Below are 72089 nucleotides of genomic sequence, written 5' to 3' on the forward strand. Positions count from 1 at the left end.
GTTTACATCTCATTTCTGGAAGTCATTTTAGAAAGGTCTTGTTAATCAAGTTAAGCTTAGTACAACATTTCATCCACAGACGGATGGGTAGGCAGAACGTACCATTCAAACCTTAGAGGATATGTTGAGAGCTTGTGTGATCGATTTCAAAGGTAGTTGGGATGATCACCTTCCTCTTATTGAGTTTGCCTAGAATAATAGCTACCATTCCAATATTTAGATGACCCCTAATGAGGATTTATATGGGCGAAGATGTAGATCTCTTGTTGGTTGGTTTGAAGTATGTGAAGCAGCTTTGATAGGGCTAGATTCAGTCCTTTATGCTATGGAGAAAGTGCAACTCATTAGATATAGACTTAAGACAGCCCAAAGTCGTCAGAAATCTTATGCAGATGTAAGGAGAAGGGAACTAGAGTTCTAAGTTCATGATTGGTGTTTTTGAAGGTATAACCTATGAAAGGGGTGATGAGATTTGGAAAGAAAGGGAAAGCTCAGTCCTAGATATGTAGGCCCTTACAAGATCTTTAAAAGGGTTGGCAAGGTTGCATATGAGTTAGAGTTGCCAGCAGAATTAGCAGCAGTGCATCCGGTCTTCCACATCTCACTCTTGAAGAAATAATTGGGTGATCCAGTCTCTGTAGTTCCATTAGAAAGTGTGGCGGTGAAAGATAGTCTTTCTTATGAGGATGTACCTGTCGAGATTCTTGACCGTCAGGTCAGAAGGTTGAGAAACAAAGAAGTCACTTCAGTTAAGGTTTTGTGGAGGAGTCAGTACGTAGAGGGAGCTACCTAGGAAGTAGAAGCGGCCATGAAAGCCATGTATCCTCACCTCTATCCTTCCGATTCCGCTCCAGCTAGACCTAATAGTTCCTCTTCAGTTTTCAAGTCATTCATTCATGAATTAAGTCTTAAAATCATGTTCCCTCAGTTTGTACTTGCATTTTTAGCATATTTGCATATTATCGAAATTCAATTCAGTCAGAAACTCAGTTTTCAATGATTAGTAGTAGGATTTGCAGCTCTCTCCCTCTATTTTAGCTAGTTTAGTCTTTATTCAAGGACGAATGTTCCCAAGGGGAAGATAATGTAACACCACATAGCCAAAACAGACCAAAAACCAGCTTTACATGAAAAAAATCTGTAGGTGCAACCAAGGGTGGCATCGACGGACCGTAGCCTGACCCACGGTCCGTCCTGCACAACTGTCGATGGGATCAGAAACTCTAAAAAATTTCAGCCCGGAAAATTGGTTAAGTCTTGGACGACGAACGGACTTACGGTCTATAGGTCAGACAACAGTCCGTAGTCTGTGACTGTCGATCACTACTCCCTTCACCCACTCTCTGACAAGAGCTAGGGACGACCAGCACCGTCCATAGGTGGACCTACGGTCCATAGGTGGAAAATTTACAAACAGTTAAGGGGAAATGTATTTGGGTCCACTTCAAATGGACAAACTCTTAGCACAAAATGAATTAGGCTCACCATGGTCTACCCACATATAGATAATTGAATTAGCATTCCATACACACCGACCTTGCTAAAATTAGACCTTCGAGTAAAACGTTATGCCCATTTTAGTAAAGTTCTGTCGAACAGGCCCAGTCGACGGACCCAAAGAAGGGGCGTCGGTCAGACGGCGGACCGTCAATTCTGGCCGTCGTTTGGTCCGACAGCAACTTTCCCAGGGGTCTTTTTGATCTTTTCCACTCCGTTTAAACCATAAGTTACATTGTTTTGACCCTAAATCATCAGATTCTAGTCAGTTTAAGCCTAGAAACATAATTAAAATATATCCAAGTTAAATCATTAAATCAAAACCTAAAAAATTAGAAGCAAGAGAGGAGAAAAAGCTCAAGAACTCTAGTTCAAGAACACAAAAAGCTCCAACATTTCTAGCCTAAAAAATTAAGTATTTTTTCGTGGATTTCATCACCAGGTATGTGGGATTTTACTATTGGGTTCCTTTCATCCATTGAGTCCCTAGTTTTCAGTCAGTTCTTGATTCTCTTATAATGATTAAACGTAGGGTTTCTAGAAACTAGATAGAACTTTATGAATTTATTAGTTATATATTCCAAATTAGATTATCATATTATTACTCAAATTATTGCATGAATTTCAGAACCCTTGATTTGTATTTCTTTTGTTCTTGAATTACACATGGTTTGTCAGATACTCAGCGATTTAGTTATACATGCCTCAATTTTTAATGCATCATTATCAGATTAAATGTCCCCTTCTCAGTTTGCATGTTCAGTTTTGAGCTATCAAGTATTTACAAAAAAATCAAACATAATCAGTTAACTATATAAATCCATGGGAGTAGCATAATACCGAGTTGGACAAGGGTTCAGCGTACCCAATTAGTCCCAGAACTACTAGCCAAGTAGGTTGTAAGTCCCCTCTGTGGGCAATCAGTTTAGTGGTCACACCAGCATGCCTTTATACCTTTGGCAGGGTACATTGGGTTCTCTCGATGGGGCGTATACATCGGACTCCACATTTAGATTATGTGGTTTTATTATCGGTTATTAGTAGCTCCCACAAATTCATTCAGACTATCTTGCATCCATTTATCAATCAATATACTAAGTATCCAGTTTCAGCATGTTATAAATTGGTCGTTCCATCTAGTTAGCTCAGAATTCAGTGTATCATGTCAGATTATTATACTTGCTTTTATGCTTGTTAAATTATGTTTTATTTCAGCATTACATTATTTTACATGCTCAGTACCTTTCAAGTACTGACGCATACGTGCGCTACATCTTCTTCTGATGCAGGTTCAGGTTCTCAACATCCAGATCACAGATTGATCGATTTCCGATCTCCAGTTCAGCAGATTCAGTAGTGAGTCCTCATTCTCCGAGGACAACAATCATGAGTGTCATTTCAGTCACTAGTCATTTCGTTTTAGTTTTTGCTAGATTTTGCTGGGGCTTGTCCCAGTTTTTCCAGTCCAGATTAGAGGCTTATTTCAGACATAGTTAGATTCAACTTAATATTAAGTTAATATTTTCATTGTACTGAACTCATCAGTTTTCATATATATATCAGTGTTAGCATAAGGGTATTCCCCATCTTTTCATATAAGTTATGATTTAACTTTCGCATCCGTTTATTATCTTTATTATGCTCATGATAAAGCCATCAGTAAACTTTTGCAATATGCACATATTTTAGAAATAAATACCATGATACAATTCTAATTGAGTTGGCTGATCTGATTTGTTGAACTAACAACAACGAGATTTTATTCTGATCTATAATTCAGACTTCACAAACATTTTTAAGTTATTTAGTTATATTATTTTATAATGTTTAATTTTAAGTTATAGATTTATAAAGTTAGTTCAATTTTATAAGTTATGAAGTAGGTTCGTACTTACTAATTTTTAAGGTTTCAGATTAATGATAGAAAGCTATTTTTTATGGATTAGCAAAATTAATTGTATGAGTATGTACACACAAAATCAGAAACAAAGAAAAATCATTTATTAGGAATAATTTAGAAGAAGTTCACTATTTTTTCTGAAACAAGGAACAAATTCTTAAAGAACTAATTGATTACTAGATATTTTATTAAAGTCCTCTATTCTGTTAGGATTTTGCCAGAATATTCTTACCTTATTTGAAGTTTTATATTTCCTAATGAAAAAAGACAAAACATTACTATAAATGTTTTTAATTTTCCTGAAAGGAAAATATAATATTATTTTATATTTGACTTGTTCTTTCCTTTAAGGAAAATGGTAAAGAGTAGCTAGTCCTTTTCTTGTAAGAAAATCTTTTAGGACTCTATAAATACAGTTTTGTTTCTTGTAAAATAACACCACAATATCATCCACAATATAGTTGTTTAAAAACTTTTTTTTATGGGAAGATTTATTCTCTCTACAGTTTCAATATTTTTTCTTTATATTAGTTTTAATATAATAATATTTTAATTTTTAGTATAAGTTTTTGTTATCTGGTTTATCAACCATATGATTTGCAATTGTAAGCTTCCACTTGACGTCATAATCACCCCTTCATAATCCAACAAGTGGTATCAGAGCAAATGGTCTAACAATCACATAGTTCAATGATCCAATGACTAAATAAAATTGAAGACAAGCTCAAGTGGTTTCGAATCAATTTGCAATCAACGTGAAGATAATGAAGATTTTTGTGCTACTAGATGTGGAGAAAATTTTTAAATATGTTTTCAATAATACCCTGCTGTTCCATCCTTAAACAAAATCAATTTTCAACATTTTCAACCCCTGTAAACTTTTAATGCTCGGACTTCACTTTTAACTCACGCATCTTACTATTAATACATGAGCTCCACTTTTAACCCATGCATCTTACTTTTAATGCATGAGCTCAACTTTTAACTCATGCATATTACTTTTAACGTATAAGATTCCCTTTCAACCATGATCATAAATTTTAACTCAGAGCTCCAATTTTAACTCATACCAATTTTCAAATCATGGTAAAAGCTGATACATGAAAATTGTGTGAAGAAAGAGGATCAAAATTATTATGCCAGAAAATTCAAGCCAAAAAGGGAGATTTATTAAGATTTTGCCTGATTTTCTTACTTTATTTGAAGTTTTATTTTTCGTAAAGGAAAATACAAAACATTACCGTAAATATTTTTACTTTTTCTGAAAGAATAATATAATACTATTTATTTGCTTTATTCTTTCCTTTTAGGAAAAAGTTTTGGAGTAGCTAGTCCTTTTCTAGTAAGAAATTTTTTTAGGACTCTATAGCTATAGGTATATTTCTTCTAACATAACACAACAATAACATTCGGAATATAGTCGTTTAGAGACATTTTTTATGAGGAGATTTATTCTTTCTACAATTTCATTATTCTTTTATATTAGTTTTGATATAATAATATTTTGATTTTTAGTATAAGTTTTATTTATCTGATTTATCAACCATATGATTTGTAATTTTTAAGCTTCCGCACGACGTTATAATCACTCCTTTATTGTCCAACATATTCATGAGTTATTTAGAATTCATTATAACCAAATAAAATCTCTTTAGCAAAAGTTATGAGATTCACACTTGATGTACCATTTTCCTTCATAGTTTTCGTATCTAAATTACTCCATTTCTTGGCATTTCTACTCAGTTCTTTCCCTTCTTTGACGCCTTTCATCACGATCATGATACATCTATTAAAATCATCTCTTTTCACGACACCATCTTCAATGGAATTAATCTAATCTATTTTTCCAAATATCTTGAATGAATTTTGCGTTACAAACTTGATCATTCTAGATCCGACATGCCGCAACAAGTATCTCGGATGCTATATCTTTCTAAAGTTGAATTTCATCCATAGTGAGTCAGAAAACAACCAACAAAAAGGTGCTTTAGAACTTCCACTTTTGAGCACCAACTCACTATCTTCCCCTGATTTTCAAGTTCATATTTGCAACTCAAACTGTCCTCCATCTTGTCCCCGTCTTTCCCTTCCATAATAACCCACAAGAATGACCTTCCACATTTTAGCAACCCATGATCAATCTCTTTCATCAATTGATTTGATATTTTGGAGTAACTATCAAATGCTATGTAGATAACTGATCCCTTATCCTTTGAGTTCAATCAATTCATATAATTCTTTGAACTTATCTCAATCATATCAACTTAAAAAATATTATCATCAAGAAAAATTTAAGGAATTGAAGGCCTTATTTCAACCATAGTCACATGCTTTAAAATTCCCAAAGCATCAAATTCCATAGCATCAAAAGTATACACAAGAACTCTTGAATTTTTTTCACTATCTAACATTTCAATTTGTCCTTTAATAGACTTATGTCACGGACTTTTCAATTCGGACAATACTCCGTGCGGCACTTGACGGTTTGCTCACGATTCTTTCACGATCTCGCAAACTCAAGTAAGCCTTTCACTACTTTGGATCGCTAAGAGAAATAAGAAAGAGGAACAAAGACACATTTTGGAAGAAAGACTTGTATTCAAATGTTGGTGGTTGTATTACAAATACAATGACTACCTATTTATACTACTCTAAACACTAAGAGTAAATAAATGCTACACTATATACAAGCCCCTAAGTCCATGCCCACAAGACATCTTCTAAGTCTTCCAAAAAGGGACTCCTAGCTGCTCCCTAGTCTGCCCCACGTTCCAGAGGCCCTGCACAAGCCCCTCCAAGGCTGGAACCTGCCGCCTCCCTACATGCTGTAACTGCTGAAACGGCCGTAACAGATGAAACGACTGTAATTGCTGAAACTGCCTGTAACGGCTGAAACGCCTGACCCTCTGTCTGCTGCCTGCTTGGACGCCTGCCCCTTTGCCTGCTGGCCGTTTTTGGGCTGTCTGTCCCCTTGCACAGGCTGCTGGCTGCCTAGCCGGGTCGCGATCTGTCGGGGTATCTGGCGGGTCGTGACAAGCTCCCCCACCTGATGATGCGACGACCGCGTCGCATTGCATCCGTATCGGCGTTGAGTTCTGCCGGGCGACCATCAACTCGCGTACTCGATCAATCCCTTCGAGCAGCCTCTTCATCGATGTCCCGACCTTTCTCGACTCGATCTTCCGAACTTCTTCCTTCAACGGAGGCAAGTGCTCCGGCGGCTTCTTCATCACGTCAGCGTTCCTACTCGGAACCCTCTTCCTGCGCGGTGGCAAGGTCTTTCCAGCACCATTGTCTTCTCTCGAACTTGCAATGGTCGCTGCTAGTGTTAACCTTCTTCTCACGTCGACCCTCTCGAGCTTCATGGATGTCAGTCTAGCCTGTCCCTCCGCCGCTTGTGCCTTCACCATGGGAACTGTATGTTCTCTCCCTTTCTCCATAATTATCAATTTTTGGAGATGAGGATCGATTACTGCATGGCACTGCTGGAAGAACTTCTGCCCAAGAATAACATCAAACATATTGATGGGGGCGACGATGAACTTGGTTTTCCCTTGCCAATCGCCTACCGTGATGTTCACCCCGTGCGCAACTCCAACTATAGGAGTCGGTGATGCGTTGACAGTTCTGATTTGGGCGTTGCTTGCAGTATATCGCAACCCCAACCTCGTTGCTGCCGTCTTGTTCATAACATTGACCTCCGCACCGGTGTCGACCAACGCACGAGCAACCTTCCCGTTGACCGTGATGTCGACTGTTTAAGCCCACGCCTTAGACTTTGCAAGTCCCTTGTCAGCATGCTTCGGCTCCGCTCGCCTTGGCTTATCTTGCCTTGGACTCGTCGATGATTGTTCAATCGCAGCTCCGTATAGTCTCACCATGCCCAACTGCTTAGTCTCCCCAACTTCCTCTTGGGCTTTCTCTTCCTTTCGCTCACGAAGGATAGCACCAAGACTTTTCAGTTCAGGGCATCTTTTGTAACCATGCGGCCCTTTGCATATGAAGCAACCATCCTTGGAATCCCTTACCGTGATGCCACGATCTCCGGGCTTCTTGCCGCTGGACCCGTAGGTGTCACGCCTTTTGGGTTGTGGCGTTTGCTCCTCGCCTACGCCACTGTCTTCCCCACTATCATCATAACTGCCTACCTCTTCGTCCTCATCGGCGCTGAAAGACTTCTCCTGCCTGAAGTCTTTCAAGGCGTCAGCCTGCGTAATGGCGTCGTCTATAGTCCTGACTTGTCACCGTTCCAACCCCGTTCTGGCCCAATTTTGCAGCCCATCCAAGAAGTAGAACAATATGTCGTCGTCCCTGAGGTTGGGAATCTGAAATGTAAGGGTGGTAAACTCCTGCACATACGCGCGTATGCTACCCTTTTGTCTCAACTCCCGCATCTTGCGCTTTGCCTCTTAGACAACGTTGCTAGGGAAGAACGCCTTCTTGAACTCCACACGGAACTGCTCCCATGTGTTCAACGCGCATGCCCCTTTGCGATGTCAGACTCTTTATGCTTCCACCATAGCATGGCCAACTCCGAAAGATACAACACAGCTGTGTTGATCTTATTCACATCACTACGAACCTGGGTCTATTGCTTGGAAGGCAATTATCCTAACCAATTGTCACGGACTTTTCAATTCGGACAATACTTCGTGCGGCACTTGAAGGTTTGCTCACGATTCTTTCACGATCTCGCAAACTCAAGTAAGCCTTTCACTACTTTGGATCGCTAAGAGAAATAAGAAAGAGGAACAAAGACAGATTTTGGAAGAAAGACTTGTATTCAAATGTTGGTGGTTGTTTTACAAATACAATGACTACCTATTTATACTACTCTAAACACTAAGAGTAAATAAATGCTACACTATATACAAGCCCCTAAGTCCATGCCCACAAGACATGCTTCTAAGTCTTCCAAAAAGGGACTCCTAGCTGCTCCCTAGTCTGCCCCACGTTCCAGAGGCCCTGCACAAGCCCCTCCAAGGCTGGAACCTGCCGCCTACCCACATGCTGTAACTGCTGAAACGACCATAACTGATGAAACGGCTGTAACTGCTGAAACTGCCTGTAACGGCTGAAACGCCTGACCCTCTGTCTGCTGCCTGCTTGGACGCCTACCCCTTTGCCTGCTGGCCGTTTTTAGGTTGTCTGTCCCCTTGCACAGGCTGCTGGCTGCCTAGAAGGGTCGTGATCTACCGGGGTATCTGGCGGGTCGTGACACTTAGCTGCGCAGTTGATACTCGCCACGTCATCAAACACAAAAAAAGAAAAATCAATTGGATTAAGTGGTGGAAATACTGGTAACTCTATTAATTTATCCTTACCATCACAATTGTTAAAATAATCAGAATATTTTGTGAATCTATAATAGTAAACATCAAAAATTGTGGGTGGTTGGATCCAAAATAATGTAGATGGGATATTTATTTTTTTGGCCACTGAACCAACCCATTACATGATAATGATGTTGATGACATGTGAAAAAGGGGTACCTTTTTACATTTGATTGGATCATATTGAAAATAAATTTTGACCCACAAAACTTTACAGAATAATAGAACAAAAGGAACTCATAAATTGAACTTAACTTGAATTCACCATAATAGCCATCAGAGAAAGGAGCAAAACTTAATCCTTCCACATTTAAGAGTTTTTTCTGCTGACAGCTGGAAGCTTTTAGTTAAACTGAATTCAATGCCTAAGTACATTGATTTTTTGGAAAATTGAAGACATGGATTAATCTGGACATGACCTCAAAATAGTGTTTAAGAACATGAGACTTTTCATACTTCAATTTTTCATGTTTTGAATGCTGAAAAGTGAGGTATCCATGAAGGAGAATGAGAATTTTGGGCAGGAGAACATTGATAATGAACGTTTTAAAAGGGTTTGGTTACAACTTATTAAGGTCACACATATTTATACTAGTAAGTACATGATTCTAGATATAGAAAATTAATCATATTCTTTGACTATCTACCTTAAATAATTTTCTTTTTGACATTATATAAACATTTATTAAATAAAAAAGTATCAAAAGATAATTTAATCAACCTTTCTAGAAGCTCCAAGAAGTATCTAGATTCTTTGTTGTTCATAAAGTTAACTTTATTGTTCAACAAAAAATAAAGAGATATTCCATATATGGCAAAGACATTTAAGCAAATAATGTTATATAGCTATAGCTTCCATTATCGCACTCCAAGAGTATATTTTAGTTTGTTGGAGAAATTCAAATTTGTATTAAAAAAGTTGATTAAAATTTATACAATTTATAAAAAGAACGCTAAATACGGTAACATAAAATTTACAGAATATCATGATTCAAGCAAATCATTTTAATAAAATATTTTTACCAAAATGAGTTCTAAAATGATACAAATTCCATAACTATTGGTTTCCTCATAGGACTGAAGCTTCATTAAACGTAAAATTGTGGTTGATCAATATTCTTGTATATTCAATGCTAGGTAAGTGTCTCTTTCAAGGAAACTTCATGTTTTTATTATACTTCCTTGTATAATGGTCGAGAAAGGTTTTTTGATTTTGTATACAAGGAAATTGTAGGGTCAATAATTAATGGCAAAAAATCAACTATAGTCACACATAGTAATAAAATTAAACTATACCCTTGCTGATTAATAAACGAGTAATATTATTCAACTCGCGTAATTTTTCCAAACATAAAATAAGAAATGCATGATAGCTTTGGATTTAGTAACAAAAAGGCTAATAATTGCAAGTAGTATGTTCTGTTATCAAATATAAGGTGTAATGACAATTTAGAGATACAAAAACATGACCTTTTTGTTGTTGCATGAATCATCATTACTATTCATGAAGAAAACACAAGAAATGCATTAGTAGTTGTCTAAGAAAAAAAAATGAAAATAAGTAGTATGTCATATAATCAGATGTAATGTGTGCTAATAAATAAGCGATACAAAAGAATGCAACATTTGTTTGTCCTGAATTATCATTATTATTTAGTAAAAAACGCACGAAATTCATAAGTACTTTAGTCTAAGAAACAAAAAAACATAATGTTAGCAAGTAGTATATTTTATTATTTGATATATCATGTGCTAACAAATTAGAGATAGAAATATGATATTTTTACTGTTCCAAGAATCGTCTTGTTCATTTAGTAAAAAAAATGCAAGAAATGAATGAGCATATAATACTTTAAACTAGGAAACAAAAATAATAGCAAGTAGTGCGTTTTATTTTTAGATATATATCATGTCTTAGCAAATTAAAGATACAAAAGCATGACATATGTGCATATTCGATTGTATATTATTATTTTTTAAATTAAATTAATGATAGTGTAATTTAAAATCACTTCAACATATAATACATATATATTAACTATCTACACTATAATTATTCTATAAAGAGTGTAACTTTTCAATTGCCTTTAAGGGTTCAACGATGTGAAATAATCAGACAATGAAACATCGATACTGTTCATTTTTCCTATGTAATCTAAAGAAGCAAAAGATCCAAGCTATGGGTCGTATTGATGTTTCACTGAACTTTTAGATATATTCAAATGTTATAAAAGTTCCTATAATTTCTTGAATCCTCATATATTGGGTTGATCTTTTTTCGTGTTCCAAATAAAGGATTATAATATAGGGTAAACTGATTATTTCAAGAAGAGAAAACAATATATATATATATATATATATATATATATATATATATCGATTAAAAACATTAAATGATTTTTCTATTTGAATTAATTTCATTAGGATAAAAAGACATGGATACACTTATAGTGGAATGACATGGTTGGTCATTTTGAAAATTTACTATTTTACTCAACTGGTACTGGCCTAGAGTTTTCTATGATTGTATTTTAAAAGTTGGTTTTGAAGTTTGAGTTTAAAGTTGAGAATTTGTGTAAGTTTTTGATTGAAAGGCTTAAGTTGCTTAAAAGTGGGTTTCAACGTCTTTTGAAGTTTTTAGTATCGGAATGGAATTTCAACGATTTCATCAGTCCTGAAAGTGGAATATGATTTTTTGGCATTGTCGGTTTGAGATTCCGAGTCTTTTTAAGGATTTGAGGTCCTAAGTTGTCAATTTTAAAAATTTAGCCTTTTAGTTGACTTTGGTCTACATTCAGGGTTCGTATGCTCGAATCAGATTTCCAAGAATTCCATTGGACTTAGAGCTTGTTTTTGCAATTTTAGGTGTTCAGTTAGTTTCTTATGATTTCCATGGTTGTCGAGTCAAGAGACCTCAAATTCATATTTTGACGGATTCATTGAGTCTAGAATGTCGTTTATGATTGTTTTGCATACATAGTTTGTGTACACGAGGTTTTGAATGAATCTCAAGGGTCCTTTCAATGTGTTGAGTGTTGAATATTTTTCTGATGCTTGAGTTATGGACCCTTCGCTTTTGCAACACGCCTTCTGGTTAAGCGAACTCTAGACCTTTTGAGGGGCTCAATTTAGCGATGGTTGCTTTCATATAGCCTGGTTTATAAAGGCGTCACCCTCAGTTTTTGTGGGGTTCCCTTAAGTGAACCAATGTGTCACGACCCAAATCGGGCCGCGACTGGCACCCACACTTATCCTACTATGTGAGCGAACCAACCAATCTAAACCCCAACATTTTAAACATAATGAACAAAATACAATGCGGAAGACTTAAACTCATTAATAAAAATCAATTCAATAAACTTCTAAAAACTCAACAACTATTATTCCCCAAAATCTGGAAGTCATCATCACAAGAACATCTATCCTCAAATTACTAATCTAGGAGTATCTAAGAAGCTAAAATACATAAAAGGCTAGTCCATGCCGGAACTTCAAGGCATCAAGACATGAAGAGGAAGATCCAGTCCAAGCTAGAAGCATTAGCTCACCCTGAAATCCGGAATAATGAAGACTGGCTAGAGTTGCGGTTGAGTTGAAGACGACGGCACGTTTGCTGCACTCCACAAATAATCAAAAAGAAAACATACAAGTAGGGGTCAGTACAAAACACGGGTACTGAGTAGATATCATCGGCCAACTCAAAATAGAAAAAATAATATATACCAAGTAATAATATAAAATCAACTACATTACTCAACATGTAGCAACAACAAGTACTATAATCGTTAATAAGTACCTCCAAATTCACACATGAGGACTCAAGCCTCAATACCATTATCATTTGGGAAATAGGTTCATTAGATTGAGTATATTAACATCTTTCAAGATTCATCACCTTTATTCTTGTGTCGGTACGTGACACTCCGCTCCCGTACTACTATGTGTCGGAACGTGACACTCCGATCCCCTAGTTCTACGTGTCGGTTCGTGACACCCGATCCCCTAATTTTACGTGTCGGTTCCTGACACCCGATCCCCTAATTCTACGTGTCGATTCATGACACCCGATCCCCTAATTCTACATGTCGGTTCGTGACACCCGATCCCCTAATTCTACGTGTCGATTCGTGTCACCCGATCCCCTAATTCTACGTGTCGGTTCGTGACACCCGATCCCCTAATTCTACGTGTCGGTTCGTGACACCCGCTCCACTAATCTCATTCTATTAATTCATCAAGCCTTCTTTTATACCAAGGCATCATCAATCTCATTACTTTAGTTCATCAAGCCTTCTTTTATACCAAGGCATCATCATTTACAAGGGGTTTTCAAGATTTGGGATTCAATAGCTTCATCATGCTTATTTCATCACAATTATATAATCACATTCATGCAAGCATACAATTAAGCATATAGAAGACTTTACAATACAACCCAACACATATCATTCGCTATTAAGAGTTAACTACGAATAGTGTAAAAATCATAACCTACCTCCACCGAAGATTAGTGATCAAGCAAACAAATTCTCCAAAGCTTTGTGTTTTCCTCTTCTTGTTCGATCCTCTCTCTCTCTTTTTTCTTTCTATTTTCTTTATTCAAACCCTCTTTCTTTTACCCTAATTAGCATATAATTAAGAATAAAAGATGGCAATAATAACCCACTAATTTACTCAAGGTTACCTCTTTTAACCCCCAAGTAATTAGACTTATTAACATTAACCCACTAACTTTATAATTAAAGCAGATATAGTCAAAAACGTCCCTTAAAACATTAAAGAAATCCGACTCAGCCTGGGATTACGCAGCCTGTGACGGCCCGTCGTGCCTGCGACGGTCCGTCCTGCTACTCCGTCACAGAGTTCAGAGACTCAATTTCCCTTAAAGAGTCTGTGACGGTCCGTCACGCCTGTGACGGTCCGTCACACCTGTGACGGTCCGTCACGCCTGTGACGGTCCCTCCTGCCATCCCGTTATGAAGTTCAGAGAGTCGATTTCAGTACCCATTTTTCAGAATTTCTAAGTGTTTTGAAATGAGACCCCTCGACGGTCCGTCGTGGGATCCGTCGTCTCAGCCAGTTTTCATGAAATAACATCTGTTGCTCAAAACGACTAAATAGGTCGTTACAATAGATACCAATTTACCCATCGTTCGTCCCCGAACGATCGTAAGAAGAAAACAAGGGCAAAAAGGAGTACCTGAATCTGTAAACAGGTGTGGGTATCTTTCTTGCATATCTGCCTCCTTCTCCCAAGTGGCTTCTTCAACGGGTCGATTCTTCCATTGAACTTTGATGGATGCAATCTCCCTTGATCTCAACTTGCGAATTTCTTTATCTAGAATGGCAACAGATTCCTCCTCATAAGACAAATTCTCATCAAGCAAAACGGAATCCCAACGGATGATGTAGTTTCCATCCCCATGGTATCTTTTCAACATAGACACATTAAATACCGGATGTACTCCTGACAGTGCTGGGGGCAAGGCTAATTCATAAGCCACCTCCCCTACTCGCTTAAGTACTTCAAATGGTCCAATATACCTTGGGCTTAGATTACCTCTTTTTCCAAACTGCATCACCCCCTTCATGGGAGAAACCTTCAACAAGACTTGCTCACCCTCCATAAACTCCATGTCTCTAACCTTTCGATCCGCATATTCTTTCTGCCTGCTTTGAGCCGCTAAAAGCTTTTCTTGAATAGATTTCACTTTCTCCAATGAATCCCTCAAAAGGTCAGTACCCCAAGGTCTAACCTCAAATGCATCAAACCAACCGACGGGAGACTTACATCTCCTCCCATACAATGCTTGGAATGGAGCCATATCAATACTTGAGTGATAGCTATTATTGTATGAAAACTCCGCTAAGGGTAAGAAGTTATCCCAATGACCACCAAATTCTATCACACATGCACGAAGCATATCCTCCAACACTTGAATCGTTCGCTCAGACTGACCATCGGTCTGAGGGTGAAATGCAGTACTAAGGTCCAACCTAGTACCTAATTCAGCATGCAATGTTCTCCAAAACTTAGAAGTAAACTGCGTACCTCTATCTGATATGATGGAGAGTGGAACTCCATGCAATCGAACGATTTCTGAGATATAGATTTTGGCTAACTTCTCTGCATTGTAAGTTACCTTGACCGGAATGAAATGAGCAGACTTAGTTAATCTGTCCACAATTACCCAAATAGAGTCAAACTTCCCCAATGTCTTTGGAAGACCAACCACGAAGTCCATTGCAATTCTCTCCCACTTCCATTCAGGAATTGGCATTCTTTGAAGTGTTCCTCCAGGCCTCTGGTGTTCATACTTTACTTGCTGACAATTCAGACATTTGGCAACAAACTCCACAATGTCACACTTCATTATACTCCACCAAAAATGTTGCTTTAGGTCACGGTACATCTTGGTTGCACCAGGATGTATAGAATATCCGAAACTATGAGCCTCTGTAAGAATAGTGTGAATCAAATCATCAACACGGGGCACACATACCCTTCCCTTAATTCTCAAAACACCTTCCTCATCCATTATTGCTTTTTTAGCCTCTCCTCGCAACACTTTATCTCGGATCCAGATCAATTTCTCATCATTAAACTGCTTTCCCTTAATCTGGTCAAGAAAAGAAGATCTCGCCTCCACACAAGCCAACAATCCTCCCTTCTCATTTACTTCTAACCTCATGAAGTCGTTAGCCAGAGTCTGAACCTCTCTAGCAAATGGATGTCTAGAAACTTGCAAGTGAGCTAGACTTCCCATGCTCCCTGCCTTTCTACTTAAGGCGTCTGCCACAACATTAGCCTTTCCCAGATGATACAAGATAGTGATATCGTAGTCCTTCAGTAGTTCCATCCATCTCCACTGTCTCAAATTCAAATCTTTTTGAGTAAAGACATACTGTAGGCTACGATGATCCGCGTATACTTCACACTTAACTCCATACAAATAGTGTCTCCATTGCTTTAATGCAAATACTACCGCAGCCAACTCCAAATCATGGGTCGGATAGTTACGTTCATGCACCTTTAATTGCCTCGAAGCATAAGCAATTACATTCTTCTCTTGCATTAGCACGGCACCCGAACCCGAATAGGATGCATCACAATAGACAATGAAATTCTTACCTTCCACTGGCAAGGTAAGGATTGGTGCGGTAGTCAACAAAGTCTTGAGCTTCTGAAAGCTTTCTTCACACTCGTCCGACCATACAAATGGAACATTCTGTTTAGTCAAGTTCGTCAATTAGGAAGCAATGGAAGAGAATCCCTTGACAAATCGATGGTAATAGCTAGCTAGACCAACAAAGCTCCTTATTTGTGACACATTAGTAGGTCTTACCCAATTCTTCACTGTCTCAATCTTAGGAGGGTCCACCATAACCCAATCCTTAGAAACTACATGCCCCAAGAAGGACACTGCATCTAGCCAAAACTCACACTTGGAGAATTTGGCATAAAGCTTTTTCTCCCTCAACATTTCCAATACCATTCTCAAATGCTCCTCATGTTCCTTCTTGCTCTTTGAGTATACCAATATATCATCAATAAATACGATCACAAAGAGATCCAGATATGGCTTAAAAATCCCGTTCATCAAGCTCATGAAAGCAGCAGGGGCATTCGTAAGACCAAAAGACATCACTACGAATTCGTAATGCCCATACCTGGTCCAAAAAGCAGTCTTTGGCACATCCGTTTCCCGTATTTTCAATTGATGATAACCGGATCTCAAGTCAATCTTAGAGAAGACACAAGCACCTTGTAACTGATCGAACAAGTCATCAATGCGAGGAATGGGATATTTGTTCTTAATAGTTACCTTGTTCAACTGCCGGTAGTCTATGCACATCCGAAAACTTCCATCCTTCTTCTTCACAAACAAAACCGGATCTCCCCAAGGGGATGCACTTGGTATAATGAAGCCTTTGCTTAATAACTCTTGAAGTTGGGATTTTAACTCTCTTAACTCCGCGGGAGCCATTCTATAAGGGGGTATAGAAATGGAGCGAGTACCCGGTTCAAGATCAATGCAGAAGTCAATATCCCTATCTGGTGGCATACCAGGAAGATCTGCAGGGAACACGTCCAGAAACTCACGGACTACCGAAACCGACTCAATTGGAGGTACTTGGTTAGTATCATCTCGGAGATGTGCCAAGAACGCTAAACAACCCTTACTAACCATTTTCTTAGCACGAAGAAAGGAGATGATACGAACCGGATTGGAAGTGTAGTCACCCTCCCACACTAACGGATCTGTCCCAGGCTTGGCTAATGTCACAGTTTTAGCATTACAATCCAAGATCGCAAAATTCAGAGAAAGCCAAGTCATACCCAGAATCACATCAAAATCAACCATTTCTAAGATAACCAAGTCTACATAAGTGTTACTCCCCACAAAAGTCACCAAACAAGACCTATGCACTTTTTCAACTATCACAGACTCACCCACCGGAGTAGAAACCCGAATAGGCATGTCAAGCAATTTACAATGTAAATTAAGACCATTAGCAAATAAGGAAGATACGTATGAAAATGTAGAGCCAGGGTCAAATAATACAGAAGCCATACAATCACAAACCAAAAGATTACCTGTGATAACAGCATCTGATGTCTCCGCTTCCGACCACCCAGGGAAAGCGTAACAATGAGACCTATCACCAGTCTGTCTGTGGCCTCTAACAGGTTGCGCTGCAGTAGTTCCCATTTGTCCGTCACCCCGACCGTTTTGATGACCACCATTACCTCGGCCACCATGTCCTCCAGAATAACGGCCTCTACCATGACCACCTCTACCTCTAGCTATTGGGGGTCTATAACTCTGTTTTGGACAATTTCTCCTAATGTGTCCAGTCTCCCCACATCCATAACACTCTCTGGAGTCAAGCATGGGTCTCTCAGAGAAGTGTTGACCGGTATGAGGTGAACCCCCAACTACAGTCTGTAGCGAAGACTGAATTGGTCGAACTGAGTAACCTCCTGAACCCTGTACTCTAGAGTAAGAACCATTAAACTCACCTCCCTTTCGAAACCTTTTTGATGTCGATGCCATGGTGAAGTCATCTGGCTTCACTCCTTCTACCTCTATCACGAAGTCACTTCTTGAAAGGATTTTGCCGTAGCCGCTACCTGTAAGGCTGAAATCCGCAATTCTGACCTCAACCCCTTCACAAAATGGCGAATCCGCTCTTGTGGACTGAAACAAAGTTGGGTGGCATACCGGGATAATGCACGGAACTTAGCCTCATATGTAGTAACCGACATCCTACCTTGCACTAGGCTCAAAAACTCATCTCTTTTCCTATCCCTCAAAGTCTGGGGGATATACTTCTCCATAAACAAGCTAGAGAATGATGCCCAAGTCATAGGTGGTGCCTCTGTTGGTTGACACTCAACGTGTGACCGCCACCATATTTTGGCGTTTCCTTGAAACTGATAAGTCACAAACTCAACACCAAACCGTTCTACTATACCCATCTTGTGTAGTAGCTCATGACAGTCAACCAGAAAATCATAGGCATCTTCAGACTCAGCACCCTTGAAGACTGGAGGTTTCAATTTCAAGAACTAACTGAAAAGTTCATGCTGATCATTTGTCATTATAGGCCCTGTAGTCAGACGAGGAAATGTGCCTATTTCCAATGAGGCATCCATGCGGGGAGCCCCAGTAGTTGCCTGTTGTACTTCCAGAACCTGAGGTGCTGGTGTAGAAAACACTGGAGGTGTTTGACCTTGATCAGATAACCTACTAAGATAAGCAAGAACCTGATTTATCATCTCTGGGGTAGGTTGGGGTGGTAGTTCCTCATTCTGCACTTGCTCAGTTTCCCCTTCCTCACCCTCTCTTAATACTTCTTCAGTTGGTGGAGGAGTCACTGCCCTAGTATCAGATGGGCTAGGTGCTCGTCCTCTTCCTCTAGAGGATGTCCTCCCACGACCTCTACCACGGCCTCTTGCCGCTGCTCTTCCTCTAGCTACAGCCCCAGTGGTTGGTTCAGATGTATCTTGTCTTGCCGATGTTGATGTTGGCGTGGTTGTTGCTCTAGTTCTAACTATCTGCGAAATAGAGTGAAGATGGTCAGATACCAATTTGTGTCACCTAGATACCAATTGGACCCAAGTAATAGCACGAAAGAAAGAAAGAAAGAATGGAATTTTCTTAAAGTCTTATAGCCTCTCAAAGAAAAGTAAAGGCGTCCCCTTACCGTTCCGTAAGACTCTACTAGACTCGTTCTTGTGTGATGAGACCAACGAACCTAATGCTCTGATACCAAGTTTGTCACGACCCAAATCGGACCGCGACTGGCACCCACACTTATCCTACTATGTGAGCGAACCAACCAATCTAAACCCCAACATTTTAAACATAATGAACAAAATACAATGCGGAAGACTTAAACTCATTAATAAAAATCAATTCAATAAACTTCTAAAACCTCAACAATTATTATTCCCCAAAATCTGGAAGTCATCATCACAAGAACATCTATCCTCGAATTATTAATCTAGGATTATCTAAGAAGCTAAAATACATAAAAGGCTACTCCATGCCGGAACTTCAAGGCATCATGACATGAAGAGGAAGATCCAGTCCAAGCTAGAAGCATTATCTCACCCTGAAATCCAGAATAATGAAGACTGGCTAGAGTTGCGGTTGAGTTGAAGACGACGGCACGTTTGCTGCACACCACAAATAATCAAAAAGAAAACATACAAGTAGGGGTCAGTACAAAACACGGGTACTGAGTAGATATCATCGGCCAACTCAAAATAGAAAACAATATATATCAAGTTATAATATAAAATCAACTACATTACTCAACATGTAGCAACAACAAGTACTATAATCGTTAATAAGTACCGCCAAATTCACACACGAGGACTCAAGCCTCAATACCATACTCATTTGGGAATTGGGTTCATTAGATTATGTATATTAACATCTTTCAAGATTCATCACCTTTATTCTTGTGTCGGTACGTGACACTCCGCTCCCCTACTACTATGTGTCGGAATGTGACACTTCGATCCCCTAGTTCTACGTGTCGGTTCGTGACACCCGATCCCCTAATTCTACGTGTCAGTTCGTGACACCCGATCCCCTAATTCTACGTGACGGTTCGTGACACCCGATCCCCTAATTCTACGTGTCGATTCGTGACACCCGATCCCCTAATTCTACGTGTTGGTTCGTCACACCCGATCCCCTAATTCTACATGTCGGTTCGTGACACCCGATCCCCTAATTCTACGTGTCGGTTCGTGACACCCGCTCCACTAATCTCATTCTATTAATTCATCAAGCCTTCCTTTATACCAAGCCATCATCAATCTCATTACTTTAGTTCATCAAGCCTTCTTTTATACCAAGGCATCATCATTAACAAGGGGTTTTCAAGATTTGGGATTCAATAGCTTCATCATGCTTATTTCATCACAATTATATAATCACATTCATGCAAGCATACAATTATGCATATAGAAGACTTTACAATACAACCCAACACATATCATTCGCTATTAAGAGTTAACTACGAATAGTGTAAAAACCATAACCTACCTCCACCGAAGATTAGTGATCAAGCAAGCAAATTCCTCAAAGCTTTGTGTTTTCCTCTTCTCGTTCGATCCTCTCTCTCTCTTTTTTCTTTCTATTTTATTTATTCAAACCCTCTTTCTTTTACCCTAATTAGCATATAATTAAGAATAAAAGATGGCAATAATAACCCACTAATTTACTCAAGGTTACCTCTTTTAACCCCCAAGTAATTAGACTTATTAACATTAACCCACTAACTTTATAATTAAAGCAGGAATAGTCAAAAACGTCCCTTAAAACTTTAAAGAAATCCGACTCAGCCTGGGATTACGCAGCCTATGACGGCCCGTTGTGCCTGCGACGGTCCGTCCTGCTGCTCCGTCACAGAGTTCAGAGACTCAATTTCCGTTAAAGAGTCTGTGACGGTCCGTCACGCCTGTGACGGTCCGTCCTGCCATTCCGTTACGAAGTTCAGAGAGTCGATTTCAGTACCCATTTTTCAGAATTTCTAAGTGTTTTGAAACGAGACCCCTCGACGGTCCGTCGTGCCCATGACGGTCGGTCGTGGGATCCGTCGTCTCAGCCAGTTTTCCAGAAATAACATCTGTTGCTCAAAACGACTAAACAGATCGTTACACAATGTCCTCTCTGGAGACATTAGAGAAGGGTTTTGACCTACAAATTTCACGTTTTTAAGTCCTATTTTTCACTTTTTAACTTGGAAAACCCTTGGTGGTGATTTTAAAGGATTTCTTGTGCTAAGTCATTTGGGTAAGCTTTTATGATCCTCAGACTTGATTTCCCTTTGATAATTTATGGATATTAACATTAAAATTTGGGATTTTGATTGGTAAATGTGAAGATTTTACAAGAACTTAAGTTCCTAACTAAAATGAAGATTTGAAACTAATGTTTGAGTCCTTTTCATAAGGGTTTTCACTAATGAGTTCCTAAAGACTAGAATTTTTTTCCAAGTATTAAATTTTGAAGTCAAACTTTCTTTTTGAATTTGGTTTCCAAGTTGATTGACTCCTTTTTTAGAGGAAATTGATGTATATATTGTTGGTTTGGAAAAATTATTGTGAATAATTGCTTGTATATAGATTGTGTGACTTCAAAATTGATTTGAAAGGAGAAGACTCAATTCTTGGAGAAATTACATTATTGGTTTAAAGCAAGTAATTTCTTAAGCTTTATAATATACTAGAATTGTCTACTCTCTTCATCGTATGTGTGATGTGGAGTAATTGGTTATGAGGTGAAGGGTTTTATTGCTGCACTTGATTAATGTTAATTAAAATAAGAAGGGGTAAATTTTCACGCCCCAAACTTAAGGGGTGCAACTATCTCCTAATGCCAGTGCTCAGGCTCGAGCCGACTCTGCTGAACCATTTGCTACTAGAGCATGACAACCACACGTAATCAAGAAAATAAACAAGTATATTTTGGCTTAAAATTAAGCCCTCGGCTGGCAAGACCCCTGTTACAGGTATATAAAAAAACAGCTACTCCCAAGACTTCATATGAAGAAATAGCCAACAAGCATAGAAGTCCCCATTTTATCTTCAGGGCCACTGTGATCTCTTTACCGAAAATGAAAGCAAGTATATATCAAGACAATACAATAAAAAACTAGCAAACTTCAGAAAACCAACAAACTATGCTAGCATGGCCATAACGTAATTCTACACCCCACACACTTGTTTGCATGCCTCTAAGAATAGTAAAGATTTGTGGGATAGGGCCCCAACATACCTATAAAAATATATGCAACAAAAGTTAACAAACCTCCAAACTCTGGTAGCTCCGGAGGAAAGCGGCTAGCCAACCGAATAAAAGTCAATCCTACTGTTGAAGAGGTCTACTGGATCATCTATTATGACCTACATGCATAAATTCAGCGCCCCCAGTCAATGGGGTGTCAGTTCAAAATTTATGTAAAGAGTACGAAAGGCAAGAGACTATAAGCAAGTATCCTAATATACTGGAATATTCTGATAAATAGATCAAGGATAAGATAAATGTACTGACCTGCCCCTAAATTTTAACTTAAAAAAATAATAAAACAACAACCTAAACAAGCCCCCATGAGCTCGGAAGGTACAAAAAACACACAAGACCACCTACTCAGCCCCCATAAGCTCGGAAGGTGCCAATCAATCTATATACCCCTACCTGTAGTCCCTAGACCCTTAGAAGTCATGTAGACCTCTAAAGCATTAATATATCCACGTAGGTAGAACATAGCTCTCTTAGGCATCAATATAGCTTATAGACAACTCTTAGCTCTCTTAGGCAACAACATGGCCTTGTAGGAAGCACACAACTTACTTAGGCGTCAATATAGCCCTGCAGGCAACTCATAGCTTTGTAGGCATCAATATAGACCCATAGGCAACTCATATTCCTCTGAGGCATCCATGTATCCCCGTAGGCATAACATTACCCTTCTAAGCATACATCACGTTCCTGCAGCTAACCATAATAGCCCCAAGGGCAACAATAACAATTTCATCGCTAAAAGCAAGCAATTTAGTTATAAGCAACTTATACAAATAGCCTCTAAGCCGTGTCAAACATAGGGACACTACTAGTTGAATAAGAATCTCGAAAGGGGAGGATTATATCAACTCGAGAAACCAACAATCAACAATTATGTCTACAAGTATAACAACCCAAGTACATTGCTCCTACGCTTTACGGAAACTTGTTGTAAGTGGGGAATAAACTTAACATACCTTTTTTGCTGAATTAATGTGACCTTATGACTTTACTCACCACCCCCCTTGATACTACAAACAAGGCATGACCATAATCGACACAAAATAATATAAGATACTACGATAATCTAATAAAAGATAGTATTTCCCTTGCAAATTGCTATTTACGACTTATCAAAGCTAAATACAATGAAAGAAGGGTCTTACTTTGATTTGAAGTTCTTCATACACCTCAAACTTTAAAATATGTCCAAACCCATGTATTTCACTAAGATTTCGAATAGCGGTCCCGAATTCAAGTTGATTCTATTTCGACTCTTCCTCAGAGAAAGACGATCAAACAATTCCCAATCATGGTCCTTGCGGATCGGATCATCCATATAATATACAAAAAGAAAAGCCATTGCAATTGCCGGAAAGACTAGGCCTACTAACGGCACAAAAATAGATGGAAGGTTCAAATTTGTCATAGAAGGGGTACCTCGATTTACTATTTGTATCTGTTATTATGTTATTATATAAATAAAGATATCTTGTAATAATTATAATTAAATTAAGAATTTGAATTCTAATTAGATATTAGATAATATTTATTATTAATAGAATTTGAAGAATTTGAAATTCTTAGTATAGATCGAAGTATCGATATATCTAAGTCTAACTGAGTACGTATAATAAGAATAAGTGCAAAGAATGTAGAACTGTAGAACTAAATAAATGGACTTATTCATCTCCTCCATGAGAAAGATATGTATGATAATAAACTTTATTATTTTTCTTCATTTCTTCGTCTTTTGTTCTTGTCTTCTACTTTTCTAAAAATAGATAAAGAGTTTTTTACAGATTATCGACGGATTCATTCGAATCCGACCCAACATGGATTTTTAGCTAAAATGGTTTTTCGGTAGATAGAGAAAGATACAAAACTCTATTATCTCTATTGAAATTTCAAATTATATATCTAAGACAAGACCAAATTCGTTTTATTTTACTAATTTCACGAAAGGAAGAACTCACTCTTGGTGATAAAGGTTTCTTGATTCGTAATTAGGAATATAGGTCAAAAAAGAGTTATCCTCAACTTTCGTTTTAATTCTTTCTACAATTCGATCTTCTATCACCAAAGAAAAGGCCATTATTATCTTATTTACTTTGATTCCGATAAACTAACTACTTTTTGATACAAACACAAAAAAATAATTGAACTTAGTGCTCTACTTGATTTTGCTTGACTTTTGATTCAAAGGAAAAAAGGCGTGGAGCTTAAATAACTTACTCAGAACGCTTTTTAAAAGATTACGTGGTACAATTAGGTCGAATAAACCCTTCTGGAATAAGTATTCAGCTGCTTGTGAACCTTCGGGTACTGTTTTATTCAATGTTTGTTCAATTACTCTTTTACCTGCAAATGCAATGTAGGCATTGGGTTCGGCAATAATGATATCCCCCAACATACCAAAACTAGCTGTCACTACACCAGTTGTCGGAGATGTAAGGATTTATACATAAAATAATTTTTTATTTAATTGATAATCATATAAAGCAGACGATATTTTAGCCATTTGCATCAAGCTCAAACTTCCTTCCTGCATGTGCGCCCCCCAGAAGCACACACTATCATAAGAGGTAAATTTTGATTGGCAGCGTGTTCAATCAAACGGGTGATTTTCTCTCCGACTACGGATCCCGTACTACCCCCCATAAACTGAAAATCCATAACCCCAATTGCTACGGGAATGCCGTTTAGTTGGCCTATGCCTGTTTGAACAGCCTCGGTTAATCCTGTCTTTCTTTGATAAGAATCAATACGGTCCTTATAAGGCTCCTCCTCCAAATGAAATTCAATGGGATCCAGCGAGACCATGTCTTCATCCATAGAATTTGGTTCTTTTTACGTACTTGATATCAATAAATCTGCGAATCTAGAAATTCATTTCGGCCAATTGAACCTTCTCGAACTGTTTCTTTTTAAGAACCAAAAAGATTTGTGCCAAAATAATAGATGCCAAGAAGAACAAAAGTCCTTGGACACGTAATGGATCTTGAAGTACTATTTCTGCATCTCCCTGACCAAATCCGCCTACATTAGGATTACTCATTAATGGTTGATCAAATTTGATAGATTCGCCCTCGGAAACAAGAAGTTCTGGTCCGGGAGGGATAATATCAACCACTTGACATCCCTCCGATGCATCCGTTATGGTTATCTCATACCCCCCTTTTTCTTTTCGTATGATTTTGCTTACTATACCTGCTGCTGTAGCATTATAAACTGTATTGTTACTCTTGTTGCCGTCGGGATAAATCTGACCCCTTCCCCTGTTCCCGCCTACGTATATAGGATATTTTAAGAAGTGAACATCCTTCTTAGTAGCAGGGTCCGGGGAAAGAATAGGGAAGGTTATTTCACTATATTTTTTACCAGGGACAGGGCCTACCACAAGAATATTTATTTTATTGGGGCGATAGCTCTGAAAAGACAAATTGCCAATCTTTTCTTTCATCTCAGGAGAAATACGATCGGGAGGAGCTAATTCAAACCCCTCCGGTAAAATAAGAACAGCTCCGACGTTCAACCCCCCTTTTTTACCATTAGCAAGAACCTGTTTCAGTTGCATATCATAAGGAATTCGAACAACTGCTTCAAATACAGTATCAGGAAGTACCGCTTGTGGAACCTCAATTTCCACAGGCTTATTAGCTAAATGGCAATTGGCACATACAATACGCCCAGTCGCTTCTCGTGGATTTTCATAACCCTGCTGTGCAAAAATGGGATATGCACTTGAAATGAACGTCCGAGTTAAGATATATATCATGAGCGATACGGAAATAGATCGAGTAATCTGTTTCTTTAGCCAAGAAAAAGCATTTCTAGTTTTCATGGTCCAATCATTGATCGCGAAAATTTCTACAATAAATTGGGTAGGTCGCTAGTATAGTTCCCTAGCCACGATTCTGGTATTTGTTGGAATAATCTAGGATGAATCTTCCCGATGGTTAGAAATAGGAAGAGTAAATATGATTTTCAATACTTTGCTTATGTACAACTACAAAGTACCAAGCATTCTAATTGGATTAGATTAATATCAATGGATCCTTTATCATTCAGTTATTGAATCATAAAGCAGTAAAATTGACGGAGACAGACTAGTTAAATAATGGAAAAGCCAATATTTAAAACATGTATCGAAAATTACTTGAAGGATGCAAACAAGAATAGTTATAGTTTTCTCATTCGCAACAACTCCAACCTCGTTATAGATAGAGCGTATAACGAATTCCCAACCAGGGGGTGAATGATATCCGAGAAAAAACTCACTTACTAGAAGAATAAACAAAGCTTTTGTTGTGTCACTTAAGTTATATAGGAATTCCTGAGCCCAAGAGTTAAGAATAACAAGTTTTTCCTTACCCAAAATTGAATACCCGCTTAGAATACCAAACCAGATTATATTTGTTGAGAAGTGCAAAATCGTATCCATACGATTCTCATTTTGTATCGTGATTAATTGGATCGTTTCTTTATGGATTCCTATCCCAAACTCTTCGAGATGTGTTTCCGAGTATTCCTTGATCATTTCGTCCAAGAAGAGGAGTTACTCTAATTCTCTGAATTTTTCTAGAAGACTCTTTTCTTGAATATTATTCAAGACAATTTGGGATTGCCCAGTATTCCACCAATTAGTAACCCAAGATTCCAGCCATTTATTAACTGAGAAAGAAATCCACCAGGGCAAAAATACTATAGATGCAAGATAGAAAAGAGGAGTGAATGCTTTCTTTTTTGCCATTTTTTCGTCTGTAAATTGTTAATCAACCCATTCGTACACTCTATGCGATCGAATATTTCTTACACACATGAGTTTTATACAAGGTATCGAACTTATGAATCTATTTTCTTTGTGATTTTGTGGTTAGTCTTTGAATCTAGAAAGAATACAGAAATAGGCTAAGAATTCACTTCGAATGAAGAAATTGAGAATATTGTTTCCTGATATCTCAATTGGTCAAATTAAAAATAAAGTGTATCCTTTCGATGAATGATCGAAAGAACCGCTTTAAGTAATGAATATTATTCAGATTTTGAGACGAAAGAACTCCTTTGCTATCAAAATATCCAATATTTCGAAAAAATTTCATTGATTACCCATAGTCAGGAATAGAATAATTGAGGGAAAGATATTAGGATGATAAAAAAAAATGACTGGCAAAGGATAAATTGGCTAGTTCTCAGTATTTAATTAAGAAATCCAATTGTTGGTCATTAAAGAATACAAAAGAAAGAATTTCAAATTTACAAGATACGATCTATCTGAATCTAAAGTGTCAATTCCAACAAATATTGAACTAAAAAAAATTCTTTCTTTCGAAATGGTTTGCCGTCTGAGATGAATCTATTATTTCGATTTGTTATTTGTTATTGAATTGCGTGCACATAAAGACCATAAAAAGAGTTTCGTATTATGGTTCTTTCATATACGTTTTCTTTAATTGAATGAACGTTCTGATTCTCAATTTATCAAAATACTTCAATTGGTACACGCAAGAAATAGGCTAATTCAGCAGCCTTTTGTTCAATTTCTCGTGGAGTCAAATTCTCATCAGTACGAGTCAAGGGAATGGACCCCTGGCCTCGGATGTCCATATAAAGAACACGACGAGCATAAATACCCTCTTTAACTTCTATTCTAACGGACTGAATATCTTTTATAAGGAATCGGAGGAATATGCGACGATTTTTTCCCGGAAATCCCCAACGAAAGATACAGACTATTCCCTCCTTTCTATCGAATCGATCATAACCACTACCTACATTCCAGGAAATTGTGCACCACAAATAAGAGCTAATAAAGAGACCCGCAATTCTGTAGAAAGACATCACGATTCCTTGTGGAAAAAAAATGATTTGCTGAGGCGGAAAAAAAGATAGCAAATTTCTACCAAGATAACTGGAATTTTGGTTCTTCCCAGAATTTGTACTACTTTATAATGTCTATAAAATAAAACCGTGGATTATACCAAGAAAATTCCTTCTTTTTAATTTGAATACAAATAAAAATGTTAGTCAAAATAAAAACCAAAACTTTTTTCTACCATCAAATAAAAAATTAAAAATAAAGAATCGAAGTCAAGAAGCAAAAGAACCCCCAAGTAAAAGAGAGCGTGGATCAGATATAGAAAACAAAGGAAATCTGAGCCCTGTTTTTTCAAAACATCAAACCGATCTTGAAAAAGATTACGTGGAATCAGACACAAAAAAGGGTAAAAATAAAAAACAATACAAAAGCAACACGGAAGCAGAACTAGATTTGTTCTTGAAATGTTATTTGCTTTTTCAATTGAGATGGAACGGTGCTTTGGATCAAAGAATGTTCGAAAATATCAAGGTATATTGTCTCCTACTTCGACTGATAAATCCAACCAAAATTACTATATCATCAATTCAAAGGAGAGAAATGAGTTTGGATATAATGCTGATTCAGGCAAATTTACCTCTTACAGACTTGATGAAGAAGGGGGTATTGATTATCGAACCTATTCGGTTGTCTGTAAAAGATAATGGACAATTTATTATGTATCAAACCATAGGTATTTCATTGGTTCATAAAAGTAAACACCAAACTAATCAAAGATACCGAGAACAAAGATATGTTGATAAAAAGAATTTTGACGAATTCATTCTGCAACCTCAAACTCAAAGAATAAATACAGAAAAAACTCATTTTGGTTTGCTTGTTCCTGAAAATATTTTATGGTCTAGACGTCGTAGAGAGTTGAGAATTCAAAGTTTTGAATCCGTTGGGTCTTCCAATATCAATAGGTTGATTGTTTCGCTCCTGTATCTTCCCAAAGGAAAAAAGATCTCTGAAAGTTGTTTCCTGAATCCACACACCAAAGTATGATATGCTAGGAAATTGATAAAACAAAGTATACCATGTTGATGAGCTCAAAGCGTAGAAAAACTTTTGTCAAAGACTTAATTTAAAAAAATATGTAACTTGGCTTTATCATAGAAGTGGGTTTGTGAGTTTTCAGGTTCTTCCCTACACTCTTGCAAAAACATAATATCTCTCAATTATGAATTTATATGAACAAAAGGGTTGATGTGTTGGAAACTAGAATCATAGACCTTCGATTTCAAAGGTTGTAGGAACCGTAACTCCTTGTATATTAGGAAAAACCTCCGAGACATTTGACCAAAATTTTGGAAAAATCTTTAAAAAGGAATTTACAGTAACTTTCGCCAAGTTTTATTTTGCCACTTCACCTAACATCAATACTTGAGATACAACCCTTTAAAACAGAAATTAACACACTAACGGATCATTCTTAATTCATTACCCAACCTCTTGGTCTTTCCACGAAGATACAATTCAATTTATACCTTTCAAAAAGTTGTGGTGTTACATCTAGGCAGATCTGAGCATATCTATGCAGGAGTCATAATCCAAAAATGGAATTGTGACTAACCTCAAGGGTCCTCATCTAACATTTCATGGATTAGTCATTTATATATAGAATCTCTATAATTTTCCTAAGTGATATCTTTAACTCTTATATCGCTTCTTTGCTTTTTGGAAAGCCAACTGTCAGAGAATCACATGATGGCCTACTTACGGTGATTAGTATGGTATCCATAGACCACTGTCATGACCATGCATGAAATCTCATAGTCTGGTAACGAGTTCTATCAAGGTATGTCCCCAGGGCTCCTGTATGGTCTACCCATAGGACTTTATCAGGAAGGTGAATCTACGAAGAGAAATTCTAGTTTACTATATCTAAATTTTGTGAACAGAGTAGAGTCGCATGTAGTAGACCTAAGAATATCCTCCCCATGTTGCAGAGTAGTTTATAACATCAATTGCTTGCAATTATTTATAATAATGAAACCATTAATGACATAGCTCGTGACACAAATTGTCATTAATTTCTTTATCTGGAGAACCATATATCTTGTGACCTATACACTTACGAACATTCTATAGTTGTCTGCTTTCTTTAAGTCTATGCAACATGTACACCGCTAACTTCTACGAGTTTCAACTGTAGGCAAATATAGTTTTGTGAATTATATTGCTTCTTTGAGGGCAAAAGAGGTTTTAGCTTTACATACCTTACTTCGGGACTTACTAACTTACGTCGTCAAACACCTTTGCTGACATTTTTGTGTATAACATAAAATCATAAAAAGCTAGTATAAGAAACTAATCAAGAGTCAGGACATTGCCAAAAACACAATAATAGTTCGCGAGTGATAATCTCAACAATTACCATAATCGTGTATCACCACACCCTTCTCTTTATCTAATTTCCAAATGGATTATGACTTATTTACATGTTCAGTCATAAATCCTTTAACCATAAAGAACCAGCCACCTTAATCATCCTTTAACATAAAAGTAAAACTCATGGCCTCTGATCACTATCCCACGGTGTCCTTGCTAATGGTGTCAAATTCCTTTATAAGCTCGTTGTTTATGTTTGTAGGGAAATAATTCCAAAAGTTAAAATAATAGGAGCTCATATAACTAGCTACCACATATTCTTAGCAATTTAGCCATTTAATCAAACACTTGGTGAGCGACAAACTTTGAAGAACTATAACAGTTTCGTTCTCTATACCTTGCCTTTTTTTTACTGTAACCCGCGTACTTTCCCAACACAATACCATTGACCCCTCATATGGTCAAATTAATAGACAAAACAACCTTATCAAACTCCCTCCTCATTAAATTATCAACTACAATGCATGGATTCACGACCTCTTATCACCTTCCAGTGAAACCTACCCGCAAATTATACTTAAAGCATCCTTGGAATACTATTTATGAATATAGAAGAGGAGTCATACCTATTATCCAAGATAAGAAGGCCCTCCCTTTTCTACAAGAAAAATACTTTTTCCTTCAAGAAAACATTTTGCCAAGTATATTTATTGGTTTATGAAGAGGAAGACACTTGGATATCGAAGAAACCAACTTACCGTAAGCATTGGAGGATTAAAGATAAACCTTCAAGAAATAACTTGAATCCAGTCCTTAAAATTTCTTGGGTATGTGAGAAAGTTTATCCCAAACTTCTAATATAAAAACAAGAAGTTTGGCTGACTTTCTTTAATGTCTCAAACGGTACCATACTAATGCTTGAGTGATAACTATTATTGCAAAAGAACACCAAAGTAAATCACACAAGCTTTGAACATGTCTTCCAACACTTGAATAGTCTTGTCTGATTCTCCATCCGTCTGAGATGAAAGGTTGTACTCGTACCCAATTCATCATACAACTTCCTTTAAAACATGGAGGTGAAAAGGGTACCCTGATCTGAGATGATAGAAAGGGGCACCCCATGCAACCTTACTATCTCTTTCAGATAGATTTTAGTTAGTCCTTCCATATTGTAATCTACCCTTACTGGAATAAAATGGACTCACTTACTCAATCTATCAACCAGAAACCAAATAGAATCAAACTTTCCCAAAGTCTTAGGGACACCAACCACAAATTCATGGCTATTCTTTCCCACTTCCATTACGGAATTGGTTTTCTTTGGAGTAAACTCGCATGCCTTTGATGTTCATACTTTATTTGTTGAGAATTCACACACTTTTCAACAAACTCCATAATGTATTGCTCTTGCTCGACCACCAATAAACTCATTTAAGATTTCTATACATATTGGTCAAACTCGTATAAATGGAATACTATGAACCATCATACTCCTTTAACAATTTCTAATCAGGTTGTCAACTCTACGAACACATATCCTACCTTTAAGGTTGAGTACCCCATTCGTATTAAGAGTGGTCTTTTAGGACTTACCTATTGCAGTCTCTATTCTAAGATCTTCCAAATTCCCATCTTCGGAGTGTTATTCCTTGATCTCCTGCATGAACATGAACTTAGCTTCAATACTAGATAATACCGCACCTCTTTCGGAGATGCCAACTTGATGAACTTAGATGCTAAGGCCTATATTTCCTTGGACAAGGGTTGCTTGGCAACGTTCAAGTAAGCTAAATTATCCATACTTACCATTTTTCTACTCAAAGCGTCTGCCACTACATTAACCTTGCCCGGATGGTATTGAATGGTCACATAATAATCCTTAAGTAACTCCATCCATCTACGCTGTCTCAAATTTAAATATTATTTAGTCAATACATTCTGAAAACTACAATGATCAGTGAATACCTCACACTTAACGCCATAAAGATAATGTCGCCATATCTTAAGAGAAAACAGCACCGCTGTAACTCCAAATCGTAAGTGGGATAATTTTTCTCGTGCACTTTCGATTGACGCGAGGCATAAGCTATGCCATTCTTATCCCGCATCAACCCAGCACCTAAACGAAAATGTGAAGTATTACAATAAACAATGGAATCCTTACCCTCAATCAGTAATGGTAGGATGAGCACGGTGGTCAAAAGAGTTTTAAGCTTTTGGAAGCTCTCCTCACATTTCTCAGTCCATTCAAAAGGTACCTCCTTTTTGGCCAGATTAGTCAAGTCCTACAAAAATCCTAAATTTTGTAACCAAATCGTTCTTACCGGATTCTTAACCGCTTCAATCTTTTGGAGATCTATCATTACTCCTTTTGGCACTACATGCCCCAAAAATGGAATTGATTTCAACCAAAATTCACATTTGGAAAATTTTGTATATAACTTTTGCTTCCTAAGAACACCCAAAACAGTACAGAGATGGTTACATGCTCTTCTTCCTTTCTCAAATAAACCAAAATATCATCGATAAAAACTATCAAAGAGGAATCAAGAAATCGCTTGAACACCCCATTCATCAAGCTCATTAAGGTTGTAGGCGCATTAGCCAATCTAAAAGACATCACCGAAAAATCAGAATGCCCATAACGAGTTCTAAACGCCGTATTGGGTATATATGTGGTCATAATTTTTAATTGATGATACCCATATCTTAAATCAATCTTGGAGAAAGTCGTTGCACCTTGCATTTGATAAAAGAGATCATCTATTCTAGGCAACGGGTACCAATTCCAAATAGTGACTCTATTCAATTGTTAGTAATCTATACATGTCCTTATGCTACCATCTTTTTTATTGACAAATAAAACTAGAGCACCCCATGGGGAAGCACTAGGACGAATAAATACCTTATGAATGAGCTCTTGGATTTGAGCCTTAAGATCTCTCATTTCTACGGGGCCATGCGATACGGAGGAATTGAGATGTGACGATTACCAGGATCTAACTCAATAGAAAAATCTATGTCTCTATTCGGAGGGATGCCAGGAAAATCATGGGGAATACTTCACTAAACTTTGACACCACAGGAATATACCCAATGTATGAAACCTCAATCTCAACATATCTAACATGAGCCAATTAAGCTAAACAACCTTGTTCTACTAGTTTACCATCCCTTCCCATTCTAATCTTTTCCTTCCCCGAATCTCTAGAGTCAAAGACATAATATTACAATTAAGCACATCATAATAGGAGACAACAAAGTCACGCCTGAGATAATATCAAAATCATCCATATTCAAAATTCCCAAATCAACCCAAGTGTGAAATCCTATAAACAAAATAGGGAGATAGACGTGGGTGACTATGAGTGACTCTCCTACAATGGTAGAAAGATGAATGGGGGCATCAAGTAAATCAAACAATATCTCAAAACCAGAGGCGAATCTCACAGAGACATACGAATAAGTGGAACCCAAATTAAATTACACATTAGCCATCTGGTCACAGACAAGAATAGTACATGTGATCACCACATCAAACAACTCAGCCTCATTTTTCCCAGAAAAGCATAACACTGATCTTTATCATCAACACAAGTCATTATGTCTACCTATTTTACCCATTTCTCTACCTCCACAGCCTCGATGGTTACCTCCCCTCCTACTTTGTAGGCGTCATCTACCATTAAAACCATTTACCCCAGGTACCATTGCTCGAGAAGGCTTTTGTCCGGACTCTAACACGCGCGGTTTTGGACAATCTCTCCTCATGTGTCCAAGTTCCTCACAATTAAATCAAGTGTAATCGCCAGATGGTCTGCTGTTTGTCACATGCACAATACTCTCACTATCCTGAAATTATTATATGGAGTCCCTGAATAGTTATCTGTAGAGACGGGCATGGCAGGCTGAATTGGCTTGGCCGCGAGCATTGGTCAACAGGATCCTCTAGTATTGGAGCCTTGAAAATTTCTAGAATTCTTGGCCCTCTTAGCCAATGCTTTGTCTTGACCATCTCGCCTTACCCCTTAAACTTTTTGCACATAATTTGTTGCCTCATTGAAACTCTTCACTGCAGAAGTCATGTGGACAGAAAAAACATGCAACTCAGAATTCAATCCTTTCAAAAATAACCAGATCCTCTCCTCTTCCGTAGTCACCAACTGTGTCGCATATGTGGATAAGGCATTAAACTTGGCCTCATAAGCAGCCACAAACATACCACCTTACTCTAATGCCATAAACTCATCCTTCTTGCGATTTGTCAAGGTCCTAGGTACATATTTCTCTAGAAACTAGGCATGAAATTGGGTCCAACAAAGCGGAGGTAGTGTAAAAGATATGCATTCCATATAAGCTCTCCACCATTGCTTGGCCTCACTTTGAATTTGAAAGGACATAAACTCAACACCATGTTGGTGAAAAATTCCCAATTTATGCAGCCTCTCATAACAATCCAAGATGAACTCATAAGCATCTTCAATCTTCGAACTAAGAAATACCGAACCTTGAACTTTAAAAACTTGGTAAACATATCATGCTGATTACCGTACATCAAAGAACCCAACAAAGGATGAAAATAATGCATCAATACCTCCTATTTAACATGTAATGGGCACAGTCCTAGCTACTAGAGGATTAGTGGGGGCTTGATTGGGTGGTAGCATTCCCATACAATCCAACCCTTTCAAGAATGACATGATCTGGTGAGAGAATACCGGATCGACGAGAGGGAGCCATGTCTCTTCAACCTACACTCCTTCCTCTTGTTAAACCTCCTCAATCTCTACTTCCTCTTCCATCTCTTCATTATTTGCTGGAGGGTTCTTATTGATCGGAATATTTTCAATCTACACCTCATTCACAGTAGGTGTCACTCTTCCATGACATCTATACCTAGACCTTTCTCTACCTCTACCTCGATTGTGACCTCTCATCGTGGGTTCCTTAGTTGGAGCATACACGGGAGCTACGGACTAACACCATTACATATAGTATTAGCTATATGCAGAGAAAATATTTAAAGAAGTTAGAACCAATTTGAATCGACAGATACCAATTGGAATCAAGTAATAGCACAAAAGAGACAAGAGAAGAATGGGCATTTTCTGAAGTCCTAAAGCCTCTTGAAGAAAAGTAAAGACATCCCTGTACCGTTACGGGAGACTTTATTAGACTCGTTTTGATACATCGAGATCAGTGAACCTAGGCTTTGATACCAACTTTGTCACGACCAAAAATCGTCGTGATTGACATCCACAGTTATGAGCTGCTGGAAAACCACTAGTATTATTCAACTAAAACAATTATTCTAAAACTAAGCTATTCAACTAAAACAATTATTCTAAAACTAAGGCATGTAAGTCACGGAAACAAGTTAAATGACTAAAAGCGAAGTTCCATTACTAAACAAAAGATCTAACAACAAACATTTGCAGAAGATAAAGCTAGAGTCTAAAAGTCAATGTACTAAAACTACTAACGATAACCAATTCTTAACAAGGAATTTCTAATGAACTATTAAACTAACTAAACATAAAGGTCCAAGTCCAAAAATGGTAGATATGGAAGAAAGAGAACTCCATGGCATTCCAAAAGAAGTAGCTCACCCTTGAGGTCGATGCGATCATCTCTAATCACCTAAACGATGTCTGCCAATAGTCGTTTGAAGATGCATGTAGTCAACAAAAATAAGAGCAAGTACAGAATCAGTACACAACCATCGTGTACTGGTAGGATCACGTGGCTATCCCACTAATGAAATATATAAGAAGTCGAACAACAATATAATCACATGCATATATATCAACATAATCAATATTATCAACATGACAATTTGATAACACATTTCACATGCCTAAAACATCATTGGTCCTCTCACATAATCCAAACTCAACCAGTTAGCTTGCTGAAACATGGCAATCTGATCCAAAGTATGCCAGAACGTGGCTATTTAATCCAAAGTTATGCGAAAATGTGGCAATGTGATCCAAAGTTAGTTGCAAGAACGTGGTGGTCCTAGCCTAAATCACACATTATAACCACAATCACAAGTACATCATCAAGATCATACATTTTGCGTCATGATTTCAGAGCTACATCATTCATCTATCACATTTACAACAAGTGTGATCAATATTGTAACATTCATATACATACACGTATCATAATGAAGCAAGAACATGCATACAACACACAATTATAAAATCACAACTATAACCTAGCTCAAAACAAGGTTCAAACCCTAAGAAACTTGATGCTTCCTTTTCGGAATTGTTCCACTTTTCTTTATCTACAAACAATCATAATAACACATAAATTAATGAACAATCACTAATCACCCAGAATAATTTCAATTCTATGAAACATATATTAAACCAACTATCCCACTTAGTCAAATTAGGGTTAATTACACACTGAATTTATTAAGGAACTATTCCCTATTAATATTGACCCACTCAATTAAGTTCTACGGATCGAAAAGTGCATCCGGTGAGTGAAAACCTTACCTTTAGCTTCAAGAATTGTGAAAATTAGGTTGAATAGATCAGAGGTCGTTCTTTAGCTCTAAAACTTGAAAAATACCAAATAAGGTCATTTTGGGATTTTATTTATGACTTAGTTCATGCCTGTCCCGCTATTGGGACGCCCATCCCGCTGTCGAGGCATCGCTGCGATGGCACAAATCCCGCTACAGCAGCAACTTTTGAACCAGTGATCTCTCATTTAAAAAATCCCCAAAAAATTATAATTTCAATCTTTTCCTCGTCCACTACAACGGAACCCATCCCTCTGTAGCGGCTTCACTACAGCGGTAATAACCCTGCTTGAGTGGCAAGATTTGAGGTATTGAGCGTTTTAGATAATTTCACTTCTCCCTTTTTACAACACATCTTAACCCACTATGCTAAGAAAATACCCTTAATGCTAAGATCGATTCCTAGAGATCTATTTATCCAAATTTGATTTCGTAAAGTCTTACGGATTCCTTAACGAGTTATCTACCCGATTATGTAATCAAAATCATATTTACTCCGCCCTATTGCTACCAGATTTTCCTATACCTTGATGACTCCAATTTCCTCCAAATATGGACAAGGTTGGGAAAATCCTAGTAATATGAAAAAGTTTTTTTGGCCCCAAATTTTCCTTTTTTGATATTTCTATTACGATGGAACGTGTTCGTTACATGATGGAAAATGATTTCGGCTAGTGATATGAAACAAAGCCGATAGAAACTGAATATGGTGAGAGTTGGTTCTACTTTTTGGGTGCTTATTATTACTTATTAGTTAATTATCAGTGATGTAATTGATAACTGTCATTTGATTACGTACTACATGCTTGTTGTTGTCTTGTTACTTTAGACAGTGTATATTAATCCTTCCCACTTTGGACAATGAGTATCAAGCCTTGTGAAATGTATATTGTAGAGCTATTAGGTTGGAGTGATTTCTATGCAGATTTTAGTTTTGGGAGGCTTGGTCGGGATGGAAAATAGTAGTCAAATTTTAGCTAGGTTGCCTTTTGTTTATTAGGTTCCTTTCTAGTACCGTGTTGTTGGTACTCACCGTTACTTCTACACCTATGTAAGTTCCAAGTCCGAACCCGTGTGATGTACTCTTTCTTCTTCTGATTTTGAGCCTTGTCAAGTATTTTTAGAGGTAATTTCTTGTCCTTACATCAGACCTTCTTGTTCTTTTACTTTATGATTTGTTCTCTTTTCAAAGCAAAGACTATGAAACTTGTATTTATCGATTCAAATTTTCTTTTACATAAGTGGCTTATACACATGACAACCAAATTTTGGAGTGTTAATGAAAGATTAAGCTTTCCTCTCTGTCTTGTTTCTTTCTTTATATTTCTACATTTATTTTATTTTTGTTGGATTAAGATTGACTTGTCTTGGTGGTAAAAAAGTTTCATCACGTCCATATTTAGGTCGTGACATATAGTTGACATAACTTTTTATCAACCTTAATAAATACGAAGTACAAAATTCTATAAAATAAAAATACTCATCCCTAGTAAAATGACAAGTTCCATTCACTTTGAATAGTCAATGTTATTTGACTTGTATCACTTAAAATACATTTTCCACTAATCAAAATGATTTGAGTTTCACCTTCCACTCATTTCATATTTTTAGTCCTTCAACTCATTCTTAAACATTTGCATACTTATGAAATGCAATGCAATGTAACTAAAGGATACTTTTTGAATGATTTTGACATATTATTAGGCACAATACTCAAGTTCCTCATGCCTCCAACCAATGCAAATCTCCACACAAAATCTTACAACTTAACCTTACCTTACATCATGGACTATTTTGTCTTTTCTTTATTACTATTCTACATACATACTCTCCCTCACGTTCTTTTACTCTCTAATTGTTTGAGTTTTGTTTGTAACGAATTTCAAGTTACCTAGATATATCAACAATATTTCTTTATTATTTAAGTCTAAATTATTTTTGAGTTAATGGTTATGATTTATGCATATTTGGTTTTGGTTCAGGTATGAGGTGAAATAAAATAAAATTCTACAATGTATTATAGCTATGACTTGAAAAAACAGTTTTTTTTCCATTTGCATTACTTTTTTTAAGTTTCATTATTGGGTATTTAAAATAAAAATTTTCATTTACCTTATCTCTACTTTTGTCTTGATATAATCATGACTTGGTGTTGACAGTTATATGATTTAAGAATCTTTTATATCTCCTTTAATATATTAAAGTTGACTTAATATATAGGGTAATGTTGATTTTTGTGGAAATTTTGTTTCTTTGGTTAAAGAAAAGATACATATATAGTTTAGGAATCAATTATGTACATTCAAATATGTTTTTAGAATTAATATCATTACGAGAAATAGACATGAATACTTTTGTAATATAATTTGCATAATATTTTCACCAAACTTAATTATAAAAAACAAAAACAAAATTCTTCATAGAATTTCCATCCACAGTAAAATGATATTTAACATTACTCGAGAAAATATCAATCTGAAAAGGATAAGTATATGAAAAAAATTATTGATTTTCTGTAGAGTTTAAATTCTATACATCTTCAATTTAAATAGTTCGCCATGACTATGATATTTTGCATATTATCTTTTATATGAGACTTGTTCTTCCTATTATCAGCTAATAATTTATTTTTCTCATTTTAGTAGAGTTTATTTTTTTTAAATGCTGTAACTCCCAAAAATTTCTAAGTTAAAACTCGAACTATTTTTCATTTACATATAAGATCGTATCGGGTGATTCCTGAATAACTCTTAGTTGTTACTGTCAATTTGTTAGTGTGGGAATTATTTTGGATATTAATTAAGCTCACTAGTATCGCCTAGCACAAAGTTTAGTAGAAAGCTTGTTTACCAGTTTGGCTTTGATATAAGATTCTACTTAGTTAAGGTTAAAGCATCTTTATCAATAAAGTTTTGATATAAGAGTCTTAGGTAAATTAAGAACGATCATACCCCTCAGAATATAATGAATTTGCTGGTCCATGACTTACCAAATTATAGGCTTATGAGTCTTGTTTCCAACACCACCATGTTTGCCTCATTCGAGTTCAGAGTAAAAAGTTACGTCCGTTTTAGTGAAGCTCCATAAGGAAGTCAATGTTAAACGACTATACCTATGAATAAAACCCATTGATGAATTTCCTATATATTTTGATTGACGCCCTAAGAAATACTGAAGAAAAGATACATATTCTTCAATAACCCTATCTTCCTCTTCCTTGATCTAGAGAGAAGATTTTTGTGGAGAACCTTAGAAAAATTTTAGCAATTGATTGAATGAGGGAGTTGGGAAACTTCTTAGGTAAAGGGTAGTTATAGGTCTCAAATTAGGGTAAAAATGATATAGCATTGACATTAAGTGCATAGAATAAACTCGAATACTCTTTAAAAATAATTGTCAGACTGGCCTACGAGTCTGACCTATGGTCTGTCCTAGTGGACCCTAGAACCAACTTTAGAAATCTAAATTATCAATCTTTTCCCATGAGACTATTGTACGGCCCATTGAATCTTCTATGGTGCGTTAAACACATTGATAGAACTCAAACTTCACTTCAAATTTTCACTTAGTCTAGAACTTTTATCAAGGACCTTTCTATGGTTCGAAGGCCAAATGAAGCCTTGTCAAACCCATAGGACTGAGGTCCTAAAGCAAATCTCTACACAAATCCTCCAATTTGTTCAGTCAACTCGTATGTCAAAACTTAAAAAACTTAATTTTTAAAACTCAACTGGCCAACTTCTACGGTTGCCCTTCTACGACTCGTAGGACATGCTATCGTCCATAGATGTCACGCCTGAGATAACCCCAAGACATGGACACAAGACCTAGAATCACAAGTAACCTCAAGCTAACCCTATTGGCATGCCATGATAATACTAAGAACAATAATATCTTATGTGGAAACTAATCATAAAGTAAATCTAAAATGATGGGAAATACCCATATACTTAAGCTGAATATATGAAATGTGAGAATTTAATACAAAGAAACATCCAAATGGAATACTAAGTTGAATCTGACTATGTCAGAGAATAGCCTTTAACTAACAAGAAGTGTTGGGACATGCCCCGCCATAGTATACCAAAACTAAAACAAAAAAAATATTGAAAGAATAACATGACTATTCTTCTCGAATAATGAGTACTCACTAGAATGTTGTTGAACTCAAGATCGGAAATCGATCTAAGCGAGATATAGATGTTAAGAACCTGCACCTACATCACGAGAAGATGTAGAACATAGTATGTGTCAGTACTTGAAAGGTACTGAGTATGCATGATAAATTAAAGGTAAAATAAATATGTAATAAAGAAGGAGTATGCTCTGAACATGATATAGATACTAAATACTAAGCTAACTGAATATAATGACCAAATGATAACATGCTGAGACATAATCCTGACTATACTAATACGTGGTTAATGCAAAAGAGTCAGACTGAACTGTGGGATCTACTAATAACATATAATAAAAGCATATGAGATAAATACGGAGTCTGATGTATATGTCCCATCGAGAGGACCCAATACACCTGACGAAAGGTGTTGAGACATGCTGAGTGATCACTAAAATGATGCCTACAGAGGGGACTTACAACCTACGTGGCTCTTTATGAGACTATATGGGTGATTGATACAAGTTCAACTTAGTATTACGGTACTCCCACTAGATTAAATGACTAATACATTATGGCTAGATTTCTGGAATATACCGGATAGCTCAAAACTGACATGTTTATTGGGAATGCACATTAATATATTGATAATGACACATTCAAGACTGATGCATGTATCGTTAGGTAGTGGAGCCTGATTAATATTGATGTACAGTAACCAAATAATCTAAATAATTAATATATATAACCCACAACCGTGGAAGTTTACTCATGGGGTGTTACCACGAAATATTGATTTCTCTCTTTGTCTCTCTAGATCTCTCATCTCTTTCTCTCTAAAATTCTTGTGTTCTTCATTCATCAAGTGTGTGTGTGTATGGATTTTATCCAAATAAATGAGAAAGGGGAGATTCATCGGGCAGTGCTCTCAGCATTGACCGAAGGGGGAGAAGTAAGACGAAAGGCCAAAATTAACATGGTCGATCAAAATCAAAGAATCAAGAAAATCCCCAAACATATCTAAGGCTTTATTGAAGGAAAGGGGGATGTTTGCATAAAGACCACCTTGGGAAACCAGTGGACATTAGAGGATGTCAAATATATTCCTGGGCTCAAGAAAAATCCGATCTCTGTTGGTCAGTTGGATAGCACGGGATATGCAGCAGAGTTTGGGAAAGGTTCGTGGAAGATTGTGAAAGATTCTATGGTAGTAGCTCGTGGCGCCAAATCTGGAACCTTGTACACCATTGCAGAGTGTATTAACATGGACGATGTTGCTGAAGGTGCTTTTGGTTCATGTATGTGGCACAACAGACTTGGACACATGAGTGCTAAAGGAATGAAGATGCTGGTTGCAAAAGAAGCATTAGAGGGCCTGAAGTCTGTTGATATGGGTCTTTGCAAGAGATGTGTTATGGGCAAGCAGAAAAGAGTAAGCTTCACAAAGACTCCTAGAGAGCCAAAGAAAGTGCAGTTGGAAATGGTTCATACAAATGTTTGGGTACCATCTCCAGTATCATCACTTGGAGGATCCAGATTCTATGTTACCTTCTTTAATGATTCCAGCAGGAAGGTATGGGTTTACTTCTTAAAGCATAAGTCAGATGTGTTTGCAACTTTCAAGAAGTGAAAAGCTAAAGTTGAGAATCAGACCGGTTTGAAATTCAAATGCCTATGGTCTGATAATGGAGGAGAGTATGACAAATCAGAGTTCAAGGCACTCTATGCAGCTGAGGGAATCAGATTGATGAGAACAGTTCCCGATAAGGCAATGCAAAACGGAATTGCTGAGAGGATGAACAGAACATTGAATGAGCGTGAAAGGAGTATGAGGATACACTATGGGCTACCCAAAACATTTTTGGCGGATGCTGTAAGCACAGTTGCATACTTGATTAATAGGGGACCATCAGTTCCTTTAGAGTTCAAGATTCAAGAGTAGGTGTGGACAGGAAAATAACTCAAGTACTGACACTTGAGGACTGTTGGTTTCACTGCTTAAGTTCATAATGATCCAGAAAAGAGAGACAAGCTTGATGCCAAGACTATGAGGTGTTTCTTTATAGGATATGGTTCTGATTTGTTTGGATATAGTTTTTGGGATGACAAGAATAGAAAGATCATGAGACATTGTGACATGACATTTGATGAGTCTTTCCTGTACAAGGACAGAGAGCAAAAGGTTCTAGAGATTACAAAGCAAGTAGGAGTTCAGGTTGAGTTGGAGAAGAGTAACTCCAGAGATGTCGAAGCAGATGCTCAACCAATTCCTACTGAAGAATCTGAAATGGAGCAATTTACACCTGAGCAGGTGTTAAGGAGATCATCCAGAACCATCAGGGCACCACATAGGTATTCACCTTCATTACACTTTCTATTTCTGACTGATGAGGGGGAACCATAGCCTTTTGATGAGGCTCTACAGGTGGAGGATTTGATCAAGTGGGAGCAAGCCATGGATGACGAGATGAGGTCACTTGAGAATTACCTGCAGCGAAGACAGCTTTGCTGAACAAGTGGGTGTTCAAAATCAAGACTGAACCAAATAGCAAAAGAAGGTTCAAGGATCGTTTAGTGGTTAAAGGATATTCACAAAGGAAAGGTATTGACTAACCTGAAATATTTTCTCCTGTTGTGAAATTAACCTCTATTCTTATTCTATTGACTATTGTTGCATCAGAGAATTTGCATGCAGAGCAAATGGATGTAAAAACAGTGTTTTTACATGGAGATCTGGACAAAGAGATCTATATGCAGCAACTGTAAGTATTTGTGGTTCTAGGCAAGTAACATATGGTATGCAAGCTCACCAGGAGCTTGTATGGACTAAAGCAAACACCAAGGCAATGGTACAAAAAGTTTGACTCCTTCATGATCAAGAGTGGATTCTGCAAAGCTGAAAGGATCCCTATTGTTACTTCCAGAAATATACTGATTCATATGACTTTCTACTCTTGTATGTGGATGATATGTTGATTGCAGGATCTAGTATGAGGGAGATTAATAATCTGCAGACAAGGTTGTCTGCAGCGTTTGAGATGAAAGATTTGGGTCCAGCAAAGCAGATATTAGGGATGAGAATTTCTCGTGATAGATCTTCTTGCACTTTAAATCTATCTCAGAATTTGTAAATTGAGAAGGTGTTGAGCAGATTAAGGGTTAATGATGCTAAAACCAGGACTACTCCATTGGCAAATCACTTTAAATTGTCAAAGGAGCAGTCACCCTAGATAGACGAGGAGCGTGAGCATATGGAACTTGTTCCAAATGCTTCAGCAGTTGGAAGTTTGATGTATGCTATGGTCTGCACTAGACCTAATATAGCACATGCAGTGGGATTTGTTAGTAGGTACATGTCGAACCCGGATAAAGAGCATTGGGAAGCTGTGAAGTGGCTTCTGAGATATATGATTGGTACATCAGTACTTCACTTTGTTTTAGCAAAGAGAAGGTGACTCTACAGGGTTTTATGGATGCTGATCTTGGTGGGGATGTGGACTCGACCAAGAGTACATCTGGGTACATTTACACCATTGGTGGAATAGTAGTGAGTTGGATGTCCAGGCTTCAGAAGTGTGTTTCTCTTTCATCTACTGAAGCTGAGTATGTAGCAATAGCTGAAGCTAGGAAAGAGATGATATGGCTGGCATATTATCTGGAGGAATTGGGCAAAAAGCAGAGCGAAAATATTCTTTACTCAGATAGCCAGAGTGCCATACAATTGGTGAAAAATCTAGTCTATCATTCGAAGACAAAGCACATCATAAGGCGGTACCATTTTCCTTGCAGGGCAGTGGAGGATGGTGATATGTGTTTGGAGAAGATAGAGGGTGGAAAGAACCCGATAGACATGTTGACGAAATGTATTGTTTTTAGGAAACTACGGTTATGCAAAACCTCGATTGGTCTCTGTAGTTGTTGATACAGATGTTGCGGTGTGGTAAATATGTTGATGATGAAGAGTTTTTTTTTAGAATGTATTTTTTGGATGACTGAATAAGTCTCCAAGTGGGAGAATTGTTAGGTTGTGGAGCGTGATTAATTAATCTCCATTTATTCTCTGTAACCAAAAATACTCTGAATAATTAATAAATATACCCCATCACCGTGGAAGTTTACTCACGGGGTATTACCAAGAAATATTTATTTCTCTCTTTCTCTCTCTAGATCTCTCATCTCTTTCTCTCTAAGGTTCTTGTGTTCTTTATTCATCAAATGTGTGTGTGGATTCGATCGTAACATGTATATCTAAAATACTAAATATCATACCTAGCATGTGTAATCATGAACTACAGAAAAATACATAACTAGGGTTCTTAAATTGATGCAAGAAACAAAGTAATAATATTATAACCTAATTTGGAACATTAAATAAATTAATTCATGATAATCTAGTGAAATTCTAGAAACCTTAGGTCTTGTTGATAGTAGGGAATCAAGAATTTGACTCAAATTTAGGGACCTTATGGGCGAAAGGAACCCACCTGTGAAATCTCACATGGTGACGAATTCCAAAGAAACATCTTTATATTTCAAGGATGGAACAGATGGATTCTTGTTATGTTGTTGAACTAGAATTTCTCAACCTCTATCTCCTTTTACGTTATAATTTTCTGAGTTTTTAATGAATGAGTTAACTTAGGTATGTTCTAGTTATGTTTATAGGCTAAAACTAACAAAACCCACGTAGTTTAGGGTTAAAACAACGTAGTTTAGAGGTCCAACAAAAATGGGAAAAACCCAAAGTCCCCTAGCTTAAGTTGCTAACGGGGATGACCACAACCACTTTCACGGACCGTGAAGTGGGTCGTTGATACACTCAAACTGTACTTCCCTAAAGAAGTAGAAGTGGTTGTATCGAGTAAAGAACTCAAATTTTAGGTTGGGGTCGATCCCACGAGGAAAATGGTTTAGACTTGTTTTTAATCTATGATTACTTCTATTTAGTCAAGTCCTTCCCGAAAACAAACATTTAAAGGAAGGATTTTGTATAACAAAAGTAATTTATTAATTCTAAGTAAACAAGTAGCTAGTTCAAATATTTGATGTTTATCAAATGATGAGAGAAACTAGGGTGTAAGTGTTCCCCATAGATTCGTAACGCATTAACCCTCACTATAACAACTATGTCCTTGTATCTTGCATAAAAAGTGGTATGTATCCCTAATTCCTTGGTCCAACAACTAGTGAACTTCACTCCGCACCTTGGTCCGGCTACGTGTGTGTAATTTACTAAACCTTACATTTTACCTCATATTAAGCATCATAATAGATGTATGGCTTCGTTGTTACTTTGCACCAATCGACATTAGCCTATTAGATAGTATATACTAAATCTACATTGATAATTCTTTTCTTATTATCTACCTCCTTGGTTTGGCAAGTAGCAACAAGGCGAGTTCTAGCGTGTGCACTAGTTAAAAAGACTTCTAAACGAAAGAATTATCAATACATACAACCCTAGTTATGGATTTAGTTACCCATGTTCATAATTACACAATTCATATTAATTAGACAAGAATTCATGTACTTACTTTGATGGGATTAAAGAAAATCCAGAAAATCACTTGAATGCGAGAAAATAATGCAATAAACGATTCCAAAAAATGAAGTATTTCCCAAAACCCAATATTCAACAACCAATGTTACAAATCAGAAAAATAACCAAGAGTCTAACCCTAAAAATGAGGGTTTTGGTCCTATTTATAATAAAAGAATCCTAAACATAAAGGGAAACCTAAATAAGGAAAATCTTTCAAAAATGCATCTCCCGTTGACGACTTGACCGAAGGACGGTCAAGGTAACGATGGATTGTCGACACCGTACATCAACTCTATTATTAGTTGCTTTCTTCTCCAACTCTCTGTTACCATCGATGGATCAAGACGATGGTTCGTTGACAGGACGACAGTCCGTCGATGGACTTCGTTGCTCCACACTTAGAATCTTTTCAAATTGGGTACTATGGCTACATTCTGTTAACACCAACAATCACCAGGTTGGTCCATCGATGCGACGACGGACCATCATCCCTTCAATATCCTCACACTTAGTTAGAATTCCCCTATCTTTTCTTGGCATCATAACATCTTTATGGTGACGGATGCCACCTATGGACCGTCGATGGGTAGACGGACCATTGATGGCTCCGTAGGTCATCTTTTCTGCAATTTTCAGCACATCTTCAGTATTTTCATTCTGGACATTTTTTCCTGCAAACAAAAAAATTTACATTAAAACTACTTCAAAGAGGCCTCAGACACACACTAAACTTAAGGAAAAATCATTGAAAGTACCGTGAAACCACGGTACATCAGTCGTGGCCTTCGTTTAATCTTATGGTCTAAGACTCTCGGATCACGGACCCTCCCAAGGCCCATGTGAAGGACCAAGGATCGTGAAGGTATTTGTGGTCTTCACTTGGGATAAGGATTCTAAGAAGCTTGCTGGGGGGCTACTGTTTAGATTTCCACGGACTTCCCCACGACCCATCTTCAGACCACGGACTGTGATGGTCCCCATGGTAGTTACTTGGGTAAGGAGTGTTTGAGGCTATTCTTTGAGGCCTACTAGTTCAGTACAATGTATACTACCATGATCCATGAAGGCATTCGTGGTCTGACATTTGGGCCCTAGTGTAGTTTAACTCTAAACCACATGAAGGTCTACGGACTGTGGACCCTGTCATGGTCCACGAACCAGCCATGGTTCACTATATCAGGTAAGGTCAACAATTTTTTTCTATGTTTGATTCTCAATGTATTATGATATCTCCCTTTTGGGAACATTCTCCCTTGAATGAAGGCTAAACTATCTTAAATGGAGGGAAGTAGCTACAACCCTACCACTAAGCACTGAAGACTGATTTATGATTGAGCTTCAAGCAAGTACAAACTGAAGGAACATGATGCTAAGACTGATTTCACGCATGAATGACTGAAAAAGTAAGAGAAAAATACCTCAAGATAGAGTGGAATCAGAAGGAAAGAGATGAGTGTGCTTGAATTTCATGGTTGCTTCTACTTCTACTTCCCGAATAGCTTTCTTTACGAAATGACTTCTCCACAAAACCTTCAGTGAAGAGATTTATTTGTTTCTCAACCTTTGAACTTGAAGATAAAAGATTTCAACTGATACCTCTTCAGAAGTGAGACTATCCTTCACATCCACACATTGTAAAGATACAATAGATGTTGGATCACCCATACACAACAACGAAATGTGGAAAAATGGATGCACTTCTGCTAGTTCTGTTGCTAACTCATAAGTCACCTTACCATTCCTTTTCAAAATCTTGTAAGGGCCTAAATATCTAGGACTAAGCTTCCCTTTTTTTCCAAATCTCATCACCCTTTTAATAGGAGACTCTTTTAGAAAGACCCAATCATTAATTTTGAACTCTAGTTCCCTTATTCCTTACATTTGCGTAGATTTTTGGTGACTTTGGGATGTACTAAATCTATCTACAATGAGTTGAACTTTCTCCATAGCTTCATGGACTGAATCTGGTCCTTTCAAGGTTGCTTCACCTACTTCAAAAAAATCAACAGGAAATCTACATTTACGCCCATACAATGCTTCATCAAGGGTCATTTTAATGCTAGAATGGTAACTGTTATCACAAGCTCTTAACATATCCTCCATGTTTTAAATGGTATGTTTTGCCTGATCATCCGTATGTGGATGAAATGTTGTGCTAAGATTAACCTAAGTACCAAGACCTTTCTGAAATGACTTACAGAAATGAAAGGTAAACTAAGGAACTCTATATGAGATGATATAAAAAGGAACCCTATGCAACCTGAATATCTAATTCATTTTAAAGATTGGCATAGTCCTCCACCAAATTTGTAGTTTGACCGCCAAAAAGCGAGAAGAGTTAGTAACTCTGTCAACTATCACCCAAATAGAGTCATGTTGTCTGCGGCTACGAGATAATCCCTAAATGTAATACATGTTGATTACTTCCCACTTCTAAGTAGGAAAGTCGATCTCCTGAGTCATATGTCGTACTTTCTAATATTCTAACTGTAATTCCTAACAGTTGGGGCACTTAGCCAACAAATCTATAACATCCCTTGATGTTTTTTTGCGATCGTGATCAACAGCACTGGCCTACAGTCTGAGTTTCTACGAATTAAAGTGAGTATAGTAAACTAACCAACGGTTGGGCTCGTGTCCCAATAGAGTGGTAGTAAAAATAGTAGTCAACTAAAATTTATTTTTAGTTAGTGATAGTTTAAGACATTATCAAATAAAAACAAAGTAAATTCAATTTGTGACACCAAAATGTCAAATATCAAAAATGGTTTTATGACAAGTAGTAAAAACGACTAAAATAAAGGGAAACCGAGTACGGGGAAAAGTTCTTGGGGTGTGACCGCAATATATGTTAACATAAACTAATTGGTACATGTTTTTGATAGGAAAATTTGCAAAATAAGGGTAACTAGGCTAAGCTTTAAGTGAAAGTAAATTTCCTCTCGGGCAATTTACTCCAAATCGAATGGGTTCCTCTCGGAAACCCACTCGTGCAAAAATGACTAGACTACGCCTTATCCATACCCGTTCTTTCGATAAAAGGTGCTTGGATATGAAGCTATGGATCACCCTCTAGGATTGAGCCTCTTGCCCCCTCACTACTTAGGACATCAATCTAGTGGGGGTCCTGGTTTCACTGCCTTCCTCTCGAGCAAGCCGAAAACACATAGGTGGTTTTGTATTTGCAACCGCAAATGCATTAATTTAAAACCACAACCACTAGGCAAAATTACCATTAAAAACATATAACCCTATCAGCAAGCAAGACCAAACAATAATATCAACACATAGTTGCTAAATCACACTCCAAGAATGGGAATTTTTAGACACACATCAAGCAATAATAGAATACACCTAAAGTGATAAAGAAATCAAATGGGTATAAGAAATTAGACCTTAATATGAGCAAAGGAAGAATAATGAAGAAGACTCACTTCCAATTTGAGGAAAAGGAACCTCTTTCTTCAAGTCCCCCACAAAACCCTCTCCAAACTTTATAAAAATTGTCCAAACTAGAGTAATAGCAAGAAAAAAATTATAATAATGTTCGGACCCCGAAAAATAATAACTAAGGCTAGTATTTATAGACTTCAGATTAAGTGATAACGAATTTTTTTGGCGAATTTAGTCGTGATTCGGCGATTCTCCCTTCTTCTAGTTCATCACCATTTATGCTTTGCCTTTATAGTTTATGCATGTTATAACATTGGGTGGAATAACTCTGCTTTGCGTAACTATTCGAAAAAATGTCGACTACTCCTTTTTATCGCCTTTTGAATCCTTTTCCTTGAGGCTTCACTAGCTGGAACAAAGGCGAAATGTAGCTCTTCAGCGGATTGCCAAGTATACTTGGCGAAGCTCAGACTTCAACTTTAGCTCTTTTTTTATCCTTTTTGTTCCATATTACGCCTTAGATTCATGCTTACGCAAAAGAAAACTTCAAATACCTAAAACAAAAGAGTTTTCATCAGATATTGAGATAAAACAAGAAATTGAGGACACTATTTACATTAAAATATAGCTCTAAATGAGTCTAGTTTGAGGATTCATCAACCTTTTCATGCCATTCCACAAAAAGATTTCCCATAGATCACAATACATCTTAGTGGCGCCTGGATGAATAGAATAACCTGAAGTCATGGGCTTCTGTTAGAATCTGTTATCTCAACTCGCCCATAGTATGAACATATTGTCAACCCTCATAGCGAAGCACACTATCTCCCACTTGGGAAAATACCTTAACTCTCTATTGATGGACTGTACCCTAGAGTTCAAGCAATATCGAATTAATGTATTGTTTTTCCTTAACCTTCGTTACCAACAATGATTCGGATCCATTTTGAACTGTCACACCACCATCTAAGATGCTCATAAAAAGAACTTCTAAACGAGCAAGCCTGTGAACATCCCTTGGTATCTCTTTTCTTTCTTCCTCAACATGTGCTAAACTACCCATAGATAGTCTTCTAAGGGTATCTGCTACTACATTTGCCTTACCAAGATGATAATGGACACTCATATCACAATCCTTGAGGAACTCAAGCCATCTTTTATCGCGAAAATTCAACTCTTTCTGGGTGAAGACATATTGAAGGCTCTTATGATCAGTGAACACATCTAAGTGAACACCATACATGTAGTTTATCTGAATCTTGAGTGCAAAAACTATTGCTGCAAGCCCGAGGTCATGAGTCATAATTCTTCTCATGCAGCTTAAGCTATCAGGAAGCATAAGATATAACCTTACCTCGCTTCATCAACACAACCTAGGCCTACTCTAGATGCATCACAATAAATCACATAACTGTCTAAACCCTCTAATAGATTCAAAACATGAGTTGTAGTCAACCTAGTCGTTAGTTCTGTGAAACTTTTCTCACAATTATTTGACCCTGAAACTTAAGCTTTTTAGAGTCAACCTAGTCAATGGAGAGGTTATGGATGAAATCCCTCCACAAACCTTCTATAATAACCTGCTAGACCCAAGAAACTTTTGATATCTATAGAAGAGGAAGGTCTAGTCCATTTTTTCACTGCTTATATTTTTTGGGAATCCTCCTTTGCAAGATACTATATGTCCAGGAAAAGCTACAAAAACTGTAACCAAAAGTCACACTTGTTAAACTTAGTAAATAACTGGTGATCTTTGAGAGTTTGTAGTACAACTCTCAAGTAACTTGCATGTTCTTCCTCATTCCAAGAATAATTGAGGATATCATTAATAAAGACGATAACGAACAAGTCCAAATACTTCTTGAACACTCTGTTCATCAAATCCATGAAATTTGCAGGAGCATTGGTTAGTCCAAATGACAATACTTCAAATTTATAATGCCACTATCTGTGACTTTGAGTTGATGATAACCTAATCAAAGGTTTGTCCTTGAGAAATTACTAGCGCCCTGAAGTTTGTAAAACAAGTCATCAATCCTAAGCATGGGGTATTTATTCTTGATTGTAACTTTTTTCAACTACCTATAGTCATTACACATCCTGAGAGAACTATCTTTCTTCTTTACAAACAATACAAGTGCACCACATAGCAAAATACTAGGCTTTATAAAGCCCTTATTTTAAAGGTATTTCAATTTTTTTTAATTCCCTAAGCTCATTTAGATCCATTTTATAAGGAAGAACAGAAATAGGGTGGGTATCAAGAAGGAGATCAATTCCAAAGTCAATTTTCCTTCTAGGAGGAACTTCGCGAAGATCATCTAGAAAGTCATTAAGCACTAGAACTAACTCAAGAGTTGGGGTTTTGGAGCTTGAATCTATAACCTGAACTAGATGATAGAGATAAACCCTTGCAAATTATTTTTCTGGTCTTAAGATAAAAAATGAGTTGACCTGCAGGTTCTAAGCTACTACTCTTTCATTCTAAGATTGGATCATCTTAAAACTGAAAATTAATAATCCTTGTTCTAAAACAGACAGAGGCATAACAGGAATGTAACCAATCCATGCCAAGAATGACATCAAAATCTACCATTTTTTACTCTACAAGATCTGATGACGTGACTTTCTCATAGACTATGATAGAGCAATTTCTATATGTATACCTGTCTACCTATAACTAGGTCTCCGACTGGAGTAGAGACTAAGAAAGGTTTTGAGAGGATTTTTTGACTAACATTAAACTTAACCGCTATGTAAGGAGTTATAAAGGAAAGAGTAGCCCCTGATCTAACAAAGCATATATATCGAGATTAAAGACTCGTAATGTACCACTTACTACATCAGGAGAATCTTCCAGATCCTGGCGAGCTTGAAGAGCATAAATCTTGTTTTGGCGCCATCTGCCACATGTACCCGATGAGTTACCTACTGAGTCGGGCGACTTGTTGGTGTTGTTGAAGTTGTAGGCTGAGTTCTACCATTATTTCCTCCTTGACCCTGTTTAGAAGGACAATCCCTCAACTTGTTGCCAGACTGACCATACTCAAAGCATCCTTCTTTTCCTACAAGGCACTTGCCCGGATGGTTCTTACCTCACTTAGGGCATGTTGGGTACGTTTTGGTACTTGAAACACTTTCTTGAAACTTAGATCCTGATGTCCTACCTTTCTGTTCTTGTCTGAACTGGACGATGGAACACTAGCTAACGAAGGTGCTGGAGCTGAAAAATTCTACTGACCCTGCGAGCGATTTCCTCCATCCAACTTCTATTGAGAATACTCATAGTTTCCAGTTCCATCCTTCTTATTCTCCTTAGCCCGTTCCTTAAATTTATCACCCTCAACCTGCTGAACATGAGTCATGAGCCTAGAGATGTTCATATTTTCCAGCAAGATAGAATTCTTACACTCTATTTCACTAAGTCTGGGACTCCATATAGAAGTTTATTCATTTGAGCCTTGAAATCAACAACCATGTGAGGACCTTACATATAGAGTTGGGTACTTGAGTCCATTATCTAAGACTATCATGATACCTTGTTGTAAGTCCATGAATTCCTGAGTCTTTGCTTCTCTTAGTACCCTTGGGAAGAACCTGTCCAAAAAATTTCACTAAAGAAATCCCAATTGATAGGAGCTGTATTGATCTTTTTCCACTGATTATACCAGATATGAGCCATATCCTTGAGTTGTTAAGATTCTAACTCAACTCGATCATTCCCAGTTACCTACATCACTTCAAAGATCTTCTTGACCTCATCAATGATGTTTTGGGGATCTTCGCCAATTTGCGATCCTAAGAACTTTGGTGGATTTATCTTAACAAAATCTCTCACTCTAGCTGCAGCTGAGCCAACATTATCATGTGCTGGAACTTGAGCCCATTGATTGTTCTGGTTGCCACTGTAAATGGCATTCCGGAACTCTACATCTGAGACTTGTTTATTCTATATTTGAGGAGTTGTCCTTTGCATTCATGAAAATTGAATTCTTGACGTTAGATCTACGAAGAGGAATGTCTGTAACATAGAACATTGGTTCAGAGAGAGGAATTAGATCACACCTTATACGCTATAAGAGTAACAAAGAAAAGGAAGATTTTTCCAAAAACAAATTGCAGCCTCCTTCTCATTAGATGTGGTGCACTTCACACCCATAAAATGACACTACTTAGTGAAGCTTTTTCAGACATCCTAGGACACTTTAAGCCTAGTGCTCTGATACAAAATTTGTCATGCCCTGAGCTACCGTCGAGACGTGAACACGGGACCTAGGATCATAAGTGACCCCAAGATAACCCTGTTGACATGGCAAAAGCATACAAAGAACAATTATAATCAACGCAGAAGGTAATCATAAAGTAAATCTGAAATGATGGGGCATACCCATATACTAAAACAAAATATATGAAACATGAGAGTTTAATACAAAGAAACATCCTACTAGAATACTAATTTGAATTTAACTATGTGGGAAAATATCTTCTAACTAACTAGAAATGTTGGGATATGCCCCAACAAAATTTAGCAAAACTCAAACTAAAAGATTGAAATGCTAAAAGGATAACATGACTATTGTCCTAGAAGAATTAGGACTCACCACTGATGTTGATGAACTGGAGATCGGGAACCGATCAAAGCGTGATATAAATGCTAAAAACCTGAACCTATATCACGAGAATATGTAGCATAGAGTATGCGTCAGTAATGAAAACATACTGAGTGTGCAGGGTAAAGTAAAGTTGAAATAAACATGTAACTGAACAAGCAATAAAGCAAGATTATAATTTTTACATGATATAGATATTGAATACTCACTTACCTGAATGTAATGACTTAACGATAATATGCTGAGAATGAATACTGACTATACTATCATGTGCTAAATGCAATAGAGTTTGACTAAACTGTGGGAGCTATCAATAACCGATAATAAAACCACATGAGCTAAATTTGGAGTCCGATGTATATGCCCCATCAAGAGGACCCAATACACTCGGCCAAAGGTGTAGAGACATGCTAGTGTGATCACTAAAATGATGCCCACAGAGAGAACTTACAACCTACGTGGATCATAGTTTTGATACTATATGAGTGACAAACCCCAATCCAACTCGATATTATGCTACTCCTTATAGATTAAATGACTAACACATTATGGATAAATTTATGGAATATATTGGATAGCTCAAAGCTGACATGCAAATTGGGAATGTACATTAATATATTGATAATGACACATTTAAAACTAAGGCGTGTATATTTGAAATGCTAAGATACCTGACCTAGCATGTATAATTCAAGAAATAAATATTTACATAAATATGGTTCTGAAATGCATGCAAGAAACCAAGTAATAACATGATAATATGATTAGTAACAAAAAATAAACTACTTATGATAATTTGCTGAAATTGTAGAAACCCTTGGTTTAGTTGATAGTAAGGAATCAAGAATCTGACTGAAATCTAGGGATTTAATGGTCAAAAGGAACCTACTAGTGAAATCCCTAAAAGATGGTGACATATTCCACAGAGAAATCTTTTGATTTTGTGGTTGGAATTGATGGATTTTTGTTGTGTTCTTGAACTAGGGTTGCTCGACTTCTATCTCCTTTTACGTTCTAATTTTTTGAGTTTTTGATCAATGATTTGACTTAGGTAAGTTCTATTTATGTTTCCAGGATAAAACTAACAAAACCACGTAGTTTATGGTTAAAATGACGTAGTTTAGGAGTCCAATAAAATAGGAAATGACCAAAAGATGCCTGACTTAAATTGTTTATGGGGCTGACCACAACCACATTCACATACCGTGAAAGGGACCATGGATCGTGAAGTGAGTCGTGGTCTTCACTTGGTCTGGTGGTCTAACGGCCTTGGCTCACGAACCCTTAGCTTCCCTGACCCGTGTAAAGGACCATAGACCGTGAAAATATTCGTGGTCTTCACTTGGTCTAGGGAGTCGGAGGACCTAGATAGGTGGGGCTACTGGTTAGGCTTCCACGGACTCCTACGACCCTTCTTCAAGACCACGGACCGTGAAGGTCTCCGTGGTCCTTACTTCGGCGAGGGGTGTTTGAGAGTAGTCTTTGGGGCCTACTGGTTATGTACAATGAAGACCACTACAACCCACTGTCAAGACCACGGTCCGTGAAGGCGTCCATGGTCTGATATCTAGGCCTTGTGGAGTTTAATCCTAGGCCACGAGCAGATCTACGGACCGTGAACCCTGTCGTGGTTCACTCTTTCAAGTAAGTTCTGTAACTTCTTTCTAGGTTTGATTTTTGAGGTGTCACCATATATGGGATTCGTAGTTTACTGCTAACAGTTAATTTCTCCACTTCTCTTTCCTTTTTGACTATCTAACTTCAGGAGTACTACAGAACAAGAATCCCAGACTAACTATGCTTCAAAAATAAATGGATCACATCATAGCTACAACATATACTTTCATATGTTAGGTGATTATCCTAAATACCTAAGTTTGCATCATTTTAAAATGCATAGATCCGGGAAAAAAAAGAACGTAAGTACATATGAATTTGTATTATATGTAAAATGACTGAATTATATATGAAATTGTATTGTATGTAAAATGATTGAATTAGAATATGAAATTGCATAACTGAAGATTACTATTAAGACATAAAAAATTCATTATCCTTAAAATCATTTAGCTTGACTCGATCAAAATCGAATTTCAAAAATTATTAACTTTTTTGGAGTTTCTCAATTAACCGATATGATATCCAATCATCGCTTGATCGACAAGCCATCTTATACCTTGTTAGGGCATAGGACATAGAATGAAATATTGATTCATAGTAATTGACATGCCCCGAGCTACCCCCGAGATGCGGACATGGAACCTAGGACCATAAGTGATCCCAAGCTAACCCTGCTGGCATGATCATGAACATACTAAAGATAATAAACTGTTGCAAAAACTAAATCATACTTAAAATGAAAAGATGGGAATACCCATATTCTATAACTGAGATATTTGAAAACAATGAGTTTAATACAAAAGAAATATTAACTCAATACTAAGCTGAATCTAACTATGTTAGAAAATAGCCTCTAAACTAGACTAGAAATACTGGGACAAGCCCCAGCTAAATCTAGCAAAAACTGAAACTAAATGACTAAAGACTGAAATAAAACTCATGACTGTTGTCCTCGGAGAATGAGGACTCACCACTGAATCTGCTGAACTGGAGATCGGGAAATCCATCTATGCGTGATCTGGATGTTGAGAACCATAACCTATATCACGTGAAGATGTAGCACACGTTTGTATCCTCACTTGAAAGGTACTGAGCATGTAGAATAGAGTAAAGGTGAACTAAAACATAACTGAACAAGCACAAAAACAAGTATAATAATCTGAACGTGATGTGCTGATTTCTGAGCTAACTGAATGTAATGACCAATTTATAACATGCTGCAACTGAATACTGAATATATTGATAAATGGTCAATTCATAGAGTCTGACTGAACTGCGGGAGCTACTAATAACCGATAATAAAATCACATGAGCTAAATGTGGAGTCCGATGTATACGCCCCACCGAGAGGACCCAATATACCCTGCCAAAGGTATACAGGCATGCTGCCGTGATCACTAAACTTATTGCCCACAGAGGGGACTTACAACCTACTTGGCTAGTAGTTATGGGACTATTGGGTACATTAAACCCTAGTCCAACTCGGTATTATGCTACTCTCATTGAATTCTGTAAATTAACCATTATATATGAATTTCTGTAAATACTGGATAGCTAAAAACTGAACATGCAAACTGAGAATGCAACAATTAATTTGGTAATTATGCATATATAACTGAGGCATGTATATCTGAAGTGTCTGAAATATATGACCTAGCATGTGTAATTCAAGAACTAAAGAAATACAAAGCTAGAGTTCTGAAATTCATGCGATAATCTGAGTAATAACATGATAATCCGATCTGGAACATATATTTAATAAATTCATGAAGTTATATCAACGTTCTAGAAACCCTAGGTTTAATCATGATAAGAGAATCAAGAATCTAATTGAAACTAAGGACCCAATGGGTGAAAGGAACCCATTAGTGAAATCTCACATACCTGGTGATGAAATCTACGGAAAAATACTTAAGTTTTGGGGCTAGAACTGTTGGAGCTTGTGGCGTTCTTGAACTAGGATTCCTGAGCTTTCTTCTCCTCTCTTGCTTCTAATTTTTCTAAGTTTTGATTTAATGATTTGACTTGGATATGTTTTAATTATGTTTTTAGGCTAAAAATAACTAAAATGTAATGATTTAGGGTCAAAACAACGTAACTTAGGGTTTAAATAGAGTGGGAAAGGTCAAAAATACCCCTAGGAAGGTTGTTGTCGGGTTTTACGACGGCTAGGACTGACGATCCGTCGTGCGCCCGACGCCCCGTCGTTGGGTCCATCGTGAGGGTCTGTTCGATAGGCCTTTACTAAAATGGGAATAACATTTTACTTGGAAGTGTAATTTTAGAAAGGTCAGTGGCTATGAAAAGATAATTAAATTATCTATATGTGGGTAGGTCATGGGAGACCTAATTCATTTTGTGCTAAGAGTTATTATCATTTTAAGTTGACCCAACCGCATTTCCCCTTAACTGGCTACAAATTTTCCACCTACAGACCGTAGGAACACCTACGAACCATGCTGGTCATCCATATCTCTTGTCAGAGAGTGGTTGAAGAAAGTTTTGATCGACGGTCACGGACTACGGACCATAGTTTGACGTACGGACCGTATGTCCTTCCATTTTCCAAGACTTAACCAATTGTTTCTAGGCTAAAGTTTTTGAGAGTTTCTGATCCCATCGACGGTTGTGCAGGACGGACCGTGGTTCAGGCTACGGTCCGTCGATGCCACCGTTGGTAGCACCTGCAGATTTTTCTGAAAAACTAATTTTTAGTCTGTTTTGTCTACGGGGTGTTACAGTAATTTCTTCACCCAAGATCACAAAGAATATCAATGATACACTCAAATTATACCTCATAATAGTGAAGCGATCATTGTCAAATGTAGTAACCCGTCAAACATATTGGGAACAATTTCACAGGGAGTATGGTGAAAGAAAAATGTTCTTAAGATGATTGGTTTAATTTACTTTCTATCAAATGTTATTCCTGTAAATATGTATAACAAATTTATTTTGTATCTAATGCACTATAAATATAATATTTAAGTATGTTCCTTATAAAATGTAAAAACTAGAATTATTTTTTTCTTTTTTCTTGGTAGCATTACTCAACTAATTACAATTATACATGCTTTATTTTTTTTATCTTTAATGAGCGATGGACATTTATTCGATCATTCGACGAATGAGCGTAGAAATAAGGATAATCTTATAGGTTATAATATGTGTACATGCAATATTGTTTGAAATTTTTTATAAGCGTGAGTGCACTTTATTTATACCATTTTGGTTTTACTTGAATGTATGAATGAGAGACGTTGTTTGATGTGTGAGGGCATTAGGGTAACATTTCTTGCTTGCTAAGCGTAAAGTTGTGGTATACTAGTGTATGCATTGTCATCTATCTGTAGCGTAATGTCAGTCTTTTATGCTTCTACATTAGTTTGACATATCTAATTATACACGTTTTGTTTTAAATAAAAAGTAAACTATTTTGAATTATGTGCTTTGAAGTGTACGTTCAACATTTGCTTTGTCGTAGATTTTCTAGTTTTATGATGCCTAAGTTTAGTACAGATAGAGTCTTATTATAGTTGCTTGAGGTCAAAAAAAAGTTCTAATTTCGTGTGTTGATGTGTCTAAACTTCACATAACTTTCCATGCTTTTTAACGAAGGAGTTAGTAGTTCATAAGTGTGGTTTTATGAAATATGATTGCATATTGGACACAAAAATTAGAGTATGAGCTAAATTTGATAAGTCATTGATTGCTTGACGATCCATGGAGGAACTATCCTTTCAATCGTGAGAAAGAACAAAAAGTGGGTAACTGTTATCTCAAGTTTATGAGTTGTTAATAAGTCTCACGGCACATGTGTTATAATGAAATGATTATTTTTTAATCGAAAACCGAATCAAATCAAATCAAAAAAATAATAATGGAGTAAGACTAGTGTCAAAGAAGGCAAAAGTCACTATTTTTAAATCTATGATACTCATTTCTGAGCTTACATTACAAGCCAAATAAGGTTCTATAGTGGTCCTAATTGTCTTAACTGTGAAGTGATTGGTTTCAAAAATATACATGAATGAATGGAGTAATCATTTTTTGAATAATCCTCGTTGTTCATTAAGTCGTGATATATTTTTTTATGACAAGATAGTCATATCTGATAGGATTTTCCTCTGATTTTCTTATCTTATTTAAAGTTTGTTTTTTTCGAAAATAAAAAAGAAAGTATTACCGTGAATATTTTAACTTATCCAAAAAAATATATAATTTTATTCCATACTTGATTTATTCTTTCCTAAGAGAAAAAGATTGGACATCTATAAATTGAAGATTTTTATTCTCATAGCATAACACAATAATATCTACATTGTAGACATTTAAGAGTTTTGTTTATGGGGAGATTCTTCTCTTAATATTTATAATATCTTTATTTTATATTAGTTTTCATATAATAGTATTATGTTTTGGTAAAAGTTTTTGTCATCAAATTCATCACCGTCTTGATTTGCGATTGTAAATTTTTGCATGATGTCCTAATCACTTACGAATCCATCAAGTGGTATCAGAACATGTGGTTCAATGATCCAGCAGACAAAGTTGAAGTGTTTGATATATCGTGCTTTCACGGTATTATTAATAATTTTTCCTTAAGTTTAGTGTGTCCAAAAGCCTTTTTGTGCTAATTTTTATATAATTTTCTCCTTATTTGCAGGAAATCTGTCCAAAGATGAATGCGGAGATTTGAGCAAAAAAATGCAGAAGAGACCACCTACGGAGCTTGTGACGGTCCATCATGGTTGTGACGGTCCGTAGATGGCAGCGTAGTGCAGCTTCTGAAGGAAGATGGGGAAGTCTGACCAAGTTTGGGGTTACGGAGTCCATGACGGTCCATCGTGTCTATGACGGTCCGTCGTGTCTATGACGGTCCGTCGTGTCTATGACGGTCCGTCCTGCAGGCTCATCATGAAGTTCTGAGAAGTAGTACCAGTACCCATATTCCAAGAGTTTAAGTGTTGTAGAACGAAGACCCTCGATGAACCGTCGTGTCTTTGATGATCCGTCATACTTGCCGTTGAGGGTAATGAAGAGAGCAACAGAAGAAATTGCACAAGTATGGAACGACGGAGTCCATGACGGTCCGTCGTGACCAAGACGATCCGTCGCGAGGTCCGTCGACCCAGCCGCATTTTGACAGATTTCCAGCAGATAGAGTCCTTGTTTAATTAGGTTTTTATTTTCTATAAATAGTTCGTAAAACCTCATTTTTGAGGTTAGACTCTGTATTATTAGTGATACATGGTATTATTAGTTAGACTCTTGATTATTTGGTTAGGCTTTTGATTATCATTAGACTTTTTGTGAGATTCTTGACTACTTTGAGATTCTTGCAAGTGATTTTTGGTGATTTTTGTTGATTAATCAAGCAAACTTTCGGATTTTACTCTTTCTCATTGAAGTAAGTACATGAATTCTTATATAATATATTTCAATATAGTGATTATGACTATGGGTAACTAAACTCCATAACTAGGGTTGTGGGAACCATAGGCAAATAATGAGGTAAAACCTAACTAAAATAACAATTCTAGAATAGTGTCTTGCATGTATTAATAATTATTTCTCTTAGAAGTCTTTTTAACGGATGGCCAACGTTAGAACTCGACTTAATTCTACTTGCCGGACCGAGGAGGTAAATAATAGGAAAAGAATTATCAACATACATTTAGTGTATACTATCTAATAGGCTAGTATTTATTGGTACGAGGTAATAACTTAGTCAAATATTGAATACGATGCTTAATATAAGGTAAAGATAAGGGTTAGGATAGCAACACACGTAGCCGGACCAAGGTACGGAGTGAAATTTTCTAGATGTCAAATCAAGGATTTAGAAATACATAACTTATCACTTTGCATGAAAGATACTAGGAAAGAATTGTTATAGTTAGAATTATCAAGTTATGAACTTGGGGAACACGTAAACCCTAGTTACTTTGTTTAATTGATTAAACTCCAACATTTAAAGCTGTTAAGTGTCTCTTTCAATTTCGTTAGTTATTTTCATTCATTTAGAAATAGAAACCCCCCTTTTATTGTTTTTACTTTCCAAGGAAGTAATTGACTGAACAATAGTAATAATTGATTGAAGTTAAGTCTAAACTATTTTCCTCGTGGGAACGATTCAAACCTCACTAGTTGGGTTATTTACTTGACACGACTGCTTTACTTCTTATTTTAGAAGTAAGTTTGAGCGTATCAAATTTTGGCGCCGCTGCCGGGGATTATAGCTTTTAGATTAACTTAAACTTATTACTATAGTTTAGTTGATATTTTCTTGATTTTACTTTGTTTTATTATTTTGATTTATGCAGAACCAACCTCCTTATATGCCAAATACACGGATAGAAAGAGAACCCTTGTTTCCCTATGATCACGAATTAGAGCGTACACTACGCAACATGAATCGAAACTTGGGAATCAATGATGATGATCCAAACCAGAACATCCCAGCTCCTGTTGATGTTCATGGTCAGTTGTTACCTGATGCTCCGGGTGAACACCAACAGAGGGGACAAAATCCCGTTCCACGGCCCCAAGCATACTACAGAGGCTATGATAACATAGCAGACTCCAATGGGCCACTTGTCTTGCCTCCTCTACCCACAGGCCACACCTTTGTGGTAACTAGTAGCCTGATGCAAATACTCACTACCAGAGGTTTGTTTTCAGGGCTACCTTCTGAGGATCCACATGCCCATATAGCTAAGGTAAGGGCAGTGTGTAAAAGCTGTGTAGGGAGGCCTGACTTGGACTTAAATGTAATAGGGCTCAGAGTGTTTCCTCTCTCACTGACGGGAGAGGATGCTATATGGTTCACTGAGCTCCCTTATAACTCAATTTTCACTTGGAACCAACTAAGGGATGTCTTCTCAGCACGCTACTATCCCGTCTCCAAGAAACTAAACCACAAAGACAGAGTGAACAACTTTGTGGCACTACCAGGAGAGTCAGTTAGTAATTCTTGGGATAGATTCACCTCGTTCTTGAGAAGTGTCCCAAATCACCGTATAGATGATGAGTCACTAAAGGAATACTTCTATCGGGGACAGGATGATAATTATAAAGCGGTGTTAGACACTATAGCAGGTGGATCTTATGAGGAGTGTCCTTATGCTGAGATTGCTGAAAAATTAGAGAAAATCTCCTAGAATAATAAAGCTTGGAGTACTAGGAAGTCAGATACCGAGAGAAACACCTTCGTAGTGCAGTCCACTCACAACCCAGCCACAGATGAGATTCGTAAATAAATGGCTCAGATGAGAACTTAGCTTGGGTTGGTACTAAAACATGTCACTGGGGGTGCAGAAAAGATAAATGCAGTCAACTACTTGTCGAAACCACCGCCACAAAATGATGAGTGTTATTATGAGGAGGATTCCTATGCGGTAAATAAGTAGACGGGGGGTTCCGACCAAGTGCCCAAGGCTACAATTAGGAGAATTGGCGCCAAGGTCAAGGGAACAAGGTCAGAACTATGGTAACTACAGCCGTGAGGGTCATTATGTCCGAGATGGAAACTATACCCGCGACAACAACTTCAACAGGGGTAACTATGGTAATAGAAATGATGGTGGAGGTAGTATGGCACGAGTTGAGGATATGTTGCATAAAATGATGAGGAGGTTCGATGCTAGTGATGAGCACAATAAAGTGTTGAGAAATTATTTAGCGGGTATTGGGCAAAAAGTCGATACACATGCAATATCGATTAAGCAACTTGGGTTACAATTGGCCCAATTATCTGCGACAGTGAACATACGTTAACCGGGCACTCTTCCTAGCAACACTATCCAAAATCAAAAAATGATGCGCAATGTATGCCAATCACTACTCGGGGTGGTAAGAAAACCATTGACCCACCTATGCCGTCTAATGAGGAAAAGGTGAGAAAGGATGATGATAAGGTGGTAAAGGGTAGTGGTGAAGCAGAAGAGAGCACTGGAAAAGATGCAGAAGTCCCTATGAAGGTAATTCCAATGCCTAGACCACCACCACCCTTCCCTCAGAGATTAGTGAAAAATACCGAGGATGGTAAATATCAGCGTTTTATAACAATGCTGAACCAGCTTTCTATCAATGTCCTTTTGGTAGAAGCTCTTGAACAAATGCCCGGTTATGCCAAGTTTATGAAATATCTGGTTACAAAGAAAAGATCGGTCACTTTCGAGGATGATGATAGACTGCAGCATTGTAGTGCTATTGCTACAAGATCTCTCGTGCAAAAGAAAGAAGATACGGGTGCGTTCACTATTCCTTGTACAGTCGGGTCATGACATTTTGTGAAAGCATTATGTGATCTGGGGTAAAGCATAAATCTCATGCCCCTCTCGATTTACAAGAAGTTGGGTTTGGGTGACCCAAAACCCACTGCGATGCAGCTACTGATGGCTTATCGAACATTGAAAAGGACTATAGGGATACTCCATAATGTGCTAGTAAAAGTGGAGTCATTCATCTTTCCGGCTGATTTTGTTATTCTTGATTGTGAAGTCGATTTTGAGGTGTCTATTATTCTTGGGAGGCCATTCCTTGCTACAGGTAGAGCCTTAGTTGATATGGAAAAGGGACAGATGAAATTTCGATTGAACAATGAAGAAACGACCTTCAACATTTGTAGGACCATGAGGCAGAGTGGTGAGGTCCAATCGGTATACGCCATATCCCACAAAGAAAAGATGAAGAAGGAAAATGAACAAAAAAATTGAAAAACAAGAGTTCATGATTGGGGATTTAGTGCTTTTAGACAGTTCTAGGTCGCCTTGTCTTCTGGGAAAGCCCAAGTCCAAAGAGATTGGCCCTTACTTGATTACCCAAGTATTCCCTCATGGAGCAGTTGAGTTAAAATCCAAGGAGTGAGTGCCTTTTAAGGTGAATAGAGAACGAATAAAACTCTATTTTGGACATAAAGCATCGGGGAATGAAGTGATAGAGGCATACCATCTTGATGAAGTCTGAGTAATCAAGTGTCCCCAGTCATGCTGCGACATTAAATCAGGCGCTTGTTGCGAGGCAACCCAATACTTATAGTCTTTTTAGTAATGGTAGAATTTTTCTACTAATGGGTTTTAAATTTGCAGGCACATCACCAGGAAATTCTGCAGAAAATTACTCTGCAGCAGTCACTGACGGATACAGTGACGTACCGTTGCGCCTGCGATGGACCGTCGCGTGAATCTGTCGTGCCAGGTACGTCTTTCTGTTATTTTCAAACTAGGTCACACACAACGGAACCAATGATGGATCGTTATAACTGAGACGGACCGTCATCGGTGAATCGTTGCGTCATTAATGAGGCGTACCCGACCCAACCCGGCTGGAGTTTTTTACAAAATCTTACCGTTTAAACTCCCCAACCCCTCATTTCACCCCCATTCCTTCACTACTCCCCCTATTTCCCTCCCTTTTCAACTTCCAAAATCTCTCCCTCTATCAACCGATCATTGTTCCCCCAAAAATCTCCAAAGCCCTAAAAGTTATCATCTACTAGTCGGAGTTGTTGTTGTGGGTGTCTTCTTGATCACCAAGTACTTTTCCATCTTGTTTTTCTCCAATTCTCAGGTATGTGTCTCTAATTTCTACTCATTTATCTTTCATTTTTGTTTATCAATTAGTTTTAGCCTAGTTCTTATTGATATGTTCATTTCTTTTATATAAAATTCTGTCTAACCTAGGTTAAAAATCTTCGAAATTGTCGTGTTTACAACCCTAGACATAGGTGCTTTTGCATTGCTAGTTTACTAGGTATTTGGGTTGGACAAATGTAGGTCCAAAACACTATAAATTCGATTTGGGTCATCGGGGATGAATGGGGTACCCCCAGTTCTGTCACTGATCTACAGAACAGTTGTGCAGGACGGACTGTCGTACCCACAACGGACCGTCGTAGGGTCCGTTCCAAAAGCCCTAACACCCCGCTGTCCAATTTTATGCAAGTGTCCTCAAACGGACATATGCGATGGACCGTCATACCCACGATGGTCCGTCCTACACAACCGTTCTAGTATTTAGAGACTCTGTTTCTAAGGGTCTCTCTCCATTTTTCTAAGTGTCCTCAAACGGACAAGTACGACGGACCGTCATACCCACGACGGTCCGTCCTGCATGACCATTATGATGGTCAGAGACCCCTCTCCTAAGGGTCCCCATATTTTTTTCAAGTGTCCTCTGACGGACACCTATGACGGACCGTCGTACCTGTGATGGTCCGTCCTGCACATACCGTCGTGCTAGTCAGAGACTCTCCTTCAGGGTTCTCCATATATACATAGTCTAAGTAAGACTCGAAGGACCCCATGACAGTCCGTCATAGTCATGACGAATCGTCACCTGGCCCGTCGCGTTTCACTGATACTATAGAAATGTCATTTTATTTTAAATTTTTTTGTGTGATTTTTCTTGTCTTGTTTTCCTCTTCTCGTATTAATATTGATCCTTTACAGGTACTATCTACTATGTCACCAAAACAAGATCGAGTCTATGTACGCGGGCGATCGAAGTTTGTCGCCCCGTCTGCCCGCATGGTCATTGGCTCTGATGATAAGCGTGACCCCGAGTACGTGCCCCAGGCACTTCCACACCTTCCCGTGCTGCACGTGCTGCCAGAGCCACACCCAAAAAGTGGCATCCGGCGTAGTCACCGCCTCCCAGTTTGATGAGGAGCGCACACTGACCGGCACACCTTCTAGGTCAGCCACCAATGAAGAAGGAGCGTCTGGCTCCTTAGGATTTTCGTGGTCGGAGGAATCCTCCTGCTCTACTGAGGTTCCCGCACCTGCCACCACTGCAGCGTCGGCCTCGTTTGATGAGGATGAGAGTTCGGAATCCACACCCGGTTCACCAGCTCAGGCTCTCACCGCGGCTACTAACCAGCCCAACCGGTGGTGTGTCGACGGGCAATTTCAAGTCTACACCGACACAAATTTCCTGAATGACAAAGGATTTATGACTCGAACACTCACACTGGAGTGGCGGGTCCTTACAGGGAGTCTCCCGACGATGCCCGAGATCCACAATCTCTTCACCAGACATCGACTGGAGTGGACAGCACGGCCGTTGGGACGTTATAGTGAAGAGCTGGTCCGAGAGTTCTATGCATCCTACGTAGCGACTCTCCGATTGCAGATTGATAGGCGGGCTGCACTCGCCAAACAGGCCCCACTGGAGCAGGTCTGAGTACGGGGAGTTTAGGTCAATATTTCCCTACCTGCCATCCGTCGGTTTCTATACGGCGAGGGTGTTGATGCTAATCGGACTCCTCTCACTGCCGAGTTTGACTACCGATGGCAGATTGTTAAAGATGGCCAATTCCTGCGTGAGCCATCACTGAGAAAGACCACCAAGAGGTGGATGGCCTTGCACTTGTCCGTTGATGGAGAGGGTGTCGACTGGGTGACCGAGCCAAAGCGGGCCATCAAGAAGGCCAACCTGACTTTCACGGCAAAGTTTTTATGGTTGATTGTCCGCCACTGCCTTTCCCCCACAGCCGTCAATAATATCGTCACAAGGGATCGAGCAGTACTGATGGCGGCGATGATAGCCGGGTTCGAGGTGGATTTCGTGTGGCTTCTACAGGCATTCATGGACAAGAGGGCTTTTAAAGTCACAACTACTTACCTTTTCCCGTGCATGATCTTTTCTCTCTGCAGGCCCGCAGGTGTGCCTATATGGCACGTTGATCAGCTCAAGACCCCACTGGGCACTGTTGATGTAGGCCTCATCAGAGATGAGGCCAATGAGTTGGCTCCACGCAGAGGGCCCCGTCCAAAGCTGCCCCCACTTGGTGACGATTTGGCTGATACGGTAGCCCAGGCCCGCACGGCTATGCAGGCGGTGTCTACTAACACTACCCCGGTCGAGTCTATCCCGGGTAGTAGCACTGCCTAGAGCTCCTCTCGCTAATCCCCTCTACCCGCGTCGGTCCCGCTTGCTAGGGTCAAAAAATTAGAGGCGCAATAGGCTACACTTCTGCATCATATCCAGTCGTGGATGCAGAGGTCTATTAACGAGGCAGAAGAGCGCTTGGAGCGGAAAATGGTCCAGCATACAGAGCGGAAGATCGCTGAGGTTCACCAGCGCTTGGACGCTCTTGAGTTGCGGGTGTTAGCCCGGCCAGCCCCTCCGGTGGATGTGTCGACTCTTCAGGTTGCGGTCGACAGTCTTCGCGCAGATATTGACACGATCTTAGAGGCTAGGGTGCCTGAGTCTGAGGCCCCTTCTGTCAAGCTTGCTAAAGACACAGTGTTTGCGGCCCTATTCACCACCTCAGAGATTCCACCATCTCCCCTCGAGAGCATGCCAAGAGGCATAGGGGTCGAGCGGAGGATGAGGCGCGAGCACGAAAGAAGGAGCGCCGTGAGATGGAGGCTGCGAGGAGAGCCTCGCTTGCTGAGGAGGAGGCGCACCTGATGAGAGCAGGAGAGTTTGCGGCTGGGGCGTCTAGCTCCCGAACTGTGGAGATAGCAGGAGGCACTGCTGATAGTGCTGTTGTTGCTGAGGACACCACTGAGGGTGTCCAGATTATAGAGGAAGTGGGTTCCGGGAGCCAGACCCACCAGCTTGCTGATCGTCGGCGCTTTGCGCCTCAGGTTTGTTTCACCTACCACTCTAGTATTTCAATTTTTTATGCATTGGGGAAAATTGCATGACTTTTTGTAGGGGGTGGGGTAAATGGAAAGTGAGTTCTAGGGTGAAGTCTGAGTAGCCCAATTCACTATCCTCTATTGGGATTTTCTCGCCTGTGTTCTTTTTCCCCAAGAGACTGATTACTTTTTCTGTTGAACCGGCATGTCTATATCTTCTGTACATAGTTTAATTCTGGAGCATGATGGCTAAAATGATATCTTGATAAAATGGAAAATGATGCATGACTAGGCATAGCAATTGATAAATGTGTGGCTCTAAGCATGACATAGAGGTACACCACTACATTACCCTAAGTCTAAAATTCGAAGTAGGTGTCTGATAATCTGGTAGAGTGATGAGATGTCAAGTGAGTGTGAGGAGAATTTGAATAATCCACTATTTGTACTGAGCTAGAACTTGCCTGGTTAAAAGTAAGCTGTAATAGACAATTAGGAAAGGATCATAGGCCCTTATTCAATATAGCCCAATTTTAGCCTAAATAAAAGAGAACCAAATTAAATTTATCCTTCTTTGATCCAAATGATCTGAGCTTAAATTAGACCTTTCTTTTTCACCCCAACTGATCTTTTCTAGGAATAATGTGTTGGCCCTGGTCCCTCCTTGGACATGTGCACCTCAGCTTATGCCAAAAGCATAAGATAAGGGTGGCTAATGCAGTAAACAACCTTCGTTATGGCCCTGACCCAACTTTGGGTATTGTGTACTTTGACTCATGGCAAAGCCATGAGTTGAGGGTGGCTATTATGAGGAATGCTCTGGAAAGTGAGGTTGAAAGAACAAAGAGAGAGAACAAACAAAAGTAAAGTGACTCAAGAATTAGTTGAAAGAAAAGTAAAGAAGAATAAAAATATACAAGAAATACAAGCAAGAAAAGAATAGAGTCACTTACATAAACGAAGAAAGAAGAGAAAATAGCAAGGTGAAAGAACATAAGAAACTGGGCGAGATAAAATGATAGAAAATGGTTTGTTTAGCCGATATGTCAAGGAGGGCAAAAAGTCACTAAAGTATATCTAAATATATCCTACCTGACCCTGACCCTATGTTACAAGCTAAGAAAGTCCTATCGTGATCCTAAGGGTTGTATAGCGAGCTTAAGGCAGTGAAAATAAAGGCAAGCTTATGGCAATATGTATGAATGAGCGTGAATTTGTTCTGAGAGAGAGTGTTGAATAGTAATCCTTATACTCAAACTGAAATCATTGTGTGAAAAATGAGAATTTTGTTTGAAAGTGAGGACACTAGTTGCAATACTGGAAATATTAGCACCTCGGTGATAAATTGAAGAGGATAGGTGTTAGTGCATGGTGAGTCTGTGTCATGCTTTGATCCCACATAATTCAAGCCTAATAGTGATAGCATGCATAAATATGATGAGATTCGTCGGGATTGATAGCCAAATGATTCCAAAGGATAAAACATGGATACTATTGTACAAAGATGTTGTATTGAGTCATAGTGCCTTGAGGACAAACAACGAATTTAATTTGAGGGTGTTGATATACCGTGGTTTCATGATATTATTAATATTTTTTCCTTAAATTTAGTGTGTCAAAAAGCCTTTTTGTGCTAATTTTTATATAATTTTCTCCTTATTTGCACGAAATCTGTCCAAAGATGAATGCGGAGATTTGAGCAAAGAAATGCAGAAGAGACCACCTACGGAGCTTGTGACGGTCCGTCATGCTTGTGAAGGTCCGTAGGTGGCTGCGTAGTGCAGCTGCTGAAGGAAGATGGGGAAGTCTGACCAAGTGTGGGGTTACGGAGTCCATGACGGTTCGTCGTGTCTATGACGGTCCGTCCTGCAGGTTCGTCATGAAGTTCAGAGAAGTAGTCCCAGTACCCATGTTCCAAGAGTTTAAGTGTTGTGGAACGAAGACCCTCGACAGATCGTCGTGTCTATGACGATCCGTCATACTTGCCGTTGGGGCAATGAAGAGAGCAGCAGAAGAAATTGCACAAGTATGGGACGACGGAGTCCATGACGGTCCGTCATGACCACGACGATCCGTCGCGAGGTCCGTTGACCCAGCCGCATTTTGACAGATTCCAGCAGATAGAGTCCTTGTTTAATTAGGTTTTTATTTTTTATAAATAGTTCAAAAAACCTCATTTTTGAGGTTAGACTCTGTATTATTAGTGATACATGGTATTATTAGTTAGACTCTTAATTATTTGGTTAGGCTTTTGATTATCATTAGACTTTTTGTGAGATTCTTGATTACTTTGAGATTCTTGCAAGTGATTGTTGGTGATTTTTGTTGATTAATCAAGCAAACTTTCGGATTTTACTCTTTCTCATTGAAGTAAGTACATGAATTCTTATATAATATATTTCAATATTGTGATTATGACTATGGGTAACTAAACTCCATAACTAGGGTTGTGGGAACCATAGGCAAATAATGAGGTAAAACCTAACTAAAATAACAATTCTAGAATAGTGTCTTGCATGTATTAATAATTATTTCTCTTAGAAGTCTTTTTAACGGATGGCCAACGTTAGAACTCGCCTTAATGCTACTTGCCGGACCAAGGAGGTAGATAATAGGAAAAGAATTATCAACATACATTAGTGTATACTATCTAATAGGCTAGTATTGATTGGTACGAGGTAATAACTTAGTCAAATATCGAATACGATGCTTAATATAAGGTAAAGATAAGGGTTAGGATAGCAACACACGTAGCCGGACCAAGGTACGGAGTGAAATTTTCTAGATGCCGAACCAAGGATTTAGAAATACATAACTTATCACTTTGCATGCAAGATACTAGGAAAGAATTGTTATAGTTAGAATTATCAAGTTATGAACCTGTGGGAACACGTAAACCCTAGTTACTTTGATTAATTGATTAAACTCCAACATTCAAAGCTGTTAAGTGTCTCTTTCAATTTCGTTAGTTATTTTCATTCATTTAGAAATAGAAACCCCCCTTTTATTGTTTTTACTTTTCAAGGAAGTAATTGACTGAACAATAGTAATAGTAGATTGAAGTTAAGTCTAAACTATTTTCCTCGTGGGAACGATCCCAACCTCACTAGTTGGGTTATTTACTTGACACGATCGCTTTACTTCTTATTTGAGAAGTAAGTTTGAGCGTATCAATGTTCAAGGCAGTTTCAGATCAATTTGCAATCAACGTGATGATTATGAAGATTTTTGTACAACTACATGTAGAGAAAAATTTCAGATACATTTTTAATAATCATGTTGCTTCACCCTTTAAAACAAATCATTTTTCAACTCATGATTACTTTAAATCACGGGCTCCAACTTTCAACTCTCGCAAACTTTTATGTTGGGGCTCCACTTTTAACTCATGTATCTTACTTTTATCACATGAGCTCCATTTTAACCTCATGCATATTATTTTTAG

The 72089-nt window shown here is 37.9% G+C and overlaps 1 pseudogene; it reads right to left on the minus strand.

Moving 5' to 3' along the window:
* Positions 1–5017: 5017 nt before the first annotated feature.
* On the minus strand, positions 5018–17444 carry LOC138348658 (UDP-glycosyltransferase 75C1-like; annotated as a pseudogene).
* Positions 17445–72089: the final 54645 nt, after the last annotated feature.

Source organism: Solanum lycopersicum, chromosome 5 (assembly GCF_036512215.1).
Source record: "Solanum lycopersicum chromosome 5, SLM_r2.1".
NCBI classification, from domain to species: Eukaryota; Viridiplantae; Streptophyta; class Magnoliopsida; order Solanales; family Solanaceae; genus Solanum; species Solanum lycopersicum.